A 72,089-nucleotide genomic window follows, 5' to 3' on the forward strand; every position below is an offset into this window, starting at 1 on the left:
CCTTGACATGAAAATGTTTGAAAACCACTGCTATAGATAATTGTGTACCTACCTACTTAATATACATTCCCAAGGCGAACCCATATGGCTTCTTAACGAGCGTTGTCCACAAAAAAGCTCTTACATACCGCTAAAATTGCATTTCTTCTCCGCAGGTCCCTGTCCTCCGACAACGATCACTACCCGACTGCAGTACATAGACCATCGGCAGTGGATTCGAATCTACTGGGAGCAAATCGACTGCGACGTCGAATACCAAGTGGAGCTGACCGGCCGCATCCAAAATGACCCACAGCAGCAGATCAAGTCATGTCCTACTGGGTGGACAGGGTGTACTTTGAGATCCCGTTGCCTTGCAGCACAGCCTACAGCCTGACGATTCGTTCCAGAAACTCGGCCGGGACTAGCGAGCCATCCGCACCCATTACTGGGATAACAGGTATGATGCCACAGCTCGATTCATTCTGTAGAGAAAACCCTGTGTATACACGGGGGGAGTGATCGATGTTGAACTGTACACAAAAACCATAAGCTCAAAGTTGTGGTTACTGTATGTGGCAGGCAGTGGTGGGAAAAAGTACTCAAATGTTTGACTTAAGTAAAAGTATCAATACTGCAATGTAGAAGCTGTTACTTAAGTGAAAGTCCGGAATTCAAAATTTACTTGAGTAAAAGTACAAAAGTATTGGTATCAAAATATACTTTTGGGGCTGCCATAGCTGAGTGGTTAGTGAGCCCGCCTAGGGAGCCAGAGGCCCTGGTTGCCCCAGGTACGATTCCAGGCCAGGCCAGCAAATGTGTCGATTAAATGAAATTTGTCCCTGAGCAAGACTCTTAACCCCTAATTGCTCACAGGCCCTCATTGGCAACAAGACCGCAAGGACTTTCACGAACGGACCTGTTAAAGGAATTATCCTTATCCTTACTAAAAGTACTAAAATGTTTGAAAATAGCAGATCTACAAGCTCACAACGCGTCGCCATGCGACGCGTTGTGAGCTTGTAGATCTGCTGTTTTCAAATAGCCTAGGTATAAAATAGGGCTAAAGTGGTTAATGTATCTTTCATAACGTAATCATTTATATCTGCAAAGTAACTAGTAACTAAAGTTTTCAAATAATTGTAGTGGAGTAAAAGTACAATATTTGCCTCCGAGATGTAGGAGTAGAAGTAAAAGTATAGACAATTGGAAATACTCCACTAAAGTAAAAGTACCTCAAAATTGTACTTAAGTACAGTACTTGAGTAAAAGTACTTAGTTACTTTACACCACTGCATGTTTCCTGGGTGAAAACATTCTAAAGCCGGTGTGCCAATCAAGCGGGAAAGCTTCCGGTCTTAAAAACCAAGCCAATGCGGAAGTGTCTTAGACCTGCATTCTATGTCATGGCCAGGGGGCCAGGGCCAGGTTTTTGCCACTGGTAGCAAAAACAAGTCTGATTGGATGTGAGAAAACGTGAAAATGAAAAGTCCCTTTTGCTGCAGCCCATCACTCTCTAGATCTGCCGTTAACAGAATTCATATAATTTCTTTCCCAGCTCCCTGCGCTCCACGGGGTGCGTCATACAGCGGCACCGTGCTGTCATGGGACGCTTCTGTGTTCGCCACCCACTACACCGTCTACGACATGGCGGGGGCAGGTCGCGTGGTGCTGTGCAGCACCACTGAACTTTCATGCAACCTGGCTGATGTAGTGATTGGCACGACAGCACTGACAGCCAGCAACGACATGGGAGAGAGTCATCCTACCACAGATATCGCAGGTCAGTTGACAGGACGTGTTCTTTAGGTAGAGCTGGAATACCAGCTCAGTGCCAGAGGCCATTTACACCTCTATTACACACATGACAAGCGCTAACTCCATTATAAAAAAATATGGAAGTGGACTGAAAGAGAATCTTGAGTCAGTATCACGTTCATTTTATAACACATATTTTTCTAACAACTTCAATGCTCAGAAACAATGGGTAGTGTATTTCATATTGTCCAACAATCATTTTATCAATCAATTTAAAGACGATTCAAATGAGTAACTGGTGTCCTAATCACCTCCCTCAGGTCCAGGAAATCGCAGAAGAAGAGAATTGCCTGACGGTATGGTTGAAATGGAAGCCTCTCTCCAGAATAAGAGTAAGTCCATTATTACACTCAAACCCTTGTTTTGTCTCTTAAACATAACCATGTTAATGCTGTGTGGTTTTTATCAGATGGAGGCAAAGATTGTGGAGTATTTTAAGGTATATTTAAGGTCAATTCAGTAACACATTTTCATTTACGCTCCTCGTCCTTCCAGATCTGGAGATCCCAACGGGGTTGACGTTATCCGTCACTTCCATCTATGTGAAGTGGACACCAGTGGTGGACGCAACGGACTACATCGTCATAGTTAAAAAGGGAGGCACCCCGGGATTGTTCAAACTGGTAACGGTCGTGGGCCAAGACTCTTGCACAGTTGACGACCTTGAATCATCAACCAAATACTGTGTGAGCATCAAGGCCAAGAACGCCATGCAGGACAGCACTATTTCGACATCAACGTGCATAACTACCGAGACTACGATGTGAAAGCCCCCCCCACTCACTTAAATGGACATTGGACTTAGCAGGGCAACCAGTGACAATAAGCAAAAATGATTTTGTCTTCTCACTGAAGTCTGTAACAGAGTATTGTTACTGGTTCAAGTTAATGTTATATAAAACTGTAGGAAATCTCATAATATATCTCATTGGCCACTGTTAACTACTAAAATGCTATATATATATATATTTCGATGAACTTGAAAGCTGAACTTTTAATGTTTGGGTTATGTCTACTGTATGTGACAAAATTGAGATAAAACCTGAGATGTACCTATAGATTGGAATTTTCACAAATCATTGTTACTTTTAGAAATGGGTTGTATTCACTCTCATAACTGTGGTTGGTAATATATAGCAGCATGTCATGTTATAGCTCTCAGAATAAGTATTGCTGAAATTGTTTGTATTTATCGTAAATTGTTTCATTTTTACGCGGGCAAAAATAAGACTTTCTGTACATCTTAGATTCTCCAGCTGATTGTTTGATCAAATCATATACGCAGAATAAATTAAAAGTAGTTGTAGTGGAAGCAAATAAAGTGGTAATTTATGTTATTATTTTTAAACCATTCAGTATATTTTCTGATGTACTATATGCCTTTTCTCATTGTGTGAAAACTAACAGAGATCTTTTTTATCATGCCCAGAAATGAAGGAATGAATGGTCTGTGAAACATTAAAATAGATTTTCCTCATGAGCACTAGTGTTGTGAAATTTCCCTTTTGCACAGTGTGTATGTGCGTGCGTGCATGTGCGTAAATGTGATGCATGGCTGGGCATACATGGCACATACCCCTGGGCCAACAAGCAAGCTGAAATGGGGTGTCAATATAATGTATGGGTGTCAATATATAAAAAAATAATGTACATTTTTAGAAATTTAGAAAGACATATTTAATAGACCAACCACCATGCATATTTATTATGATGAGTTTTGAAAGTTTCATGATCCCAAAATTCATAACATTTTCTCAATTCATATATGTAACCCTTCAATTAAAGCGACCAAAAACATCTAAACTGGAGTTAAGCGTTTTTCACCGGACAACAGTCCTTGTCCTTTTTATGCCCATGGAGATCTCTGTATGTCAGTCCTTATCCCTTTTATGCCCATATATGGAGATCTCTGATGTCATCAGTATATGCCCATATATGGAGCTGACTGATTTGTTTGCTGACGTCATGACGACACATTGAGATTGGACAACACTCTCCTCAGGGTTCCTTGAGGGGTTTCTAAATGGACCCTTACAGGTTTTAATTCTCAGAGTGTACAAATGGAACCAAATGCATTATGAACCATTTGCATTATGTTCATAGATAGATAGATAGATAGATCTATTTTTTATTAAATCATGTTGCAAAAAGAATCCGCTGTTGCATTATGGGGAATGGCAGTTTTAAATTGTTTGTGAATGGCACTCGCATGGCCCTCGGCCAATCAACAATTTTGAGCAATCTAACTATGAAACCCTTATTTTCAACAGTTTTATGGGTATCTTATATGTAGCATACTTTAACTATCTACAAAAAACAAACTAAATTGATTAGGCTGGTAAATATGTGTGTGTGCACAAAGCATTAGGATTAACAGGACACAAAGTGATGTTTCACAAACAAATGGACAACTCTGACAGATTCAGATACAGTGGTTACACCCATGCATGAGAACAGTTTCAGAATGGAACCAGGGAGGAAAGCTTTTAACATAAACAATTCCACCCACTGCCTCCTCAATACAAGGAAAGGTTTTAACAGACAATCAAAACCACCGGTGCATCTCAGCCACAGTCCCACACTTGTTCTGCACTTTCAGGGACCCACCTCGGGTTGTGTACAAACAACCACCACCCAGTCCTGAGGTCATGTCGGAAAATAAACCCGACTCAGGGAAGTTGTGTTCACCCACAACAGATCGCCCTGGTTCAAATATACTGCCAAATGATAAGCGCATAAAAATGATCAAAAGTCAAAGGCGTCGTCCAGCAAACTGTTGTTTCTTCATAATGTCCCTGTGTCAAAATCGCACATATTTAGCAAAACTACCAGAGGCCTAAAAAAACACAACTGTTGAAGAGTACTGTAACGACGTTATTAAATATTGTTGCTGTGACTTCTATGGTGGCCTTGCATCAGTGTACTTAAGATAACACATTAACCCATTTAGATCGGGAAGGCATCTGACTGTCATTTTTAGATTTATTTCGCTATTAAAAAATAGCAGATCTACAAGCTCATAGCACGGCACTCGCTGGGTGATTGGCTGCCCTTACAGAGAGTGAGACAGATAGATGTATCTATAAAGAAAGCATCACATGGATGCACCTGGGACGTATCATCAGTGTTGTAGCCTGGGGTCATCGGGTGTTTCGGGTCTCGCAACAACATACACCCTCGCCCAGGTGACCCAGCCAGGTGACCCAGATCAAGCCCCGACTTACGTCCCAGTAGCTACCCACGGTCAGTCCTATTATGGAAAGACAGGGCCACTCCGGAACTACTCTGCCGGGACTGGGGACGGCTCTGGCACGTGGAGGGACTAGGCTCTGTGGGTGGCCTCCTGGCTGGGCTCCTCCTTCGTCTCACCGGGTCCAGGACCTAAGCGTTGCACCAGACTCCCCCGATCCAAGTGGTCACCAAACTATTCCTGGTTGTCACGTAGTCTAATTCCTATGAGCCCTCAAACCTCACATAGAAATGACAAAACGTTTGTCCTGCTCAAATTATTTATTGCTGTAAATATTGTTACAAACATGGCTCTGGCGGTACAGAAATGTAATTGAACAGGCCAATAAATAACAGCAATTAACAATGCCATTACTTTTCAAAAAAAAAATCTATGCAGCTTTGGGACCTGGTCATTCAGTGTCAGGAAATATGTCAAAACTACTGAATATTCCCATAGCTGTCTTTTGCGAACGTTTTACATAACTGACAGAAAAAGAAATCTCAAGTAATCGTTCAGCATCATTATAAACTCAAGTGAAAACTTATACGCACATCATAAACTGAGGAAATAAATTGTAAGGGTTAAAGTACAAAAGTCAAACTTTATCACATATTATATTTTTAATGAACACTTTCCTATTGTGAAAGTCTGGAAAAAGACTGTAATTGTAGTGAAACATGACTGATATATGACTGGACGCACTGTCTTCATGTGGTTCTGAGAAAGAGAGAGAGAGAGAGAGAGAGAGAGAGAGAGAGAGAGAAAAAATGAACATATTACCCAGTAGTAGTTATCAATATTGTATCTATAAGTGTTGTATTTTCCTTGTTTTAATGACCTAACTAATTAAACTTTAAACACTTCTCCAATCTATAAAATTATAATAGCTGATCTACAAGCTCACAATGTGTAGCGACACGTTGAGATCTTGCAGATTTGCTATTTTCGCCAAATATTCACCTATTTTCCCATAATGTTCAACTATTATGACATGCCCAGAATAGGAAGGCTAGAGTTCATATGGCTAAACCATATTGTATACTTTAAATGTTAGTATTGTGTGTAAGTAGCACAAATGGCTGATCTACAAGCTCGCAACGGGACAATATTATCATCACTATATTAATATTGAGGTATTTGGTCGATTATTGTGAAATTTATTTTTGTCCATTAGGCCCTGCCCTAGTAAATAAGCAGGCTGATACACTGACAGCCACCAGAGAGCCATGTGTCACAATGCTCTGAGACAGTTAGTGCTAGATTAGATGGATCAGAGGGAGGGGAGCACTCGTTTTGTTTCACTCTCAACCTAATAAAGAATGGTTTTACATGCATGACTTCTTCATTAACTCATGGAATGCCTCTTGACCAATCAAATAACTCGACAGGAACCAACTGTTGCATAAACCTAAATATATCAAGATCATGGTCAAAAGGTGAACTGGGCTCAGTGCCAGCAGGTGGGGAGCAGCATGAGTCAGATTAGTGTAGCTCTAAATGTTTTATGGTGTAGTTTGTGGCGTCCTTACCTGTCACAAGACCCACCACTGCCTGACTCTACTGCTCCTGTCCCAGTGCTGTCCATGGTCTCTGCAGGGTAGGAGGACCTCTCATCCTGGTAAGGTTTGGACCTGAAGGTGAAATCTTTGTCTTTACTTTTGGACCCTTTGGGCCGGCCTGCCCCCTTCTTCTTGGACTTGTTGTCACCCTTCACTCCCAGCAATGAATGAACCTCTGTACAGAAAATGATACACAATCCAATGAAATTACTCAAACACTATATAACAATGATTGCTCTAGGAATGTTTAGAAATTTAACTTAAACCCTATTTAAAGTAAATTCTGTCAATCTCAACATCAACAATAATAATAATATAGAGATGGTCCGATCAATCGGCCATGGATCGGATAGGCCCGATATCAATGAAAATAATTTCATCTGTCATTCCGATAAATAGGCCAATTAACCGATCCGATCATGACTTATATATGTCAAGAGTTTGATATCACTCCGGATCCGAAGGTGGCGGTGAAACGCTGGCTGAATAACAGCCGCCTTAAAAGAAGGAAGAAGTGTTTGTTATGATCTCGCTGCACTGCTCTGCTGCACGCAGCCACGCACGCAGGTTTGAAAATGTCCGCGGTGTGGAACTTCTTTACAGTGTGTGAGACCGATGCGACACACGCTATGAAAAAAACGACAACGCTGAAATCTGTTGCGCACAGAAAAAAACATTCACTCAGTCTCTCTGTGTGTGTGTGTGTGTGTGTGTGTGTGTGTGTGTGTGCGCGCGCGCTCGTTGTGCCTCGTTAAAAAAAAGAATCCAGCAAACACAGCCCAAATAAAGTAGTCCATTGAAGTAGATAGGGACAACACTTATTGTCAAGTTAAGCACAACATTTTAGATCCCTTTAGAGAGTTTAAAACTATCAATTCCAGCGGAGTTTGGTGTTAGCAGCTAGCACATAGCAATGACATATGGTACGTTTTTGCCTTGAATATTCATGAAAGGCAGAGTGACATGTTTTTTTTATTTGCCTTGAAAACAATGAAAGGCATACAATGTTGCTATACTCAGTATGCCAAAATGGTATGGCTTTCATTCAGACAGTATGGCATACTCCTGGGTCCTGGCACCCACTAACTACATTGAAAACCTAACATCACTGTTACTGCTTAGATCAGGAGTTATTTTGTTGCATTGGAATTGCTGAGGTTTTAGACATATTTTAGTTTGTTCAAGACAGTATATTTAAATGTAATATTTTGTGGATTTAGTTTACTCGTTTTGAACCAATGCTGCACTCATTTGACTTGTGATTTAAAAAAGCCTTATAAAAAAATAGAAATGTACTTTTACTTTTACTTGTACTTAAGTATTTTTAAAAGCATGTACTCTAAAGCAAGTACTTTTTTACTCTTACTTGAGTAACATTTTGACTGAGCTACTTTTAGTTGTAGTGGAGTAAATGTAACCAGGAGTACTCTGTAGGACTACTCTTACTCAAGTACTGGGGTCGAGTACTCTGTCCACCTCTGGGCCTGGACGACCAGCCAATACATGCATGAGTGAATGAATTAATAAATAAAAAAGTTAAATAAAATACAAAAAGTTAAAAAATATAAAAAATTATATTGCGCCACATGATCGGATCGGTGATCGGTATCGGATGATCAGACTTGATCGGATCGGTGATCAGTTTTAAAAAAACTGATAATATTGCGCAACATGATCGGATCGGACCGGTATCGGATGATCAGATTTGAAAATGATCGCATCGGTGATCGGTTTAAAAAAACCTGATCGTACCATCTCTATAATAATATTAATAATACATATTTGTTCCCTCTCTCTTACCGTCACTGGGCCCCCCATGCAGTTCAATGGTGGAGGTTCTGCTCTTCTTTTTAACAGGGTCTCCATCAGAGGAGGACTGTTGCTGTTTCTTATCTGCTGGCAGAAACACAAATGAAAAGGAATTTTGTAAATATATTATTGTTATTATAATAGAAATGCACATCATTTAGAGATTTGGGTAAAGGTATGACATTTGGGAACAGGGAATAGCTTAAAAATAAAGTGCAATGACAACACAATAAAAACAAACAAATGAAATGATTTAAAAAAAAAGTGTGTGTGTGTGGGGGGGGGGGGGTTGGGGGGGTACAGTACAGTTTATGATGAGCGACATATTAATTGTGTTGATTTAATTTGGTCATGTTGACATCATCAGATTGTGTAATTCCATTGCTTTAGAATTCAGGACTTGTCACTGTCATGTTGGATTACAATGAATGATAATATTGTTGCTGACTGGCAGAAACCTTGTATCTCCATTCAGTATCACATCTGTTTGCTTTTTTGCTCTATTTTATACCATGTTGTAAGACACAGTTTCACAAAGTAAGATTTCATCTTAAGCATAAAACAAAAAGCTAGAGATAGAGCTGTATTTTTACCTGTATGAGTCTTCATGTGTGTCTTCAGATGACCCATTCTAGTAAATCCTTTGGCACAAACTGTACAAGTAAAGGACTTTTCCCCTGTATGAGATCTCATGTGTTTCTTTAGATTTCCCATTTCAGAAAAGCCTTTGGCACAAACTGTACAAGTGAAGGGCTTTTCCCCTGTATGAGATCTCATGTGTTTCTTTAGATCTCCCATTTGAGAAAAGCCCTTGGCACAAACTGTACAGGTGAAGGGCTTTTCTCCTGTATGACTCCTCATGTGTATCTTCAGATTATCCGTTTTAGTAAAGCCTTTGGAACAAACTTTACAAGTAAAGGGCTTTTCCCCTGTGTGAGTCCTCATGTGTCTCTTCTTATCTCCCATTTGAGCAAAGCCTTTGGAACAAACTGTACAAGTGAAGGGCTTTTCCCCTGTATGACTCCTCATGTGTATCTTCAGATTATCCGTTTTAGTAAAGCCTTTGGAACAAACTTTACAAGTAAAGGGCTTTTCCCCTGTGTGGGTCCTCATGTGAGTCTTCAGCTCATTCATTCGAGCAAAGTCTTTGGCACAAACTGTACAAGGAAATGGCTTTTCCCCTGGATGTGATCTCATGTGTGTCTTCAAATTATCCATTCGAGCAAAGCCCTTGGCACAAACTGAACAAGAAAAGGGCTTTTCCCCAGTGTGAATCCTCATGTGTCGTTTTAGTTGTCTCATTTGACCAAAGCATGTGCCACACTCTGTACAATTGAAGCTTGTCTTTGCTGTGTGAATCCTCATGGATGGAGTTTGTTTGGGTGATTTCAGGTCCTGGGACAGCTTGCTGCTGAAAGATAATCTTTTTCCTTCCAAATTTCTTGTCTTGTGTGATTTCAATGTGTTTAAAGCTGACTGATCTTCCCTGGTCTCCTTCCACTCATCAGTGTCATGTTCAGAACAGTGTGAAGAGAGGAGCTGGCCATCACTAGTTGGTTGTGATGTTCCACAGTCCTCTACATCAGCTTGTGTTTTCATGTGTTCAGTTGAGGTGCTGGCTAGAGGCTCTGTCTCTCTGTTTTCATCCTCTTCTTCATGTTTTACTGCTAGTAATATCAACATCGACTCAGCAGCCTCCTCTGGACTTTGAAGTAGCTCCTGCTGTTCCTCTTTAATCTGTGGAGGCTCTGGTTCCACCTGGACCAGACTGGAGTTCCACTCCCGCTGTTCTAAGGAAACCTCCTCTTTACACACAGGGAGGTGCAGGAAGTCTAGACAAAAGATAAAATGAGAGTAAACCACTGAATGTTTGAACTTAACATTTTAGTTGGTTCTAGAGCTGGCATTCCTTTGGTCAAAGGTTTGATTCTAGTGAGAGTTGTGATACCAATGTTATATTGAACAGACCATAAGCCAGGAGGCCAAACTCATTTAGGTCGCAATCTGATTGGGCAAAATTCTACTTCATGTGACCACTTGTGCGTGCGTCAATGCACACATGCTGCGGGGATACACGTGCAAAACAGCATCTGACACACTAAGATATGTGTCTGGGACAGTATATTTCACTGCAAAGACTGAGTGACTGAAAAATAAAGCCTCCTTGAACCGTAATTCACAAAAACATCTGTTTGTATATCGATACTTGTGCCTGATCCACCACTCATTAGCGTCATTGCATCAGCAGTGTTATCTGACATTACGTTAATATGGTATTTATAGCTCCTGTACCACTAATTAATCACGTGCACAACAAGCTCAATGCAGACTGAAACTATTTTGTCCATGTTGTAATTATTCCCATGAGCAACACACACAGACAGCTAATTTGATTTGAAAGGCACCAATGCTGTCGTAGTATTCTGTAACAACTCTGTTGCAGCCTTACATGTTAATGTTTAACACGTTTAAGTGATCTATTATATTCACCAAGCTGCCAGTGAGGGGGAGAGATAGTGGCCAGAGAGCAGCATCAGAGTGGTTTTCCGTACAGATATAAAGTAGATTATCAATGATCATGAGTCATTTCCCCCCAAAACACACTGCGTATTGAACTCCTTTGGTGGCTGTGCTTCAGATTGATCAACAAATAAGTTGAATGTGTTTTTCTTTCTTTCTTTTTTATATACATATATCAACAAATCAACACCAAAAAATTATATATATTTTTTTATATAGTTGACCAAATTGATTAGTCTGATTAACCACTAAAGCTCTACTTTAAACTTTGTCATAATGGTGTTGTTCAAAAATACAAAAAGAATAGCAGATCTACAAACTCTCTACAAGCTCACAACAGGTCATGACACGACACATTTTGACTGAGCTGGAGATCCAGTGGAGATTAATGATGTAACTAATTTTATTTTCACAATGAAGATTTTTAAAGAGAGGAAATGCATTACTCACTTGCTTGTGTTTTCATGTGTTCAGTTGAGGTGCTGGCTAGAGGCTCTGTCTCTCTGTTTACATCATCATCTTCATGTTTCACTGCTAGTAATGTCAGCGTTGACCCAGCAGCCTCCTCTGGTCTTTGAAGTAGCTCCTGCTGCTCCTCTTTAATCTGCAGAGCCTCTGGTTCCTCCTGGACCAGACTAGTATTCCTCTCCTGCAGCTCAACGTAAACCTCCTCTTCACACACAGGGAGGTGCAGGAAGTCTAGACAAAAGATCAAATCAGAGTAAACCATCGAATGGAAAAGGAACTTTCACATTTTTGTCTCCGCCAGGCCGAAAGGCATGGCGAGAGAGTATGTTTTACCCCCTGTCCGTCCGTCCGTCCGTCCGTGTGTCCTGTCCGTGTGTTACCAGCTAATCTCCGGCACCGTTGGCCCGGTTGCTGTGAAACTGTGCACACACACTCCCTGGATGCCAATTCAGAACCTCTGTCTCAAATTTTTCACATGGGCCTGTTATAGCGCCACCTGGAGGCCGATTTGTGCAAAACCCATTACTCCTGCAGATTTTATCCAAACGTCATGCAAATCGGTACACAGTATCTCTATAGTCATGTGATCAACACGGATCTGTCCGATTTTCCATATTCCATCCTCATTGGCTAAGGCTGCCTTCCAAAATTTGCAGGATTGGTCCGTTTTGAACAAAATGCCTCAAATCATGAACGCAGCTTGTGATTTCCTCATGGTGGCGCTATTAAAGGCTGATTTGTGTTTTTAACTATAACTGCACCGATCTGCGTGAAACTTTGCACGCACACTCCCTAGAGGCCAAGGAAAAACATCTGCCCTGCATTTTTTACATTTGCCTTTTATAGCGCCACCAAGAGGCCGACTTATGTAAAACACATTTTTGGATATTAAGCCTTCACATTTTATCCAAATTTCACACAAATCGGTACACATGATCTCTATAGTCATGTGATCAAGATGGAACTGTTTGATTTTTCATATTTCATCCTGATTGGCTAACAATGACATCTAAAGTTTGCAGAAGTGGCCCGTTTTGAACAAAATGCCACAAATCATGAACGCAGCGTCCGATTGAGGTGACACTTTACAAGCACATTCGCAGTAAGTTGAAGAACAAATGTCACCCTTTAACATTGCCCTATTATAGCGCCACCAGGAGGCCGATTTTTTCAAAACTTTTCTTTGTTGTATTACACCTACAAATGTTGTCCAATCATCATGCAAATCGGTACCCATTATCTCTATAGTCAAGTGATCAAGATGGTTCTGTCCGATTTTTCATATTCCATCCTGATTGGCAAATTCCGAACATTGTTGGCCCACAATAACCTACCTGACCTGGCGGAGACCTGTGCTCCAAGGAGCACTTTTTCTAGTTCATACTGTGTTTCCTTTTGTTGCATCGGCAGAGTTCTCCGATAGCTTTTCATTACACACTGTTGTTAATAGGCTATTTATAGCTCCTGTACCATTAATTAATCATATACACATGAATGCAGATTATGAAACTCATGTTTCAGCTGTGATATTTTGTCCATGTTGTAATTATTTCCATGAACAACACACACAGACTGTAAAGAGGGAAAATGATGTGGGTTGCCCCGGGAAACAGAGCTAATTTAATTTGAAAGGCACAAATGCTGTTGTAGTATTCTGTAACAACTCTGCCACTGGCTCCCCTTTCTCGCTTATGATCAGTCCAATTTCACACACATAATTGAAAAACATAAATGAATAAAATAAAATCTCCTCTGCTCAAGCAGTGGACTTCAGTGTGATAAGAGTATGGTTAATACAATTAACCATTTTGGTATAGGCGGGAGAACACATTGTTCCTTGTGTATAATGATGTAATTGCAGCCGTAGTGGTCTTCAGTACAGGGTGTTAGGTACTCATACACAGAAAATAAGCTCTTCTGCTCAAACAGCAGACTTCAGTGTGGTAGAGAGTAAATAAAATCAACTGTTTGGATTACTACAAGATTGAAGAAAACGTTGTTGCTTGTGTGTAATGATGTAATTGGAGCCCTAGTGCTCTTCAGTACCGGGTGTTAAGTACTCATACACAGTGGATGGTTATCTGCCATCTATTGTCTTCTGTACACACAACAAGCTGCCAGTGAGGGGGAGAAAGAGCGGCCAGAGAGCAGCATCAGAATGGTTGCTGTACACTATGTGGAGTCTCGCTGGGAGACCGTCTGACAGGTAGGCACCTCACCATGGAGAGACAGTGGGAGAGAGACAGAGAGAGGCACAGCAGGCAGCACAACAACCTAGGCCACGTCATCGAGGGACGGTACCTACCAATCTTGATCATGAATCAACCTCAACTCAGCGCACCTGCGAGGACCGGTGTGGCACCAAACTACAAGACGCTGCCACTCTGTCTCAGTCTCCACTGGCTCTCCTGGTGAATGGACGGGTGCTCAGGCGGTAAGTGAATACTCCACTATTTCCCTCGACAATTGCAATTGCTAGTGAAATTGAGAACAAAAAATACTGTCTCTTTTACTTTTTAGGCAACCTGCGGAACGATGTAAATCTTGTGATGATTGGAAACCCCGAACCTGGGAAGAACCTGTGTTACAATACTTACCTTATGATTTAAACCGTATGAACAATGCTCTGTGCAGCTGAATCTTGAATAAATGCCCTTAAATGGGTTTGTACCCTGCCTAACTGTGTCTTGGCCTTGATCAGTGTCCCACATATGGTGGAGAATACAGGTACACTGATCTACGTCAAGAACCCACAGCATGGAGCACGGGTCCGCTTTAACGGCACCACTGAAAAGCCAAACTGACTTGCAGACAGCGGTACAAAAATTAATAGACAGGATTGCCAGAGATGTAACTAGCACTGGCGCACCGCGAGAGGTGCTCACTAAATTGTCACCAGACGATGATATTGAGGCCTACCTGGAGGTGTTTGAGCGCACCGCAGTGAGAGAGAGATGGCCAACGGCAGACTGGGCCTCGATCCTGGCTCCTTTCCTCACTGGCGAAACTCAGCGGGTCTGTCGGGACCTGACGCTAGCAGACACCAGGGACTATCACAAACTAAAGGAAGCCATCTTGGCCAGCCAGGGCTACAGCCTCCCCGCCCGAGCGCAGCGCTTTCACCACTGGGCCTACCAGGCGGCCTAGTCACCTCGGCCTCAAGTAGCGGCCCTGTTACGCATCACGCATAGCTGGTTGACGAGCGGAGGAGAGCCTCCCATTATTGACCGCATCGTCATCGACAGATGTATTCGTTCCGTGCCGCCTGACGCCCGCAGATACGCCTCGCAGGTGAGCCCGAGCTCCCTGGAGGCCCTCGTAGCACTGTTAGAGAACCACCAAGTGAGTGTGGAGATGATGAAGTCCACTCGGGCCGACACACCCAAGGCGCCCGACGAGGAGAAGGCCAGCCGCGACCGGAGGACGTCCTCCGCCCGGACCGTCGCCGGTCGGGGCCCACAGCAGCGGCGCTGCTATGTGTGCGGCCAAGCAGACCATATTTCCTGGTCCTGCCTTGACCGGGACCGCGACGCCTCGATGGGGACCGCCGCCAGCTCCGACGCCGCCCGCCCGTGCCTGCATACTGGGACCGGACCTCGACGCCATGCCAGGCTGCCGGTGAAAATTGAGGGCGCCGACAGCCACACGCTCCTCGACTCGGGGGGCGCGGTCACGCTGGTCCGCGCCGACCTGGCGGGCCAGCTTAGTGCCACCACGGTGCCGGTGACCTGCGTGCACGGAGATGTCCGCCATTACCCCGTGACGCAGCTCCGGGTCCATTTACCCCGGGGCGATGCCATGGTGCCAGCCGGAGTGGTGCCGAACCTGCCCGTGCCGCTGCTCATTGGTGTGGATTGCGTCCTTTTTGGCCGGTATTGGAACACCGGCCTGCAGAGGAACCCACCCGGCCGGCGCCGCACCGGACGCACCGGACCCCCGGCCCCGCTACACGCCTGCCCGGCGTTTCGCCCCACCTCCCACGGCTCAGGGAGTGGCACGTCCCCCGAAGAGGACCAACGAAGAGCAGAGGCGGAGGAAGAAGAGGCAACTGGAGGCGGAGAGGAGGAGGTCCAGTCTCCGCCCGGCCGCGGCGCCTCGACGACGGGAAGTGACCCTGACCCGTTCGCCGAGTTCCCAAGGCCCGAGCCGGCCGAAACCCCGAGGGGTGGGGGGGGAGTTCGCCACCGCACAGTGGACCGACCCCAATTTGGACATGGCGCGCCAGAACGTGGCCGCCATCGATGGAAAGAAATGTGACGGGTGAGTACATTGAATCCCCCGTTCGTTAAAAATTGACTGTTATATAGAGGGGTGATAGACAAGGGGGGGGAGACGATTGAACAATTACTTGTGCCTAAACTGTATGTGTCCCGAGTGTTGTATTTAGCACATACGCACCAGTTGGGTGCCCATCTGGGGGTGCAAAAGATATATGAGCGCATTTTAGCCCGCTTCTACTGGCCCGGTGTTAAACGGGCCGTGGAGGACTTTTGCAAGGGCTGCCCTGAGTGTCAGAAAACCGCATGTTTCATGTCTAGAGTAATGAGACTGTTATACAAATGGCTAAAAGTAAAGCGCATACGCACCTCTGTCTATCACCCCCAAACCGATGGTCTCAAGAAAATGTTAAAAAAAACTGACCGATGTCGACGGGAAAGACTGGGACCAGTTGATCCAGAAGTGCCCCAAGCGTCCACGGGGTTCTCACCATTTGAATTGGTGTATGGCCGGAGACCCCGTGGACTGCTCGACATCGCCAAGAAGACCTGGGAGAGCCAGCCCTCCCCCCACCACAGCGTTGTGGACCACGTGGAGCGCCTCCAGGCCCGGGCCAAGGCGATTTGGCCACTGGTGCGCAAACACATGGAGAAGGCACAGCGGGACCAGGCGCGCACCTACAACCGTGGCGCGACACTCCACGAGTTCCAGGTGGGGGAGAAGGTGCTGGTGCTCGTCCCAAGCAGCGAGTGTAAATTCCTGGCAAAATGGCAAGGCCCCTACGAGGTGGTGGAAAAGATGGGGCCCGTGGACTACAAAATGCGCCAGCCCGGGCGGCGGAAGAGCCACCAAATATACCACGTGAACAATTTGAAGAAATGGAACGCAGCCCCACCGCTGCCCCTGCCCGCCCTGCTCGCCACCGTCGCCCCGCAGTGCTTTCCCCCGGTCCCCATCGGAGAGGACCTCTCCCCTGCCCAGACCCAGGACGTCAAGGACCTGCTGGGGCGGAGCCGTGACCATCTTCTCCGAGCTCCCTGGGCGGACGAACGCCATTCGCCACAACATACACACCACGGCCGGGAAGGTGGTGCGTCAGCGGCCGTATCGAATCCCTGAGGCCAGACGAATCGCGATTAAAGATGCTGGAGCTCGGCGTGATAGAAGAGTCATACAGCCCCTGGTCGAGCCCCATTGTAACCCAGGTAACTAACCCAGGTAACCAAGGTAACCAGGTAACCATGGTAACCAGACAATCAGCCTGTCAATCATTCAATCAGTCAGATCAGTAAAAATGTCTGGTTACCTGGTGTCATTTCCTGCCACTCCCTACACTCCCTCCTGAGTGTTTGTTTGCAGCATGGTGTGCCTGCTGCTGCTGTGCTGTTTACTCTTATGCTCCTATGCTTCATACTCAACGGTGAGTTAAAGTACATTGGTTCAGTGTCAATGGTTTGGTTGCTTGGTCATGGTACAATGTTGTGTGTTAAAATGTTGTCTGCCATTTGAACTGCATCTGTCTTGGAATTCTCATGATAAACAAGCTAGCCGTTACAAAAATGGCAGATCGACAAGGCTGAACTTGCCTTGTCTTGAGAATATTTTGAGTTTAATTTTGTGTGTTATGGCTTCATGTTTTGAAGTATATTTTGTATTTTATTTTCTATGAGAATTTATAATTTAATAAGAATCATGATAAAAATGACTATAATTATTATTTAATGAAAGTCATGAAATAATAATTTGTTGAAACTTGACCCTGTTGTACAACTATAGATTACTGATTACTTTATTTCACCTGGCCTTTTGGCGAGCCTCCCAAACTGACCCAACTGGACCTGGATTCTGGAGCCCAATTCCCCACCTCCACTCTGTGTGGTAGGAACAAAGGAAAGGTTCCATTCCCCTTGTATTCTCTCCCTAAAGGAGAACCCCCCCCTGAAAGATCCACTGACACTTCAGACTTTAAAGGGCCCCCATTTTTTATTTTCCTTATAAATGCAATGAATGTTCTGTATGTTCTGAACTATGATACTGTTCTAATACATCTTTAAGTTGAACCTTTTGTCTCTGTCTCATTCCTTGGGTTTTACACACATTGAGCTCTCCACCGAACCTAGTATCTACTATCTAAAGCAGTCAATTTATCCATTCTATACTAATAGCCGTTATCCTTGCGCAACTGGCTACAGCATGGCGAGCCAGCTAGGAGCTCAATAAGTTTGAACCCCATTGAATGTTTTTGTTGTATTTTCAAGTTAAGATGGATTTCATCAAACAATCAGGTGTGAAGTTAGCCAAATCTGTGATTGTCGGAGGTGACAAAAACAGAGCAGAAACAGAGGTGACAAAAACACAGCAGAAACAGATGAAACCCTCTTTAAATGTTTGAAACATTATGGGCCGATTGAACAAGTCACTCCAGTGGATGACCCTACCAGTACGGATCACAAAAACTTGATTGTTGAATTCAAAGACGAAGATACTTTAGAAGCGTTAGAGCCCCTGTTGCCAATGGTACATCGCATGGATGATGAAGGGGTTGTGTATCAAATAAGTTCCTTGGCAAATGAGTATGCAGCTACAGTAGGTGGCACACACACTGAGAACTACCTCAAACAGATTGCAGAAGTAGCCACCTCTAGTGGCAGAATCTTTGAGGTTGTGTTAAAAGATATGCTCACTCGAATGAGTAAAGAACTGAGAAAACCCAGTGGAGAGGAGGAGGAGGGAAGAGTTGAACAGAAAAGCTCTGTGCCTGACCGGCATGAGCCACAAACAGAAACTGTAGGCACCAGACGTGTCAGGAGAACAGTGTCTCTAGCAGGAGATGACTTAAACCCCCCTGACATACAAAAAGTTGTGGTGGAACATATATTGAAGAAGGAGGACTTCAGTTCTCATTCATTGTCCCCATTCAGACTCCGTGCCTTCTCTGGGAAATGTCCCAATCCCAGTAATGAAGCAGACTATGAAACATGGCGCTCACAGATTGACTTGTTGCTTGCTGATCCTAGCATGTCTGCCTTACATGTCACCAGACAAATTCTTGAGAGCTTGCTGTCTCCTGCAGCTGATGTGGTTAAAGGGCTAGGATCTGAAGCTCGTCCTGTTACCTACTTACTAATCTCTCAAGAACAGATTCTGCTCTGCGTTGGAATCTGTCGTGAAGGTTCGTCATAACGTGTACGCACTGTGTGGGCGTGGGCGTGCCTTCAGATCAGGAAGCAGGCCGCGCTTTATCCAATCAAATGTAGTGGGCGGGATTTACGTGTCCACCGATCCTTCCCTACTCGAAACAAGCCGAAACTAATTTAACAATAGCGTCCGCGGAGCAGACAAAACCACGGAAAGATATTCACATTTTAACTTGCTCTTTCATCATAGAAACAAGTGGGCTTATAACCAAAACGATCCATGTTCTCTGGGAGAAGTGGTGTTAGTGTTCCGTGTAGAAATATTGTTAGTGGGAATGAAAACATAGTCGCACCACCCGGAAGTGGAGCGGTGAAGGCAGACCAAAACCCCGGTTTCCTTGCGCATAGGTGCTGCGTCGTCATTGTCCCAGAGCCAGATAGAGATAGTACAAACAGCAGAGGGCGCTGTTTTTCCTTCTCATTTGGCTCGGGGTTCCCAGATTGCCTACTTACAAATCCTTGATGCAGCTTTTGCCACTGTTCAGGATGGAGAGGAGCTCTTTGCTCAGTTCTTGACTACCTACCAAGACCGAGATGAAAAATTCTCTGCCTATCTGCAGCGACTACAACTTGCCTTAAACTCTGTTGTGAAAAGGGATGGAATTCAATCCAGTGAATCAGAGAAACATCTTATCCGACAATTCTGTCGTTGATCCCTTGAGAACGCAGTAATCACTAATCTGCTTGATCAGAAGAAAGACAATCCTCCACCCTTTTCAGAGCTATTGCTCTTGCTGCGCACAGAGGAAGACAGACAGCTGGCGAAAGAAAATCGTATTAGAAAACCTATCGGTGCATCTAAGCAACATGTGAATGTGAGTTCACACAGTGCCTGTGGAGTGACCTCGGAACAAGCAATTGCCGATCTCCAGAAGCAAATGAACAAGCTACAAAGCCAGTTAACAACCTTGCTTTCTCAAAAGAAGACTCAAACCACATCAAAGTTTAGAGCTGCCACTGCTGTGTCACAATCTTCAAATAGACCAAAGCCTTGGTACTGTTTCAATTGTGGAGAGGATAGTCATATATCGTCATCTTGCAGTAGTGCAGCCAATCGAACACTGGTGATGGCGAAAAGGAAGCAACTACAACAGAAACAACAGACATGGGACATGAAGAACAAAACAAGTGACTCAAACTGGAGCAGTCTCTGTGGAGGGACAACCAGAGGTTGCAGTGACACTATGTCCCATGAATTGCAACCAATCACAACCCAAAAGGACGCAAGGATGCAAGTTACCGAAAGGACTCATTGGCACAAGAAGCACTGCACAAGTGGACAACAAAAAGGAAAAAAATACAACCGTCTATTGGATACAGGCTCTCAGGTGACCACAATCCCCTATTCCTTCTATATCAGTTGTCTGTCTGACCAAGACATCAAACCGCTGATGGATATATTGGAAGTAGAGGGGGCTAATGGCCAGAGTGTGCCTTACATGGGCTACATTGAACTTGCTCTTACTTTTCCACCCGAGTTCCTTGGCACATCTGTAGACATACACACTCTTGCTTTGGTGGTGCCTGATGTAAAATCAATGCATGGTCTTGTGCATGACCTTGTGCTCATTGGCACAAACACCCTTGATGTTCTTTATGAAAGATGTTTGGAAGATGACCTACCAATGAATCACTCACTCCCATATGGATACAGAGCAGTGCTGAAGATCCTTGAGTTGAGACATAACCAATCCAATCATGGTGTAATTCGCCTGCATGGAAAAAGTCCACAAACCATTCCACCAGGAAGAACGGTAGTTTTGGAGGGAACATCTACCAACTGCTTTTTACAAAATGCTGTCATTGTTGAACAACCATCTTTATTCTCTTTAACTGGCAGCTTGATAGTTCAATCATGTCTGGTTGACTGTTCCAACCTTCAGCCATGTCAGTTGCCTGTCATTGTGAGCAATGAATCCGATCATGATGTCATCATCCCTGCCAGATCTGCTATTGCACAAATGAGTACAGTTAACACCATTTCAAGGGAGCAAAGTGTATCTGATCCAGTTAATTCTTTATCACAGCCACTGAACTTCAACTTCAGTGACTCACCTCTCTCACCTGAATGGAAAGATCGCATTCCAGCTAAGCTTAATAGCATTCCAGAAGTTTTTGCAAAACATGACCTTGACTTTGGCAGAACTAAGTTACTCACCGGATCAAACTGTCAGATGACACGGTATTCAAGCAAAGACCAAGACCCATCCATCCCCAAGATGTCGATGCTGTCCGTACACACTTGCAGGAACTATTTGAAAGCGGAGTAATCCGTGAATCGGAATCTCCCTTTGCATCACCCATCGTGGTGGTAAGGAAAAAGAATGGCAGTGTACGACTCTGTATCGACTATCGGAAATTGAACTTGAAGAAATTGAAGCATTAAGGATGCTTATGCCCTGCCAAAGCTTGAGGATGCTTTCACAGCTCTCTCTGGATCTAAATGGTTCTCTAATAACCAGACCTGAAATCTGGTTATTACCAAATTGAAATGGAGGAAGCAGATAAAGCCAAAACTGCCTTTGTATGTCCTTTAGGATTCTGGGAATTTAATCGCATGCCTTCCTACGCATGCCTTCCTACGCATGCCAACTGGCTACACCATCGTAATTGTGCCCAAGCCGGACGGGTCCTTGAGGTTCTGCAACGACTTTAGAAAGCTCAACGAAGTCTCCACCTTCGATGCGTATCCCATGCCCCGGGTGGACGAGCTCATTGAACGCCTCGGGCCGGCCCAGTTCGTCAGCACCCTCGACCTGACCAAGGGGTATTGGCAGGTCCCGCTGACGGACCGGGCCAAGGCGAAGACGGCCTTCTCCACGCCCAAGGGCCTCTACCAGCCACCTTCCAGCGGCTAATGGCCGGGTGCTGCGGCCGCATCGCGCCTACGAAGCAGCCTACCTAAACGACATCGTCATCCACAGTACCGACTGGACGCTCCACTTGCAACACCTCCACGCGGTACTGGACGCCCTCAGACGGGCGGGTCTGACCGCCAACGCAAAGAAATGCTGAGTCGGCCTGACGGAGACCGACTATCTCAGTTTCACCATTGGGAGAGGGTGTGTGAGGCCACAGACGCGCAAAGTGGAGCGCGTCCGGGACTGGCCCCGTCCCGCTACAAAAAAGCAAGTAAAATAGTTCCTCGGCTTGATTTCGTATTATCAAAAATGTATAAAAAATTACTCTACTGTTGCAGCCCCATTGTATGAGTTAACGCGCCAGAAACTGCCCCACCACGTCTCCTGGACGGCCGAAACGGAGGCGGCGTTCCAGCGGCTGAAGGGCGCGCTCTGCGAAGAGCCGGTGTTAAAGGCCCCCGACTTCAGCCAGCTGTTCCTCCTCCACATGGACGTGTCGGGCACCAGGCTCGGAGCCGTCCTCGCCCAGGTCATTGATGGTGAGGAGCAACCGGTGACGTATGTGAGCAGAAAACTATTGGACCATGAGAAAAACTATGCAACTGTTGAGAAGGAGTGTCTGGCCGTGAAGTGGGCCATACACCACCTCCGATATTACCTGTGGGGCAGCACTTTCACCCTTATCAAATCCCTCACCAGCGACACCTGCAGGCAAAGATTTATTTTTTCTTTAGAAATGTGAGAGAAAAACACCTGCCATGGAGCAATGGAGTGGAATTTTTGGTTAAAACTTTCTATACACGCTAAGGACCATGACAAAGACTTTTAATGTGTGGTAAAACTGACGATTTAACACTGGATGCTTGTTTCTTGCAACCAGTGTTAAATCGTTCGCCATTAACGGTAGCCTCTCAGGAACTTTCAGCGCATGTTTGACTATCATGAGACTCTACAATGACTAGTAGTAGAGAAAAAAATAACTTTGCATCGGTTATAATAGACGAATTTCCCTAACCCACGCGCTCCCATTATGACAACGGAGGGGGTTTAAAAAATGACGACAGGGGAATCTCTGGAAAAAAAGAACGCCACTTTTTACGTAGGTAGGTGAGTAACGAGACATCAAAGATAACACTTAAAATGTCCGGAATTCTCCTTTAACTTAGCTATGAGTATTTGCAGTCCAACAGTGGTAAACATGTTAACTTAGCTATATTATAGCTAAGTTAACATGTTTACCACTGTTGGACTACATACTCGTGGCTAAGATACTTATAGCTGCTATAAGTATTTTAGCTATAAGTATGCAGTGGTAAAGATTTTAACTTAGGTAGCTATGAGTATGTACAGTCCAACAGGGCTAAACATGTGGTATAAATGCAGCATTAACAAACCTTCTCTGTGTAGTTTGATGTGTGGCTGTAGCATCACGTGCAGCAGTTTGTTTTGTGTCTCCAGCAGAGTTTCTAGTGTCTCTATCTCTCTCTGGAAGAGGTTGCACATGAGCTCTGCAGCCGCACTGAGGCGCTCCAACACAACCACTCTGACAAGCTTCACACAACAAACATCACCACGCTGTTTTTCCAAAACACACAATATCTCCTCTCCCACCGACGTCAGCTGTTCATTTATCGACAGCCGTACAGACTCTATTTCACACATTTTACCTCGTTTATCACACATTTTTCACCACGACGTTTCGCGCATTATATTGTTACGCAACTATTTTCTGCCCAGAACCTAGTTATCATTCAATGATACGCTTATAAAGGTTTATGACTCTATGAGTTCACATTCAGAGACATGCAGTTAGCGTCATGGTTAGCATGAAAACAACACGCTCTTACTTCCGCGTCAACGTGTTTCCCACATGCTCAGTAAATGGTCGATGCAATGTTGCTTTCGCCCCCTGGTGGAGGAAGGGTATAACTGTCAATGAAGAAAGAAAGAGCAGACAGACAGACAGACAGACAGACAGACAGACAGACAGACAGACAGACAGACAGACAAATCCCCTTGAGAAAATATAGGTTGTAGCAGCAAATAGAATAGAATAGAGCTGAATAGAAACATTAAATAAACATAATTAGAGTCTGACTCCAAACATCACACAGTCTGACTGATTTAACATGTATATATAATATCAAATATAGAATACGTATAAATGTACAATCTATCAACATTGACAGATCACCAGTAATTGTAAATGTATTGAATATAAAGGATATGTACATTGTACAGATGGTCAGTGAATATGAGATAGATTTTCATCTATAATGACATCATGGTCAATAGACTCATCAGGTTGAAAGTGGTTTAGTACATCAAGGAGATGAGTGTAGTTATTTAAACAGGCCTGATAAAACCACCACAAGGCCTCAGTCTTCATCAGGGTAAAGAAGGAATGTTCACATACATCATTGGAGGTGTTCTGACTGCCCTGGGAGGCAAACTGGAGACAATTCTATTCAAGTCCATTTTACACAGCACAGCTGTGGAATATAACATTTAATAAACAAATACATAAAAACAAAATAAATAAACAGCTATAAAATATGGATATGGAATGAATATAATAATGAAAATACATCTTGAAATATGGCCCCTGGATCCTGGCCAGGATCCAGGAGCCACTGGGGTCCATCAACAATTTACTTTACCCTGGCGTCCCTATTCTGGGTGATTAAATGGAATAGGAACGTCTGCTAAATGCCTAAATTGTAAATTGAAAAACATTGCCGAAAATAGCAGATCTACGAGCTCATAACACATCACAACGCGGGGTGTATTCAGTGAAGTGGTTAAATGTAAATATATATTTAAATATAGGTTAATGCACAAATGTGTGGGCCCTTCAGCCTACATTACTTAAGTGGCCCTCCTATACTAGTTGTGTGATTATTATTTTTTTGACAAGATAAAATGCCTACAGGTGCTTTCTTCACCCACACATGCCAAGTGGTCAGGGGTAGGGGGGGGGGCAGTGTTGTTTTGTAACGGCCAAGTCAAAGTCCTAACCGCAGTCCAACATACATTTTGTGGAAGCACCTAAAGTGAGCAGTGCATGTGAGGACCAACATCCCAGAGTTGAAGATGTTCTGTATGGAGGAATGAGCTTCAATTCCTCCAAGCCCATGTGCACCACTGATCACTAACAATACCACAAACCTTTAGTTGCACATATTAATGCACAAAGGCTCACACCACATACTGAAAGCAAGGCTTCACATACTTTTGACACTCAGTCACAGTCACAGATATGTAATATTGGAACATTTCCCTTTATAAATAAATCAATCAATCAATCACCAAGTATAATCTGTTTGTCTCAAGTGTTTAATTGAATTATCTTTATCTGCTTATCAGATGTGTGTGTGTGTGTGTGTGTGTGTGTGTGTGTGTGTGTGTGTGTGTGTGTGTGTGTGTGTGTGTGTGTGTGTGTGTGTGTGTGTGTGTGTGTGTGTGTGTGTGTTCACCTCAGTGATTATCCTCTCACTAGACATAAACAGTGTCTCTCCACAAACACATTCAAGCTGACTGTGTGAAGAATGTGCTTCTAGTGATCCTGAACCTCAACAACATCATGGTCTTCCTCACAGTGATGAAAGATCTTCTGGTGGAAAGTCTGCTTCAAGCCACATCTCTGTGCTCTACACTCCACACAAACTTACACTGTAATAGAAATGCTTTCACAAACACATCACCACACTATTGTATAATTATTAGTGAGATCGTTGCTTTCATTCAAATCATTTGGTGCTTTGTCTTCATTAAATGTTTGTCATGCATCCTGGTGTTTAATTCAGTCACAGATTGAAAAGCAAACCCAATAGTGAGTTTTTACATGAGCACCTCTGAACCAGTCACACCACTGGACAGCTGGTCAAGTCAACCAATCACACATCAACTAACCATTGACTCACAAAAAATATACCTTTCGTATTTAGAACTTGTCACTGTCATGCTAGATTACACTGAATGATAATATTGTCACGGCCGGTAGAAAACCATCTACTGTATGCCTATATTAAACCTTTTAATGATTTTGTTTTTTTTTAGATGAATTTATACTTGGTCGTATGTCAATGTCACACACACACAAAAGTGCTGAATATATCAGATCTACAAGCTCACAAGGAGTTGCAATGTCACATGTTGTTACAAAGATTCACCTATGTCATTCCCAAAAGAGGGACACCCAGTCGAAAGTGGTTATGGTAAGTCTGTCTGCAAGTAAGAGAGTAGTTCCCGAGCCATGTGGCCCATAGGTTAGGAGCCTATCTCCTGTTTCTGTAGTGTGAGGCAGCTTGATGTAAACAGTACATGTTCCCCAGCCAGGATGTACAAGTACATACTCTGAACATGACTCTAGTATGTCACAGGGACTTACCCCTAATCCAACCCCTTGATGAGTGCCAAGCATTGGATCCCATTTGGTCTGAGGGTTTTATACATAATGAACAATGAAAAGTTTTGTCAAGAGCTTGTGACCAAATAACATGTTATTTTTTTCCATTTCCTGAAAAGTGTTGGACATACACGTTTTCTGACTGACAGTGACGATATACAGCAATTCCTGTCTTTATATACAGGAAATATGCCCATATTCATTTAGAGAACTATTTTTATAGTAGTGTTTTGGATGTATAACTTCCTAGTGCCAAAGTATTCTGTGTGACAGTTAAAGGATCATCACCTCATCACGACATGCATACTTAACTTGTTTCTGTATGTTCACTGACTACATATACTTAGAAATGACAATACAAATGCTGAAAATGCTTTATTGACATAAACACTGTTGTTGGTACAGTGGTACCGTGGTGGTACAGGAATGTAAATTATCTATGCAGAACCTCACTGTAAACGATAGCAACTGAACAATGCCATTACTTTACAAAACAAATTTTCCCCCTTGTATTATAATCACATGCTGATAAACAGTATACGATTTAATTACAAATGAGTCCATTTATAGATACTCATTATAAACAATAGTTTCACTTTTATACAGCTCTTAGGGTTCTGGTCAGTCTATGAAAATGTGTCAAAATGACTGCATGTTCCCATATGTTCAATATCTTTCTTTTGAGAACTACATTTAGTGCATTAAAACAATTATTGTCCAAATCTACATTCAGTCAGCATCATTATAAACTCAACATGTGAACTGATGATATCATAACCTGAAGAAAGATTCTTTATTGACACTTCCCCAGTGTAAAGGTCTGGAAAGAGTCATTGTAGTGATAAATGACTGGAGTTACCGTCTTCATGTGAATCTGAATAAGAGAGAGAGAGAGAGAGACAGAGAGACAGAGAGACAGAGAGAGAGAGAGAGAGAGAGAGAGAGAGAGAGAGAGAGAGACACAGACAGACAGACAGACAGACAGACTAAATGAACATATGGGAATTATCAATATTATACTGATTTATATTAAAGCGGCACTATGTAACCTTTGCCCAATCTGTATGGTAGAGTATGTTAATAATACATTATAAATAATACAACTGTAATACAATGTAACTTATACAACCGGGGTGGTGTATTGTCTCCCTGCTCTTTTATTGAGACAGTTCGTGTCAAAGGTCATGTCTCATCTAGACACAGGATCTGACACAAATTTTGACCTGATGGTCAAATATTCTACGATTCGTTGTATATATAAAGAGGCCTTTAATGCAAATATAGAAGGCTACAGCAGCAAACATTTCAGTTCTGATTTAGAGCACAATCTGTGTGGATTGGGAGTTAATGTTTTTGAGTGGTGCCAACCACTCCTACATTTGACCGTGTCTGTGTGTGTGTCCGTCTGTGTGTCCGTCTGTGTGTCCGTATGAGCACGGCCTCTCTGTATGTTTGAGCACAGCCTCAACAGCTGCGGCTGATTGCAACAGAAAGATGCAACCATACAGGTACAGGTACAGTACAGTACAGTACAGTACCGTACAGTACAGGTACAGTACAGTACCGTACAGGTACAGTACAGACCGTACAGTACAGTACAGGTACAGCACAGTACAGGTACAGTACAGTACAGTACAGACCGTACAGTACAGTACAGTACAGTACAGTACAGTACAGACCGTACAGTACAGTACAGTACCGTACAGTACAGGTACAGGTAGAGGTTCAGTACAGTACAGTACAGTACAGACCGCACAGTACAGTACAGTACAGACCGTACAGTACAGTACAGTACAGTACAGTACAGTACAGTACAGTACAGTACAGTACAGACCAGTACAGTGCAGTACAGTACAGTACAGACCATACAGTACAGTACAGTACGTACAGTACGTACAGTACAGTACAGTACAGTACAGTACAGTACAGTACGTACAGTACAGTACAGTACAGTACAGTACAGTACAGTACGTACAGTACAGGTACAGGTACAGGTACAGGTACAGGTAGAGGTACAGTACAGTACAGGTACAGTACAGTACAGACAGTACAGTACAGACCGTACAGTACAGTACAGTACAGTACAGTACAGTACACACACACACACACTTTTGAGTAAAAATACTTAAAATGAGTAAAAATACTTAAATATTAGTAAAGATACTTTAAAGTTCCTACACTGAGTAAAATACTTTAAATGAGTAAAAATACTTAAAATGCGTAAAAATACTTAAAAGATGTTAAAATGAGTACAAACACGTACAAATCTGTACAAACATTTTAAAGTACTTAAAATGAGTAAAAATACATTGAAGTCATCAAAGTCTGTAAAAAGTAACTAATGAAATGAACTCACTCTCTTCACACTGGGTGTGATTTTTTTTATTTGTATGTACAACCACGAACAGCAGCTAAAGTTGTCGTTCTTCTTAGTGTCTGTCTATCAATCTGTTCCTTCATTGTTCTGCGGCCGTGCACGGCTACACACAACACCACACTGACTGCTTTCTTTTTCACATAGCCTGTGTATAGTAAAGTTGCTACAGTTCGGCGCGCAACGCTACTGTGAAGAGCTATGTTGTGCACATCCAGTAGTTACTAGAGAAAAAGACAAAATGTTAATGTGTAGCTGAGTAAACTTTTTTCTCCTACAGCAGTGCAAACGTCTTCTCTTCACCACGGCATAATTGACATTATTAATTACATAATTAATGACTCACGAACTGCTGAGAGGTTCGAAGAGAAAGCTCCAAAGTTTGTACATTGTATAAGTCTCAAAAGGGTGGTTTTCATAACATAAATCTCGCATTTACTCCATCAATAATGCATGTGCGTTTGTTTACATTGACCAGCAGTGTCAGAAATCAGACTTCCTCTAAAACGGGGCGGATTTCAAAATAAGAACAAATAATATGTTGATTAATGCTCTGAGGCAGTTAGTGCTAGATTAGATGGACCAAAGGGAAGGGAGCACTCGTTTTGTTTCAATATCAACTTATCATTTTTGTATTATATATTTTTTGTAATTCTTGCTGATGCAATGTCAAGGAGCGAAAACCAAAGAATTCCACTGTCTTACACATGTATAATGTGCATTAATGATATGTAATATGTATATCCATATGTTTACAGTACTGTACATATAACAATGAAGCAATCTTGAATCTTGGATGTTGAATCTCTTGAATCTAACTTTTTGTCTAAGTGACATAGAACTGTACAAAGACATTAGACTTCATAGCCATGGTATGTAGTAATTATACCACACCTATCAAGCAATTTTATAAGTGATTTTTAGATGTACAGTACCTGAAGTCTTTCTATTTACTTTTGGAGCCTTTGGGCTGGCCTGCCCTCTTCTTCTTGGACTTGTTGTCACCCTTCACTCCCAGCAATGAAGGATCCTCTTCAGTAGTGGTATGTTTATGATTGATTACTATAAACACCACCATAAAATTATTATCCATTAGTAATGGACAGATAGATTGATGCTAAAAAGAATGATACTGAAACAAATCAATGATTGACATCTTAACTCTTAAAGTAAGGCCTGATAATCTCTATTACCATTCTAATCTTTCTTCCATCTTTAGATAGTAAAGCAGATATACTTATATTCAGAAATACATAAAGAAGAAGAAGAAGACTTATTTTGTCTCCCTTACTATCACTGGGGACCTCCTGCAGTTCAGAGGTGGTAGTTCGGCTCTTCTTTTTAACAGGGTCTCCATCAGAGGAGGACTGTCGCTGCTTCTTGTCATCTGCAGGAACACACACAAATTATTCTATTTGTAATATTATAATATATAATAACACTTCTACAACATCTATAACAATAGTTATAATAATGTTATTAACATGGAAATACACATGATTTGGATATTATAGTATATGACATGGCTCTATTGGAATGCAGTTTAGTTTTTCCATTTCCTGAAAGTAACGGTTTTGGACATACAAGGTTTCTGCCCGACAGCGACAATAAGTTTGTTCAGTATTCATATATAATGTATCAGCTCAGATTCCGTATGTGAAAAAAGCTTTTTAGTTCAACTAACAGATTTCTCTCCTGTATGAATCAACATGTTTCTTAAAGGGTGCATTTTGACCAATGCAATATATTTGCTATAAACTACAAGTAGCGTTGTTGTTGTTTTACCTGTATGAGTCCCCATGTGCCTCTTCAGATGTTGATTTAGACTGAATCTTTGTTCACAAACTGTACAAGTGAAGGGCTTTTCCCCTGTATGAGTTCTCATGTGTTTCTTTAGATCTCCCATGTGAGCAAAGCCTTTGGCACAAACTTCACAAGGAAAGGGCTTTTCCCCTGTATGAGTCACCATGTGTCGTTTTAGAGAACTCATTCGACCAAAGCCTTTGCCACACTCTGTACAATTGAAGCTTTTCTTCCCTGTGTGAATCCTCATGGGTAGAGTTTGTTCTGATGATTGCAGGTCCTGGGACACCTTGTTGCTCAAAGACGACCTCTCTCCTTCCATATTTCTTGTCTTGTGTGATTTCAGTGTGTTTAAAGCTGACTGGTCTTCCCTGGTCTCCTTCCACCCAGCACTGTCTTCAGTGTCAGATTCAGAACAGTGTGAAGAGAGAAGCTGGCCATCACTAGTTGATTGTGATGTTCTACAGTCCTCTACATCAGCTTGTGTTTTCATGTGTTCAATTGAGGTGCTGGCTAGAGGCTCTGTCTCTATGTTTACATCATCATCTTCATGTTTCACTGCTTGTAATATCGTTGAACCAGCAGCCTCCTCTGGTCTTTGAAGTAGCTCTTGCGGTTCCTCTTTAATCTGCAGAGCCTTTGGTCTAGGATTCATCTCCTGCTGCTCAACGGAAACCTCCTCTTTACACACAGGGAGGTGCAGGATGTCTAGACAAAAGATAAAATCTGAGTAAACCATTGAATGGAAATACTGTGTTTCCTTTTGTTGCATTGGCAGAGTTCTCCGACAGCTTGTCATTACACACCGTTGTTAATATTATAGCACAATTGTACAATTAATTAATCATATACACATCAAGGTGAATGCAGATTCTGAAACTCATGTTTCAGCTGTGATATTTTGAGAGCTAATTTAATTTGAAAGCCTGAATGCTGTTGTAGTATTCTCTAACAACTCTGCCACTGGCTTCCCTTTCTCGCTCATGATCAGTCCAATTTCAGACATATAATTGAAAAACATAAATTAATACAATTAAATCTCCTCTGCTCAACCATTGGACTTTAGTGTCATAAGAGCATGGTTAATAAAATTAACCATTTTGATAGAGGCGTGAGAACACATTGTTCCCTGTGTCTAATGATGTAATTGGAGCCCTAGTGGTCTTCAGTACAGGGTGTTAGGTACTCATACACAGTGGATGGTTATCTGCCATCTATTGTCTTCTAAATACACACAACAAGCTGCCAGTGAGGGGGAGAGAGAGCGGCCAGAGAGCAGCATCAGAGTAGATAATAGATTATCATTAATTATTTTGCCCCCAAAACATACATTGAACCCCTTTGGTGGCTGTGCTGATTAACAATTGATTTAAAGTTAAATATTGCTATTTATTTATCATTATAAGTATATCAACGAATCAACACAAAAACATTCTAATTGATTTATTTTATAGTTGACTAAATGTATTAATCTGATTAAGCACTAAAGCCTTACTTCATACTTTGTCGTATAATGGTGTCGTGCAAAAATAACAAACTACTAATCTACAAGCTCACAACATGATGTGAGCTTGTAAATCTGCTCTTTTGGTTATTTTTTAGTAAGAAAATAGGGATGCCAGGTTCTCAGTTGTTAACTGTTGCAGCCCTGTTGGGCTTAATGATCCATTTATGCTCCTGTATTTTAAAAAATAAAGAAAAATAAGGACATTTCGAAATATCTTCCCAAAATCAATGATTCTTTACAATAATGAATTAAATTGATTAGTTTTATAACTGTTGCACCCCTACAGTTATGTTAATTTTATTGGGAGCACAGCTGATTGGTTTAGAAGATTGACACAGCAGTGACACTGGTACAGCTGGCCCTAAACAGCAGGTCTTTGCCCTGCAGCCTACAGCCTGCTGTGGTAAAATCCTCACATGTCCAATTAAAATGTCAATCAATTAGGATAAAAGCGTTGTAAAATGCATGATGAAGACATTTTGGCAGTTTCTGGTTTAATGTGGAGGTGGAAAGCTCTCTCAAGGAAACAGGTTGTTTGCTTTTTCCAGTGGAGATTATTGATAGAACTAAAATACCACTTTTATTTTCAAAATAAATCATTTTAAAGAGAGAAATGCACTTCACCTCCTCTATAAGTAACCAACCCCATTTCCTGCTAACTAGAATGGCTTCCCTATTTAAAGTAAACCAACCCTGTATAAAAAACACTTTAACCAAATGAACCTTAGCGTCCCTATTCTGGACATCTCGTAATAGAAAAACATTCGGTGGGAATACAGATCTACAAGCGATTTTGTGTAGAGGGAAAAACATATTCAAGAAATGAAAGACCCCTGGGGGACCCCGGTCAATGTATATAGGGTTTTAAGTGTTTAAAACAATGCTGTATTGAGTATGTTACAAACACCTAGAAACTTGAACTTGACCTTGTTTCTGAACACACACCCATCTGACTTAACAGCATCTAGGGGCTTTTAGGCTTAGTTTTGCTAGATTACAATCGATAAAGTGATATTAACTTTTTTACCTAAGAGAGTGCCACAGCTTGTCTTCCTGTGTAGTAATGTCAATGTTGACACATCAGCCCCCTCTTCCTGTTCCTCCTTAATCTGTGGAGGTTGTGGTTCATCCTGGACCAGACTGGGGCTCCTCTTCTCATGTTCAGGGGAAACCTCTTTACATACAGGCAGAAGGAGGAGAGAAGAGGTAGCATCAGATTCAGCAGAACAACTCAAAAGGTTTTTCTCATTTGGATGATATTTATTCGTCTATGAATTGATTTGATTGGTCACAATCATCAGTATTTTTTAATTGTGTACTTTTTCAGTTGAAAATATTGAAAGTACTGAAATGACCTACAGATTAAAACAGTGGTGACCAGGATTTCTAATACATAGAATCTAATCTGGCAAATTTGTTTTGGGAGAGTTGGCAATTTTAGCCTACATTATGGGAGGACATTTGTTGGATCCAGAGCGACTGCAAGATCAGAGAAAATGAACACTAACCCTCGTCAAAGTCCAAGGTCACGTTAGTAGAGTGCAAAGAAAACAATTTACTACAAAGAAACCAGGTAAACATCAACCTAGCATTTGTCTAAACAACATGCTATTTACATTACATTTTTACCATTTGTGGTCAAAACAAATATCAACACACACCAAACCGTCTTCCAAAGGGGATGCAAATTAACTATCTACTCAACAGATTACTTAATAAAAGTAGTAAAAGTATCTAGTTACTTTGCAACTACCTAACGTGGTTGGTCAAATGTGGCTGAAGACTCTTCCATTTGAAGCCTATTGCTAAAATCTTTTTCAGATTATTATTTGGCCCATGGGGGTGCCTTTCTGGAGCCTCTATAGACAAGTCAATGGCCTCATCTAAAGATAGATGCATTCTATAAAGTTTCGAAAATGGTTTGATGTTATGACATTGAGTGATTGAATAAGATGAATGCATGAAATATACAAATGGATGGAGGAATTATTCTCTATTTGATGTGATGGACAAACTGCAAATCAAAACTCATCTGTTAGCTTAGCTATAAGTATCTTAGCTATGAGTGTGTATAGTCCAACAGTGGTAAACATGTTTGCGATTAACGATTCAATTGTTTTTGGCATTGAACATTGGAATTTATGACAAAAATATATATTAGTGTTTGGCCTTTTTGGCTTTGTAATCAAAAAATGCACAGGTCAGACAAATAATTTAAGTTTACAAAGAAATTACTGACATGTTTCATGATTGTAAACTTTATTTTTGTTTTGTTTTATGGCAGAAATAGATGATCTACAAGCTTGAACACTCTACAAGGTTGTACACTCTACAAGCTTGTAGATCTGCTATTTCTGCTTTTTTATATTAGAAAATGTATGAAACATTTTCAACATGGAAACGATTATGGCGATTGTGCAAAGTAATTGCGATTATCCCACCCATTCCGAGGTCACCTTTACTTTTTGGATTCGATGTGCGGAAAAAGGTAATAATCAGTACTGTTCGCCGGTGTCACACTCTGCCGGCAATGGAAGATTTTATTGGACTTTATTATCAGATTTTTTTGAACCTCGCAAATATTCTGCATTCGTCACTTGTATTTGTAGTGTGGTCACAAACAAAAAACGAACTCTGTAATTACGAGTTATTTACACATTTGTCGCTCGCTTTTTACAAGTGTAGCACAAATTTCACATTTGCGCAATGTCCAATTCCTCCCTCTCCAACTTTGTAATCTACATCTTGCAAATGAATTTTATGGCTTGTAAATCGCAAATGAATTCACAAATGTTTTCCGTGGTTCACCTGTGTTTTGTAGATCCTGCAAATGAATTTGTGCATATCCACAAACATAAATAACTTCTCTGTAAGCACGGCATCTTATTTACACGGTTGCGATTCCTATTTCTACACTTGCGACTCTTCTTTGGAGCTTGTGGCCACGTGACATTATTTACACGGTTGCGGTTCCTATTTCTACACTTGTGACTCTTCTTTGGAGGTTGTAGCCACGTGACATGTGTGACGTGTTTTTGTCCAGTGTGAGGCTAGTGTCATGTGTAAAACCTCAATGTCGCTTGCAAAAACAGTATGTCGCGTGTGTGTAACCCCCCCCCTCCGGGTGCATTTATGAGATTATAATCTCTCAAGAACAGATTCTGCTCTGCGTTTGAATCTGTCGAGGGGGTTCGTCATATCGCGTACGCACTGTCCTACAAGTGGGCGTGCCTTCAGATCAGGAAGCAGGCCGCGCTTTACCCAATCAAATGTAGTGGGCGGGATTACGTGTCCACCGATCCTTCCCTACTAGAAACAAACCGAAACTCATTTAACAATAGCGTCCTCGGAGCAGACAAAACCACCGAAAGATATTCACATTTTAACTTGCTCTTTCATCATAGAAACAAGTGGGCATATAACCAAAACGATCCATGTTCTCTGGGAGAAGTGGTGTAAGTTAGCCTGGTTCCAGCCGAATCTGCCTTTGCAAAATCGCATCGCACTTTAGCCCTCGGCAGATTAGGTCTGGCCCCCCTCCATAGAGATTCCATTTCTCTCCCTCCGCAGTGGTGTGGAGCCAACCAGGGCCCAGTATCCAAATGTGGGCGGGCTTATCACCTTATTTGGAGCAATGACGTACAAGGAAGCACTGCTCTGATTAGTTCGTGAACAAGGAAGCACTGCTCTGATTGGTTTAGGTCTAACCAATAGAGTCCGTTTGGATCTTTTTGTAACCGCCCCTTGGAAAAAAATCTATCGTTGATAGGGACCAGACTAATATCCACGCAGTGTGTCGTGTGATATTGTCTGGCCACGCGAGGCTAGGTGTAAGTGTTCCGTGTAGAAATATTGTTAGTGGAAATGAAAACATAGTCGCACCACCGGAAGTGAAAGGCTGAAGGCAGACCAAAACCCCGGTTTCCTTGCGCACGTGTGCTACGTCGATTTCCTCCCAGAGCCAAGTGAGATAGTCAAAAACAGCAGAGGGCGCTGTTTTTCCTTTTCATTTGGCGATGGGTTCCCAGATTGATGAGATTATGACTCAATCCAGCAGGTGGGGCGATTTCCCCAGTTTTAAATACGTTTTTACAATCATTAGGCCTACCGCAGCAGAGATTCTTAAATCTGTTTAATCTGCTTAATTAAATTAATTAAATAAATTAGTTATCATTCTGACCACCACTTAGAGGTTTTTAATCGAAGCAGTGGATGAGCAGTTCAGTTCTTAAATCCCTGGCTTATAGGCCTAAATGCACTATAATTGCCGTCTATAATTATTAAGCTATTAACTTATTAATTCATAAGAATCCTAGTTCTTTAGTTATGTTTAGGTTAAATTCAAATTTTAAATATTTTAAATTTTAAATGGTCAAATGACACCAACTTGCAATGGGGGTTTCCCCCTCAAGTAAAAGATGAACTATTAATACAATTAAGAAAATAATGATTTCTTAATTTTAAATTGTATTAAGGCATTTCATTATACCTGTAAACCTATTTAGTAACTGTAAATCTCATTCTGATTCTAAAAAGTTGTTCTTAATATACTCCAACTCCATACGAATACTATACGGAGCCCCTAAAGTGGCACAGTGCAAATTTTTTTTAATGTCGTGCTAACACCATATATGGCGAGGCCACGTCTTAGCGCTCGAGATCCTTATGTCGTTCGAACGTCTTAATTAAAGTGTTCGCACAAGATCCCATATCTTATCTTAGGAGGACTGTAGCAATTATAAAAAATTATAAAAAATTATAAAAATATATAGATGAGGGGGAGGGGGGTTACACACACACACGACATACTGTTTTTGCAAGCGACGTTGAGGTTTTACACATGACGCTAGCCTATAAGTATCTTAGCGATGAGTATGTAGGCCTACAGCCCAACAGTGGTAAACATGTTAACTTAGCTATAAGTATCTTTGCTATGAGTATGTACAGTCCTAGCCGTAGAATACGACTCTCGTAGATGTATTTTTTATATGTCATTGTAGGCACCTCGAGCAGGTCAGCACTTGAAGACCTGAGGGGCCGGTTTGGAACATATCTCTCTAGGCAGTCATAGAGGTAGGAAGGAGCCAGACCATTTAGAGCTTTATAAACTATTAAAATAATTTTAAAATCAATCCTAAAAACAACCGGGAGCCAGTGTAGTGAAGCTAGAACTGGAGTGATATGTTCTCTCATCCTAGTTTTAGTTAAAATTCTGGCTGCCGCATTTTGAACAAGTTGTAATCTGTCAGTTGTTTTCTTTGGCAGGCCAGAGTAGAGTGCGTTGCAGTAATCAAGCCGAGAGAAAACAAAAGCCTGGATCAACGTTTTAGCATCGTCTAACTATTGCCCATGGCCAACGGGACTTTCAGCTCCTAGCCTGTCCGGGCTCCAAAAATGTACAAATGCAAAAATAAAGGTGCTTACCCCCAAGCCCCAAATGTTAACTAACTGTCAGGAGTTCTAGTGCAATGTAATAATCCATATTCTTCAATAAATAAGTGTTTTAATGCCGTCTGTCTTCCCCGCCCCTCGCTGACTGCCTGTTTACATTTTTTGTATTTCCGGATGCGCTTCGTCACTACCGCCCATTGTGAATTTTCGACAGAATCGACCACAGACGGCATTAAAACACTTCTTTATTGAAGAATATGGATATAGTGTAGTGACTCTCGTAGATTGAAAATGTCATAATCATAAAATACATCTACGAGAGTCGTATTCTACGGCTAGTACAGTCCAACAGTGGTAAACATGTGGTATAAATACAGCATTAACACACCTGCTCTGTGTAGTATGATGTGTGGCTGTAGCATCACGTGCAGCAGTTTGTTTTCTCTCTTCAGCAGAGTTTCTAGAGTCTCCATCTCTCTCTGGAAGAAGTTGCACATGAACTCTGCAGCCGCACTGAGGCGCTCCGACACAACCACTCTGACAAGCTTCACACAAACATCACCATGCTGTTTTTCCAAAACACACAATATCTCCTCTCCCACCGACGACAGCTGTTCATTTATCGACAGCCGTACAGACTCCATTTGACACATTTTACCTCGTCTATCACACATTTTTCACCACGACGTTACTGTATGAACCAGCTATGAACCAGCGTCAGTCTCTCTGCTGTGAACAAGAAGAACAAGTTCAACAAGTTACAACACTCACGTACATCCGGCCGGGTCAACCTGTTTTCCACTGCGGATTTATGCGGAAGTTGAGAGTTGTGCAAGTTCCGTGAAAGACGCGCTCTGATTGGCCAGTAGTCACTTTGAGTGTCAGTTGGGGTAAACACAGTCCCCATAACATCATGTACTATTCTGTGCCTACCTAGCACATAACTCAGACGGGGCTGAGTAGGCTCAAACTCAAAGCGAACTTCGCAACGTTCGGCACGCCAACTCGTGCGCTCGGTGGTGCCTCTCGTGGCTCAAGTTCGCTTGAGACTGCGCCCCTCCGTCGCGGTTTGGTCCAAAACTATACTTTATAGGCGAAAAAAAGTAGTCCGCGGTTGTTTGAAAAAGTATTGTCCCAAGCGGGAGTCGAACCAAAACTGTTAGTGGTAGTGGATTGAGAGTCTGATGATTAGCAAGGTGCGCCACTGTGGCTGTTACTGAATGTGAGTATTCAGGCTGGATTATACTGTGATGTCCTAACTTTTCTAATGTAGAAGAAAGAAGGAGGTGTTGTTGCTATGTTTAAACATGATTCCAACTCCAGAATGTTCCTGGTGTAATGATTGGCGGGGCCTATACCACCATCTGACTCACCTTATTTCTCTAATGTAAGCTTTTCTGAAATCCAGGCCAAAACCCAGGATAACACCTTTGGCTATGTGGTGATATGAACAGGTGTGGAGGGGAAAGAGCTGCTTGAAGGTAATGACATGTATTATAAACCTGTTGATGTAAATGTAAACACCAACGGAAAGAGTATTATTCAAGTTTGCAAAGATAATGACCTGTTGGTTGTGAACAACTTGCATTCCATGTCTTGTTGTTCACTTATTTTTACACATGTATTGAGTTGACTTGCATCATCCAAAACATTTATTTAGCATTATTCTTATCAATGGAAATACCATTTCCATTCCTTTGCCTAGGCCAGCTCTGATGGGTTATATTTGTTGCGCAAGTGTAATGTATTGGTTGAGCTAAAACAACATTGAGACAAAATAATTGGAGCTCATTCCAAAATGTCTTAATGTTAAATGTTAAATGTTAATATGAATTTTCATCAGGTACATATGTTTTACAGAGAGTGTTGGAAAATCTCATGTGTATACTGTCTATAAGAAAATATTTATGTTTATTAAAATAATTTTTAAATCAATCCTAAAAACAACCGGGAGCCAGTGTAGTGAAGCTAGAACTGGAGTGATATGTTCTCTCATCCTAGTTTTAGTTAAAATTCTGGCTGCCGCATTTTGAACAAGTTGTAATCTGTCAGTTGTTTTCTTTGGCAGGCCAGAGTAGAGTGCGTTGCAGTAATCAAGCCGAGAGAAAACAAAAGCGTGGATCAACGTATTAGCATCGTCTAACTCAGGGGTGGGCAACTTTGTAGATGGTGAGGGCCACAAAATTTCCTCAATCACTCTGGGGGGCCGCATTGTTTATCGGCAGGAACCCCCCCCCGTTGACAAAACGGTCCGGGGGCGGTGCGCCGGTTCGGACCAAAATGCCAGGGCTGAATTTTGGTCCCAGCCCGCCCCTGTTTATCAGCACTCTCGCCAGTAGTACCCCATTACTCAAAAAGCCCATAATAGTCACATATGTGATAAATAAAGGATATTAACTATTATTATTTGTTATAACTTTGTTTTTATTTAGCATTTAGTAATGCTTCTATCAACTTACTACAGCTGTACTGCTAAACAAAACTTCACATCTCTGAGTATGCCTTTCAGAGTATTGCTGTAACCTTGGCTTAAAATATACAAAAATGAACACTAGAATTATAGTTAATAAGGCTGAAGCCTTATTAATTTATAATTTATAAATTATAAATTATAAATTATAATTTATAATTTATAATTTATAATTTATAAGTGCTCTCGTTTATTTTAATAGAACTATTAAAATAAACGAGAGCGCGCTCTACTGGTGGACTGTTGTAATTAAAATGGTTCATGGAAAGTTGCATGTTTGGAACAGTTGAAGGCAATAGTTCACCATTTCCGATATGTTTAGATTACTTTGTTTTTCTTTGTGATAAAAAAAAAAAAAATTGATTTTTGATTTTGGCCTGGGGCCGCATTGAGTGACGGTGCGGGCCGCATGCGGCCCGCGGGCCGCCAGTTGCCCATCCCTGGTCTAACTATTGCCCATAGCCAACGGGACTTTCAGCTCCTAGCCTGTCCATTCCTTTGCCTAGGCCAGCTCTGATGGGTTATATTTGTTGCGCACGTGTAATGTATTGGTTGAGCTAAAACAACATTGAGACAAAATTATTGGAGCTCATTCCAAAATGTCTTAATGTTAAATGTTAAATGTTAATATGAATTTTCATCAGGTACATATGTTTTACAGAGAGTGTTGGAAAATCTCATGTGTATACTGTCTATAAGAAAAGATTTATGTTTATTAAAATAATTTTAAAATCAATCCTAAAAACAACCGGGAGCCAGTGTAGTGAAGCTAGAACTGGAGTGATATGTTCTCTCATCCTAGTTTTAGTTAAAATTCTGGCTGCCGCATTTTGAACAAGTTGTAATCTGTCAGTTGTTTTCTTTGGCAGGCCAGAGTAGAGTGCGTTGCAGTAATCAAGCCGAGAGAAAACAAAAGCGTGGATCAACGTTTTAGCATCGTCTAACTATTGCCCATGGCCAACGAGACTTTCAGCTCCTAGCCTGTCCGGGCTCCAAAAATGTACAAATGCAAAAATAAAGGTGCTTACCCCCAAGCCCCAAATGTTAACTAACTGTCAGGAGTTCTAGTGCAATGTAATAATCCATATTCTTCAATAAATAAGTGTTTTAATGCCGTCTGTCTTCCCCGCCCCTCGCTGAACAGAAAAGATTTATGTTTATTCATGTCAGACATGTAATGATCAAATCTACAATGGAGGTCCATACATAAAATATGGTGAGCTGGGTCAGTTACTGCAGACAGTGCTTTCTAAGGGCAAAATATGCTTAACCTAACTGGTTAGTGGTTACTGACAGGCTGCTTTTAATGAAATCAAAGAACTTGTTTACAGCAATTGACTAGTTGCAATTTCCCACAATATCCCTGGCCATAGCATTTGGGATAGCAGGGTGTTAATATCTTCTCTTTTGAGCTTATAAACTGACTCATAATACTTTATAACAATAATCATGCCATATTTATTATAATCACTAATTCGCTAGAGTGTTTTTTAATGGTGCTGTAATTACAGAAAAAGAAAAAGCATTAAAGTGTGCAAGAACACAAGGTTCTGCCTGAACCTTAATCACACTATAATGCATTAACTGTATGTAACCGGGTGGAGTTTTAGTGAATGTCTTTGACACCAATTGATTGTGGTTTATTTACTGCAGGTGTACATGTGTGGAGATTTGGTCCATCAGGATTGGTGAGACACTCTGATGCCATCCAATCATGATCTAGTTCTGCCTTTAAAAGCAGGAAGTTGGCAATCAGGAGACAGGTTTTTGTAATGGGTGAGTAGAGTGTGTTCCAGTGCCACCGATATGTTTTTAATGCTTATTGTAATTGTGAAGTGAAATAAGGAGTAATGATGATGCACATGTATGTGTATGTGAGGCAGGTTTCTGCATTTAGGTGCACTTCACTCTGCTCACCCTGGTGAGAATGTTTGTTTTTATCATTACATGCATGTAATGTCATATTGATTGATGTGTACTCATTGAATTTGTATTGCCTATTTATGTTTTAACCCACTTGTCAATAACTTAGTAATCCTGAGCTCTCCACTCTGATACAATGTCTGGGCCTTGATAGTAACTTTTTGTGTGCTTTTTGCAGTGCAGTTGATCTGACTTAGGGACCAGTCGAAATTTACATAAGGGGGGCATGGAGGAAATGTATGTGCCCTGATCTAAAATGCCATGACCCTCCCTTTGACAAAAAAAAAAATCAATGACCCTCCCCAAGTGATTACAAAAAAAAGAGTAACCCTCCCCGCCTAGAAGTGTCACGATATATTGTGTCACGATATAGCCTATCGTGGTATTAAAATGTGATGATAGGTATTGTCATGATGTCATACTGTATCGTAATATTTTTTTTATTGTTTTTTTAATAAAAAAAAAACACTTTCTTTTTTTTTGCCGGTGAAAGTTAGGAGTTTTTACTGTATGATATGAAATGTAAAGCTTATCATAATCATAGTAATTATTAATCATGTCCTCCATCATATTCAAGGTATTTTGGAGAGAAATGAAACAGACTCCAGTCAGTCACTTTCAGTTTAAAGCACTGCAGAGGGGAGGTGTTGTGTGTCAGCTGATGCTCGTTGACGCTCGTTAATGTGACATGCATCTGCACTCTCAAATAGGCCTACATCTAATCTAAGATTGTATTATACTGTATCTGGTATTATAGATTTTTTTTAGCTGTTGGAAATAACTAGGCTGCACTTGGTTGGTAAAGTCCAGATGACAAAAATATGAGGTTTGTGGAATTTATAGTTATGCAGTCTTATATTATATTATATTTGTTATATTAGTGTCTATCTGTCCTCTGAAACAATGGGTTTATAGTTAGTGAGAACTTCACTTCTCCATTAAGCTTGCACAAATGTATTTATTTGTGTGTACAAAGCACTTTGTAATTGTTTCTAACTTGTTTTATAACGTTATTTATAAGATGATGGCCAATGTTGATGATACATGAGAAAAGAACATTAATAATATATCATATCGATATCATGCCCAACATCATGTATCGTATTGTGAAATTCTTGACACCCCTAACCCTCCCCATCAAATACAACATGACATTTAAAACTGATATGTCCAATGTTTTGCTTTCCACATTGATTAGAACATTGCTGTAGTGTAGTCAGTCTTGCTAAATGCACAGTGTATCTGTAGTAGTGGTAGCAGAATGGATAGTGTTCTCATCTTACATGTGGGAAACCCATTGAATCCTGGTCAGATTGAAGAAAGTTGAATATTTGGTAACCAGTAGTTTAAAACTTTTGTCACTCTGCCCTTTTAATTATCAACTACAGTGACTACAACTACACTGTTGCCTACATAAAACAAATTAGGCTATCAATTATGGCCTGATGCTTCTGGTTTTACTTGTGGAGCTAGGCATCTATACACAACTGTCCATATAGATCCACATTAATCACATGCACAGAATTACTTCAAATGATTATGAATATCCAGTTATAGTAGGCCTATTTATAATGCATCTCTCCAATAACGCCTGTTGAAGTTTTGCTTAATTGTTCAACCACCATCGTTAAGACGCTGAATAGATTTGACTGGGTCGTTCACACTCGCTGTGCGTTGATGGCTTGTTAACGACCGTCATTGATTCTAAATAGACAAGGTGTTACTTGATTTGAATTCTTTGTATCCTTTGAAATGGAGAGGGGTCATTGACCACTGTTCTGCTGTACTAAAAAGGTATATAAAAAACGGACTATTTTATCAATTCAAAATTGCATGACCCTCCCTTGGATTCAAAGTAAAATTAGCTGACCCTCCCTTGGACCAAAATTAGAAAGGCATGACCCTCCCCTATTTTCCTCCATGCCCCCCCTTATGTAAATTTCGACTGGTCCCTTACTGAGTTGAATACTCCCTTTTGCTGTGATGTGGGATTGCTTGTCTGCTCTTGATGTTTGACGAAGGACAAATTGTGATCTATTGTGTTAAGGACCAGTTGCAGTTATTGTATGGCAGTGTCCTAATTTGTGTTTATATATTTAAATTTGAAATAAATGTTATATTTTGTCAATCTGGTGTCTTCACTAAGCCTCCCAAACCCAGTTTTAAAGCTCTGCAAAACGAACCTGTGTTTTTAAAGTTAAAGCCTTAAATGGTTGTTGGTGCAATTCCAACTGGCGTAGTCAGTAGAGTTTGTTTTTAGTAACCCATAAATAGTCCATTTGGTTACATGTAGATTAATTTCTTTATCCACGAGGGGAAATCGTTTTGCTCAGGTCAATGGATACATAACACACTACTTTTATTTATAGTAGGCTAGTACGCAAATACACAAAGGCTTGACGCAAATACACACACACACACAAACACTGAAATACATTTCTTTAGATCAAAAAGCCATGGTGGAACACAGCGCATAATGTCATCATTGACGTTAGGTATTTTTTTGGTAGCAAACTGTTACCATCCCATAGTCTAGCTGACATATCGATCTCCTTTGTCGCATGGACAGTCATCGATCCAGTTGCTGCCATCGACGTTAAATAATCCCCGCCGGAGAAGCAATATGTCTCGCCAACTGGGAAACGCAGTGGGCTACATCTCGACCCGGATCGCCTGACATCAGCCCTACTGCTGCTAGCCCGCCGCTAGCCTACTGCTCCTGACAGCCATCGGTGCTTGGAGCGGCTAACCTGGCACCCGCCACCCACTTTGTGAGGACAACCCAACTGGCTTTCCCTGGGTGTATCTACGCGATTTTTCCCCCGCTGCCTGACCAGGCTGCCCCCCGAGTAGATCCCGGTCTGTCTGATGGCTCGCTGGCACCCCCGCCCTCCTCGGTGAAATTGTCTGCCTCTGGTCTAAAAAACGATCGGAAACAGCTGCTGAAGGCGGCCGTGCGACGCCAATCTGGGGGGCCCATGGAGCATTTGTTACCGGCTCAGAGATGCGCTCCCCAGACTGATCACACCTCCACCCTCCACGTCACAGCAGAACCAGTTGCTGGCCCCTCCAGGGGTCCAATCTCCAGAATCTGGCCCCTCTGCAGCCAACAACGCTGGTCCAGAAATTCTGCCCACAGCTCCTCTCCCCTGTATATCTCCCACTGTCTTGATTATCGGTGATTCTATTATGAAACATATCCACTTTCCCAAGTCCAACTCCATTACGCACTGTTTTCCTGGCGCAACTGTTCTAGACGTGTTAAGCAAGCTCCCGGATATTTTCGCTTCACTTCCCACATCCATCTCACAGATCTTGGTCCATGTTGGGACAAACGACACGGCAGCCCGGTCCGGGTACTACGTTCTGAGCAATTAAAACTAGACTACCTGAGTCTCATTGATTTTTTTTTGAGCAGCGGTAAGTCGTTTTTCCTCTCCGGCCCTATCCCAACCTATGGCCGCGGAGATGAGCGGTTCAGTAGAATCGCCGGTCTGAACTCATGGCTCAGGCGATTATGTCGCACTCACAATTTTAACTTCATTGATAATTTGAATTTGTTCTGGGACCGCCTCTCCTTTTTTAACCGCGATGGCCTTCACCCAAACAAACGGGGAAGCCAAGCCCTAGCCGCTAATGTAGCTGTTAACGTGTGACAGCTGACCACAGTTGTGTCCCCCAACTATTGATATCCCCCTGGTCCTAGCCCCAGCAGACCATTTCCCCGCGTTTTTCCATCCACTGCTCGGACCACTAATTATTAAAACGAATAAAACGCAGGTTTTAGATGTTTTTAATTCTGGCCCACCTTTACACTCCTTGATTATGAAAATTACCGGGGCTTAAGTGTGATCAATAGTGCCGCAAAAGTATATGACATGTGCTTAATAACAGTACTGTAGGCCAACCTAAAAGAAGCTGCATAGAACACATTGTGGCACTTGCTTGTAATTGGACATTGTGTCAGAAAGAAGCTGCAACTGTATGTTGCCTTTATAGACTTTTCCAAAGCCTATGACAGGGTCCCAAGAGGAACCCCAGTCTTAAAGAGCCTGGGGTGTGGAGTCACTATGATCTTGGCTCTGATGTGAATGTACAGTGTGACAACAAGTATCCTGGGCTCCACCACAATAACAGCGTCCATCGGAGTGAGGCATGGATCCCCTACATCAGGGGTGGGCAATATTTATTTCCAAGGGGCCATACTGACTTAGATAAAGTGAGTGAAGGGCCACACAACTTGAAGCACAGTGCTGTATTATGTTAAAACTGCATGAATTTACTTTACAATAAGGTCGTTGCTTTCACAACAATACTTTTCAGTTACAAAATGTAACTGAAAATAGTTCAGTTACAACATTTTTTTTACAGCTGTACTGTACTCTATCACTGTGGTGTACTCTGGCCTTACAATAAAAATATGACTTGCATAACAAAAAAAAACTTTTGAATGAGCCTGATACATTTATACAGTATCTTATCTTAATTGGTATGCACCACTCCAAAGGTCACTCATAAAACACATTGCATTATGTTATAAATATGGACTCAAGGTTGATTGTTTCACTCTTACATTATAAACGTAAAACATTTGAGTGCATATGGATGGAGGAATGCAGGTAGGTATAGTACTCAAATGGTAAATATGAATTAGTATTAATTGGAGTCGAGTTAAATAAATTTTTCCCAAAACCATTAACATACGGCAGCCTTTTAGAATGTGCACTTTTGGGGGGGTCATTTTGTTTTTCTTTTGGACTTGGTGGGCCGGATTGAGATGGTCAAAGTATCTTGAGGATGTAACAACTTTTAATAAACAAATGACTATCAGAGCCTATTTGTCCTCCTTGTATTTCCTATTTCCATCCAGTTAATTGCGGCCTTGTGAATGTTTGGTGAAAATGTGCTTGTATTGTCCTTGGTATATAATGGGCTGGCAATTTACTTCCTCGACACCTTGTATGCAGCATTATACTGTAGTAATGTTAATGATCAGATTTAGTTAGTGTGCATTTGTAAAGTTCTGATCATTACTTGCTCTTTTGTTTGGAACATTAGCAATGTATGTGTGCCCATGAGACAACAGCGATTTATGGACCTATTTGACATAGACCTAGATAATAGCATAATGTGCAACTGAAGAGTGTGTAGAGTTCAGATTAATGGACTTGATAATGATAAATGCATTGCGATATAATGATATATTGAGGCCACCATTTGAACTGATGCTGCATGCTTAACATAGAGCAGGTGGTGTTCTATGCTCTGCAGTGCACATACTGTAGCACACAGCGTGTCACTTTGTGCCGCACTGTGAGCTTGTACATCTATTTTTGTAAAATGTTTGAACAATCTTGAAAGTGTTTGAAAAACTTTTCATAATTTTTTATTTGTTAACACAATTCTTTTCTTCTGGGGGTCCCTGGCACAAAACATTTTCAGATGGGGGTACAAATATATACATTTAGGGGTCCTTTGCATGGAAAAGTTTGAGAACTACTGATTTGGAAGGCATTTGTAGAATCGGCCTCAGGTTAAAAGGTAAAAGGCTAAAAGGGCCCTAGGACCTATCTGAGCATTAACCTACATACATTTTAGTAAATTGACGATGGGGCCTGTGAAGAGGACCGTCTTAGTGGCTAGAATTAGTACAGAGGCCTGACGTTGGTTCACCGTGGAACATACAAAAAGGACAAGAACATCACATCCGGCTTTTCGCCCTCCACACTAACTCCTATTAATTGGCAAGTGGCAGCATTTTATGCTCAGCTAGCTAACGCCAGCCTGGACTATACCACTCTAAAGGGGTGTATTCTAAATCAGAGCATACAATGAATAGAGCATAGAGCAGCAAATAGACACCCTGCACTTCTGACTTGGTCCAGCCCTATTACACTGGTCACAGAACACAGAACTTACAGGGCCATGTTAAACTTTCAATCATCACCAGCATTCCCTATATCGCACTTCTCAAACATGTTGCCATCGGTCTCTATCGCACTCAGTGGTGTAAAGTAACTAATTACTGTACTTAAGTACAATTTTGAGGTAGGCCTACTTTTACTTAACTAGAGTATTTCCAATTTTCAATACTTTTACTTATACTCCACTACACCTCAGAGGCAAATATTGTACTTTTACTCCATTACAATTATTTGAAAACTTTATTTACTAGTTACTTTGCAGATATAAATTATTATATTATAAAACATACATTAACCACTTTAGCCCTGTTTTATATATAGGCTATTTGAAAATAGCCGATCTACAAGCTCACAACACGTCGCATCGCGACGCGTTGTGAGCTTGTAGATTTGGTATTTTCAAAAATGTTAGTACTTTTACTTTTGGTACTTTAAGTATATTTTGATGCCAATACTTTACTACTTTTACTCAAGTAACATTTTGAACACAGGCCATTTACTTGTAACAGAGTATTTCTACATTGCAGAATTGATACTTTTATTTAAGTAAAACATTTGAGTACTTTTACCACCACTGATCGCACTCATGCATACATTCTTTACTGTGCAAAATACAATCTGCAAACTGCTATAAAGTGCAAATATCTTGTGCAAAATACTTGCAGGCCAAAGGACAAAGGTCTGCAAACTTAGCTTGGAAACAGACGAATCTGCCTTTGCAAAAAAAAGTCAGAAGTAGTGAGGGACCAATCAGGGCCCAAGTATGCAAATATGGGGCGGGTTAATCACCAGAGGCATTATTTTTTAATCCGCCCCTTGGAAATGCAGGTTCCACACAGAGATCCCAGACTAATAGCTACGCAGTGATATTAGTTTGGCTATGCCAGGCTACTGCAAACTGGCCCATGATCAGTGGTTCTCAAACTTTTTCATGTCAAGGCCCCTCAAATTGATATGTATTTTTGTACGGAACCCCGTCTCAAAATGTTTTGTGCCAGGAGTAATTTCATATGAATGTCAATTCAAATTCAATTTATATGATTATTGTACCAGTTTCAACCTTGGGCAGTTAATTATTGTCAAAAACTTTGAAGATAGCACATGGGTATTCAATCAAATCAAAGACATAAAAAACTGCATTTTAGAGAGTGCATTTTTTCATTTTGTTTTGTAAATGTAGATTGCAGTTATCTGTTTTCTCTTTTCTCTGTCTTTCTCTGCTGTTTTTAATAACATGCTTTGATATACTGTTTGTAGCCACTAGATGTCAGTGTTGCCGTCTCTAAATACACCAGATGTCTTGAGGTGTCTGTATCTGTGTGTACATTCTTGTGAGCCACTTGTGGAATCTTGAAGAATCTCTTATGGGGGTCCCTGGAACAAAAACGTAGTTCAATTTGGGAGTTCTGGACAAGAACATGTTTGATACAATTTACAATTACAATTTAGACAGACGCTCTCAATCCATAGTGATGTACAGTAAGCAAGGTAAACACGAGGCAATACATCAAAATCAAAATGCATAGAAATTGTAATCTAGGATCATAGGTAGGCTAAACCAAGAACCTATCATCAGTCTAAACAGTATATTAAAAAATGTATCCCCACACACATTTCTGTCTGTTGTCACTGCTACTAGCTCACCTGTCAGTATTTATTTACTTACTGACTTACTGACTTACTTACTTACTTACTTACTTACTTACTTTATTTATTTATTTAATTGCCAACATTTTTAAATCCTCTTTTCTCCTCAATTTAGTCGTTATGCCAATTAATTCATCCCCACACACATTTCTGTCTGTTGTCACCTGCCAGTGAGGAGCCCCTACCGGAAGGATGTAGAGCCTCTGGCCCTACTCCTCCCGCCCAACACTCCCAGCTGACAGGTGCGGCCCCCAGACCGTAGGAATACGTTGCAGTGACAAACACGGGCCAATAGAGTTCATAATGACGCTCAACCAAGCCTCATGCAGAGCGGTGGATTCGAACCCCTAGACTCCACGGTTGGTGGGCAGGTGCTTTACCCACTGCACCACCGAGTGCCCCGATGATGTATTATTACATCTTGTTGTGAGCGTTGTGAGCTTATTGGTGATTGGCTATTTTCATCGAAAGCTCTCCCCACAATAACAGAAAACAGAAAATACACTAGTATAGAGCCCTGAGGGACTCCGCTCAACCATATGGGGTTTAAGTGGTTAATGTCAATACGGTATTTAGTCACCAGTGTCTTTTGTTGGGTTTGTGAAGTGTTAAAGGGATAGTCCACCCCCAAAATGACTTTTTTTCTATCAATTAGTCACCCCATGGAGACTTCAATTAATTGATGTTTTTTTGTTTTCGTCGCATTTCTAAGCCAATAATTTGATGACTGGCAGCGGTTCCGGTAGGAGAAACAAAGAGTCTCCTTTGTGTCTCCTACTGGAACTGGTTAGTTCAGGGATGGCTGCACCTATACCCTATAGAGTCTGGTTCTGCTTGAGTTTTATTTAGAAATTAAACAATATTTCTACAAATATTGGTATGTTGAAAATACCAATAAATTATATGGGGAAATAAATAGCTTATTTATTTATTAATTCATTCATTTGTTCGTTCGTCCATCCATCCATTCATTTATTTCATTGATAGTTATACTACAGTACATACTACAGTATAGCATTTGAAATAAAAATCATCCGTAAGTCATCAATAAATTCAGCAAGAGGCGTTGCCAAATGACAAAATTCTCAGACCTGACTTTCCCACACTGTGTTGGTGGTACTGGTGTAGCAGTAGGACTGACTGTGCGTATGTGCGTGCCACCAGTGGTGTAAAGTAAGTAAGTACATTTACTCAAGTACAGTACTTAAGTACAATTTTGAGGTATTTTTACTTTACTGGAGTATTTCCAATTTTCAGTACTTTTACTTCTACTCCACTACATCTCAGAGGCAAATATTGTACTTTCACTCCACTACAATTATTATTATTATTATTTTATTTTTTTAAAGATATCTTTTGGGGCTTTTATGCCTGTATTTGACAGGACAGTAGGCTGACAGGAAACTGGGAGAGAGATAGGGGAGTGACACAGCAAAGGTCGCCGGGATCGGAAGTCGAACCTTCGACACGCTGTCAAGCTGGATTACCAGCCTAAGTGGTATGCGCCTGGACCGCTAGGCCAGCAGGCGCCCCTTCACTACAATTATTTGAAAACTTTAGTTACTAGTTACTTTGTAGATTTTGATTATTATTACAAAACATACATTACCCACTTCAGCCCTATATACATTTCGGCCATTTGAAAATAGCTGATCTACAAGCTCGCAATGTGTCGCATCTTTTTTACATCTTTTTCAAAAGATCTTCATACATTTTATACATTTGAAAACTTGTGAAATGGGACATTCTACATAACGAGTACTTTCTACTTTTGGTACTTTAAGCACATTTTGATACCAATATTTTTGTAATTTTACTCAAGTAAATTTAGAATTCCGGATTTTTACTTGTAAGGGTGCGTTCACACCAAAATATGGTTAAACGCTGTTAAAGTTTTTTGCAGCCAGCGCATTCTAAAAAATCTCTGAGTAGCTTGCAGCGCATTCTGTCCCAATAACCAGTGACGCACCTGTCACTCACTTTCAGGACCCTCCCGTAGCCACCTTCAACTCACACGATTGGATAGAGGGGGGAAATCAGCATCTGTCTCGAGCATTTATCTGCTTCAAATAAACGCAAGGTGTGCGCGACACACGGAAAGATGCGCAATACCATCAATCCACGTGATTCTCATTGAAAAAGCATTGGCAGATTCCGCCCCATAGGTAAAACAAAATTGTGGTGTGACCGCGCCCTAACAGAGTACAGTATTTCTAGTATTGCAGTATTTGATACTTTTACTTAAGTAAAAAAAAATGTAGTACTTTTTCCACCACTGCGTGTCACATTTCAGGGCAGGGTCACTGGTTTGTTCAGGGCAGAGTCAATGAATGAGCGCCCAGGGCGCACCGGCATCAAACTGCGTGCAGCACTGACACAGTTTGAGAGAAAAATCTGTCTGTGGAATAATAAAAATAGATGCACCTTTTCTGCTTTGCCAGAGAAAAGTGTAAAACAGGAATCGCTTGTGCAACGGACAAACCCTTTTCCGAGAACCTTCGACAAATGTGGAAAATAGCAGATCTACAAGCTCACAATGAATCGCGTTGTGGGCTTGTAGATCGGCTATTCATACCACGCTACACCGTCCTTTGTACTCAATTAATCGAAAAAAATAGGTATTTCTGTCCTGTGTGTAATGGCTCTTTCTGTCCTGCGAGCCACTTTCATTCCCTTACAATGTCAGGGACTGTGTGTGTGTGTGTGTGTGTGTGTGTGTGTGTGTGTGTGTGTGTGTGTGTGTGTGTGTGTGTGTGTGTGCAATCAGCAAATCAATCAACCACTTAGGCGTTATTTTATGCCACACAATGGTGTCATGCAAAAATGTGATATGTTGTGAACTTGTAGATCTGCTATTTTAAAAATTTTTGAAGTGTTTGATTTTTTTTACTTTTCACCTATAATGACATGCCCAAAATAGGGACTTATTATTAATCGATTATTTTAGTAAATTATCGAGTTCTGATAACTGTGAAAATGTGTGCAAATCGTTGAATATATAATATATTTTTTAAAGCGAACATTTTTAACTCAAATCTTTGCTTCTGGTGGGGGGGGGGGGGGGGGGTCCCTGGAACCAAACATTTTGAGATGGGGGTCCACGGGCAAATACATATTATTTTAGAGGTCCTTGACGTGAAAAAGTTTGAGAATCACTGATTATAGCAACATATTCAAAGATTTGCAAACAATGTCATGATTTTTCAAAAAATAGAAGATATACATCTTATACTTATACATATATACATATATCATAGTGGGGCCGTGCTATGAGCTTTAGGCTATCTACTATTTTTGTATAGCTTAAGTATAAAATGATGGTTAAAGTGGTTAAAATCTAAAATGACAGATGCTGTCCCGGTCTTAATGGGTTAATAAAGAGCTGGAGAGACCCCTGTTACTGAACAAACACTCTATAGCGATGATTACTATCAGAATAGAGCGCGGGGGGGGGGGGGTAGTTATCAGTGAGCAGTGGTGGAAAAAGTACACTCACATTTTTTACTTAAGCAAAAGTATCAATACTGCAGTGTAGAAATACTCTGTTACAAGTAAAAGTCCGGTAATCAAAATTTACTTGAGTTAAAGTACAAAAGTATTGCCAACATGTATAAAAAATGAAAATCGCAGATCTACAAGCTCACAATGCGTCGCATCGCGACGCATTGTGAGCTTGTAGATCTGTTATTTTCAAATGGCCGAAATGTATATAGGGCTGAAGTGGTTCATGCATGTTTTGTAATAATAATCTAAATCTGCAAACTAACTAGTAACTAAAGCTATCAAATAATAACTGTAGTGGAGTAAAAAGTACAATATTCGCCTCTGAGATGTAGTGGGGTAGAAGTAAAAGTATTGAAAATGGGAAATACTCCAGTAAAGTAAAAATTCCTCAAAAGTGTACTTAGTAACTTAGTTACTTTACACCACTGAAAACAGGTTTGCAAGCTGTGAGCTATTAGTACACATGGAGCACATTGAGAATGCATTGAAATGGCTGGGAAGGGTTCGTTGCCCCCATTGCACATGGATGAGCCGGCCCGTCACTGCCGTCCAGATCATACTGTCTCTCTCTCTCTCAGACACGTTTATCCATCATCCACGTTGTGGGGGCCTTTCCATTCTATTAAGTATACACTTACACAACCACCTACACACACACCCCTACACGTGTGTCATACACACACACCTAGACATGTCTCACACACTAGTGCAGAGGGCTCATGGGATTTGGTGTCCATAAATAGTATGCAAAGCTTGTTTTAGCCACTTTATCCCCTGTAGTGTGTGTGGGAGGACCTTGACGGATTAATGCAGGGGGGGTTTTCCCAACCTGGTGATGGGGCCTTCCATCTGTGAGGCCTTGTCTGCTTGCTTTGGAGTTAGTCCAACTTTTTAAACGTAATCATATAGCTAAACTCCCAGCATGTAACATCATTGTGGAACACACTGTAACTGTAAAACAAAAGTGTCAAAATGTTTTTTTTAAATAGCTGATCTAGAAGTCAAAACTGCAACTCGTTTAGCATACGAGTGTATTAGGGCTTACAGTAAGTGGTTAAAATGTTTGAAAAACACAAGTGCGTAGTGTGTGTGTGTGTGTGTGTGTGTGTGTGTGTGTGTGTGTGTGTGTGTGTGTGTGTGTGTGTGTGTGTGTGTGTGTGTGTGTGTGTGTGTGTGTGTGTGTGTGTGTGTGTGTGTGTGTGTCACTTTAGAGCATAACACAAGGGAAACAGGTTGTTACGACTGTAGACAAGAGTGCTTCTTTCTGCTGCCACTTATGTTGCCAATTAATCTTTACACACCCACCCACACACACACACACACACACACACACACACACACACACACACACACACACACACACACACACACACACACACACACACACACACACACACACACACACACACACACACACACACACACACACACACATCCTGCATGCCTCTATTGCCTCGGGCTGGCAGCACAGCGGGTGAGCAAAAAAGACCGTGGCGCTCCATACTTATTGACAGGCTTGGTGCAGTGCTCCACTCAGCCAGCGGAAAGTATGGGAGAAATGTGACTTTTCACTGGTGTGTAGTGTAGCCTCCAGGGCCCTGAAGCTGGCTGATGGAAAGATTAAAAGCAATGGTCTCACACACACACACACACACACACACACACACACACACACACACACACACACACACACTATTCTGCTAGTCCCTCTTCGCTTTTCACTTTCTAACACAGCGACGTTAACCGGATTATAAGAGGATTCCACTTATTTAAAGACTTAGACAAACGCGGCAGGCAGGGTTTATTTTTGGCTTCGTTCCAGGAATAATAGATCTACACTGACTGTGTCTAATTAAAGTAACTTTACTCCTATAGCCCTGCCCTGTGGGAGGAGAGCTCTGTGTTGTGTGAACCAGCTTAGGATCCATCAGTGACTGCATTGGTCCACCAACCTCAATGCTGTCCAGACTTCATCGCTGACGGTGTTTGGTTGATGTTGTCCCTCTTTTGACTCCTTGTCTTTTTGGATCGCTTTACCCTCTTGCTGTATCTTACTTCTCTTACTCTGTACCTGTACCTTAACTGCTGTGCGGCCTCTGGAGACTGAATTTCAGTTAAAGGTCTATCTACTGTTATCTATCGAATCTTTTGGTCTCCCCGTCCAAGCATCATCCATCATCATCATCATGTCGCTGAGACTTCTGCCCGCCATCGTCAACGAGGATGAGGACGACGACGGGAACTTCACCAACTGGATGAGCAGCTACTGGGGTCACGGCTCAGAGGTGGGACCCTCCAGAGAGAGGAAGCGCAGCTTCAGGAGACCCAACAACAGAGCGCACGCCGACCGGAGGTCCTCACTGCCCTGTGTGGTAAGGAGCTCACCTGTCTGCATTTTAGTGCATTGGTTTTCAACCCTTTTCATGTCAAGGACCCCCAAAATTATATGTATTTGGCTGCGGACCCCCATCTCAAAAATATTTTCTGCAAGGGATTTTTTCAAAAATAGCAGATATACAAGTTCATAGCGTGGCACTCTGAACTTGTATATCTGCTATTTTTGAATAGCCAAAGTATAAAATGGTGGGTTTTCAACCCTTTTCATATCAAGGTTCCATTATTTATTCGGCATTTGAGCCACGGAACCACCATTTGATGAGATTTAGACTCTCAGACGCAAAACGTATTTGTTATCGTTGTTATATTTTCTTATCATTAGATAAGATTTTGTCCACAATTCCATCCATGCTGTGTTGATGTTGATACCAAGGAGAGATAACAGGCAAACGTTGATCAAAATGAAAATTCTTTAATCAACTAATGCAGATGTTTAACAATAACTTAACTCTTGAGAGCGTAAAATGTAACCAGATGAACCTGTAAGGGTCCATCTGGTTTCATTTTACGCTCTCAAGAGTTAAAGACCTATAAGGGTCCATTTGGTTTCATTTGCCTGTCTCAAGAGTTAAAGATCTATAAGGGTCCGTTTGGTTACCAACTCTCCATCATTTAGCTGGGGACCACCTGGAACCCCCTCAAGGACCACTGGTGGTCCCCGGACCAGCGGTTGAGAACCACTGATTCTGCGTATTCTTAAATAATACAGTAATTCATAATGCAGTGGTTCTCAAGCTTTTTAATTTAAAAGACCCCCCCCCCCCCTCCATTTGGCCCCGCATTTGATATTGCTATCAGGCAGAAACCTTTTCATGTTTTTTTTTTGGTAAATTAACGCTCTACGTAAATTAACAATCATACTACAGCATCACACAAAAGCATCAAAAGTAGCAGATCCGCAAGCTCGAGTTTTAAGCTTGTAGATTTTGCTATTATTGCATTTGAATCCTGAAAAGTAACAGTTTTGGACAGGTTTCCACCCGACATGTGAGGCAATATATAATATTATTGTTTATCTCTGGGACCCTAACTTTAAAATCCTCAGTGTTACAAATGGACCCTTATAAGGATCCATTTTTGTTCCATTTGTACACTCTCGGGGTTACAGACCCGCAAGGCTCCATTTGGACCCCTGGTGGTTCACATTGAGAACCAGTGAAACAAGATTATCTTAGAATTGGGTTAATTATATATTCAGTGAAATACAGTATACACTGCACCGTTTACGGCTCCATTTTGGTTCCATGTGTACACTCTCGGGGGTTAAAGTAACACTCAGGAGTTTACAGTGTAGATTGGGGTCGCAGACATAATACATAATATCAAATGGGGGTCCGTGGCCTAATGTAGGCTATGTATCAAACTAGGGGTCCTTGAAATGAAAAAAGGTTGAGAATCACTGAACTAATAAAGGAGCATTTGTCTCTCACACAAGGTCCATATCTACACCCCTTAAAGGACGACTTCACCCATTTCCAACCTATCTTCCTACTGTATGACTGGTCCTCACATGCTCATGATAAAATGGTAAAATAAATTATTATTATATTATTAAAAATCTGCTCTGTCTGTGTACCATAGGGGGACATTTCAGAAACCCACCTACCTTTATAAAAAAGGCCTATATTGACAATAGTATGTAGAGCAGAGGGCTGCCATCCCATATTATTGATGTTTGGAAAATCCTTACACAGGTCACCGTTTAAGGTCAGCATGAATCCCAACCATAATGTTATGTGTTTTGACATTAGTATTAACCATAATAATGCCCTTCTTACGTGTGTTTTAACATTAATTCTAAACATAAAATTTACGTTCTTATACTATGTTCTTTCATTTGGCAGAGATGCTTAAAACATAGTGCAGCTACAATCTGTACGTTTTATATCTGCTGTGTCTCTCTCTCTCTCTCTCTCTCGGTGAGAGGCAGTGGTGGAAAAAGTAATCCATTATTTTACGTAAAAGAAGTAAAGTAAAAGTATCAATACTGCAATATATAGAGCAGGGAGGAAGACCACCTCGAACCACTGCAGATCAACTTGTATTGTATTTATTACGGGTGCAACAGTTAATCAAACTTATCAACTTAGTTCATTATAAAATAATCGACAATTGTATGACAATTTTATAAAAATACTGTAGATTGGCTATTTTCACTATTATTGCACAATACTGTCTTGATGAAGTAAAAAACATCATTTAAGTGGTCAATCGATTAGTTCATAAGCATAACAGAAACACGCTTCTTGATAATTTGATTAATCAAAAAAGTGATCGATAGAATAATGGCTAAAGCAGGGACCCAATGCCTCCCTGCTTGGCACTGCGACATACCAGCGTCATGTCCAGGGCGGTGTACTTGTACATCATGGCTAGGGGATGTATTTTTACATCAAGCCGCCTCATGCTACACAAATAGGAGATATGGTCCTGCATTATGGGCCACATGTCTCAGCAAGGATTACATGCATGTGTGTGTGTGTGTGTGTGTGTGTGTGTGTGTGTGTGTGTGTGTGAGTGGGCGTGTGTGGGCGTGTGGTGTGGTAAGGTAAAGGGCAAGGCGGGGTAAAGCTTTATTATCTCCAAGGGGGCAATTTGGTTTAGCCTGGCATTGGCCAGCCTGATAACGTGGATTCACTCTCACGTTCTTCAATCAGTGACTGCGTTTCAAGGGCTGTCCGTACAACAGTGAAAAGCATCAAAATCATTTTCTGATTTCTCATACTCGCATTCTCATGGGCCGAAGTCCAGACTGATATCGGGGAGGAGCGTGAATGCCAGGCTAGATTTAGTTTACAGCAGCTGTAAAAACTCTTTAAAAAAAACAATGGAACATATATATAGACATACATATACTGTACAGATTATAGATTTACAGTTAACACCTCGTCATTGTTTTCATTGTCACCTGTCACCAGAACCATCAGACTGCATCAGGGAAGCAAGAAATGAAATGGTGGCACATCAACAGATGATCGCATCCTCAATTTGTTCTGTCAAACTCTGTTACTTGGTACAAAAGACCTCAAGTATCTGTTATTGACTACTCTAGGGTGGCAAAACCTCTATTTCTGTGACACACCTTCTACAGTATGTCACAGAAAAGTAGCAAAAATAGCGGATCTACAAGCTCAAAACGTGTAGCAGTGCGACGCGTTTTGAGCTTATAGATCTGCTATTTTTTTATTGGAATCCTGAAAAGTAACATTTTCATTTCATTACAAATACATTGAACATAAAAAAGACAATAGAATTGTAATACTAGTCATTAAGCTGCTAATATAGACTGAAGTAATTAAAGCGGGTCATGTTTGCATGTTTGGAATTGTAACAGATGAAATCAATAATACATCAGTATTCTGATATTTAACCTGCGGGCCGCATTAAGTGAAGATGGGGGCCGCATGTGGACCCCGGGCCGCCAGTTGCCCATGTATGCCCTATATGCCTCCTAAGGGGAGCAGATTAAACTCACTGTGTAAGGTGTGATGATGGGAGGCCAATACATGAGCTTTCAATGTTCTGTGTGCCACTCTGGCTTGGTACAGGTGACAAAGATCATTCAGATTATCACCACGCACTGACCTTTTGTTTCCTCTTTGTGTGTGTGTGTGTGTGTGTGTGTGTGTGTGTGTGTGTGTGTGTGTGTGTGTGTGTGTGTGTGTGTGTGTGTGTGTGTGTGTGTGTGTGTGTGTGTGTGTGTGTGTGTGTGCCATGTTTATGCACACACACATACATTGCTGTTCTCTGCTAAGCCTTGTCATGCTCTCAGACATACCTCATGCCTTCTTTTAATCCGTAGTCACCCAGGCCGACTTCACACAGCGGAATCCTATTTGTTACGTTAACCTACGTAAGTGTAAAAATAGACCCTCATGCAGTACAGTACGTCCCTTTGTAGAGTTAGACACCTTTGCTGTGCACTTTCATATGGGAAGAAATGCTCTTTGAAAACTATTCACAGACCTGTGTATGTTTGCTTTGGTCAGCATCATTCGCATTTTTGATTAACAGGAATTTGCATTTCTAGATGGAACAGACAGACAGACAGACAGACAGACAGACAGACAGACAGACAGACAGGCGAGACAGAGAAAGAGGAGGAATGTATGAGTTATTGTGAACTTAAACATGTCACAAACTTGTCACATTCCTAAGCTAAATCAGCGGACCGGTATAAGACACAAAGCAGACTCTTTGTGTCTCCTATCAAATTATTGGCTTAGGAATGCGACAAAAACAAAAAATATATACATGAATTCAAGTCTCCATGGGGTGACTAATCGATAAGAAAAAAGTCATTTTGGGGGTGAACTATCCCTTTAAGTCATGACCCCTCTTGCTCTGAATCAGAGTACATGTTGATCTAGATAGAAGACGCAGTGACATGTGCACTTTTCTACAATGGAGTACTCGTTCTCTGAGTCAGAAGTTGATCTTCTTTCCTCTGTTTTGAACCATGTGTTCTGTATGTAATAATGAGATTATTGTTGTTATGTAAACATTCAGTAGCCTTGACAGCTTGCAAAACCGTCGTAATGAGCTTGGCGCCTCAATATCGACCACGGTGACACCACTCAGTCCTTTGAAATTCAATGCCACTATAATCTTTATTATTTTCACAATAAATAAATGAATAAATATAAATATAATGTCAGAGAAGAGAAATCAGAAAAATTATACCCAAGGACCAGCAATTGCAAGATTAAAGGCAGAGAGAGAAACACACAAACCCACAGACATACAAACCTATGCTCTTGTAGACTGCTCGCCTCCTACAGTGTTGATTTTGACAGCAAATTTAGATTTAGTTCTAGTCATAGTCTTTGCAATCTGGGAACCCATCGCCAACTGAAAATGAAAAACAGCGCCCTCTGCTGTTTGTTAGTTTTAGTCTAGTTTTAGTCGATTAAATCTACAGTTGATTTAGTCGACTAAAATGTATTTTGGCGGTGCCTTGATGGTGTCGTAATGGCTGATTTTACACTTGATTGTATGCTGAAAATAGCCGATCTACAAGCTCACAACGTGTCACAGCGCAACGCCTTGTGAGCTTATAGATCTGCTATTTTCAGAGCGCAACACCCGAGCGCAACCAAACATAAAATGACTTGTCTTTTAGTTCTACTGGGTCTCTTAATTCTCCATTAGTCCCTCCCTATAATTTTAGTCTTGTTTTTATTTGTTGATGAAATTGTCAATATATTTAGTCATAGTTTTAGTCATCGTAGATTAGTTTTTATTTTGTTTTTGTCAGTGAAAAAAGGTAGTCGACTAACATTTTTCGTCATAGTTTTAGTCGACGAAATCAACACTGCTACAGAGCCACTCTGTAAACATATACTCTATAGGCTACATTTCTGTACAGGTGTGTTTTGAGATGTGCTGTCAGACTCTTTTTGTCTCCCTCCAGAACCACTGCCGGTCATCAATTTATTGACTTAGGAATGCGACAAAAACAAATAAATATCCATGAATTCAAGTCTCCATGGGGTGACTAATCCATAGAGAAAATCGGTTTTTTTGGGGGGGGGGGTGAACTACGCTTTCCAGGAACAGAAATTAGCTTGGAATCCAGGCAGGTTTCTGAACTGCCCACCAAATGAGACACAGAGTGAGTAGACAGACAATTATATGAAGATATGGTTGGAAAAGGGTGAAATTCTCCCGTAAGTTCCTACATAGAAGAACTGTAACATTATTTGTTCCCATTGGACACAAATGTGTAAACTTTCCAACAAGTGGAGAAGTTGGAATGCCTGATATTGTATAATGATGATATACCTGTTCTCCTCTCTATTTCTGTGTGATGCTCAGTCACAACTAGATGCCTTGAAGTTGAACCGGCTCCATGCGGCTACGATGGCGGCTTCCCCCATCTACACCAAGCCATACAGGGACGAGAAACCGTACAGAGACGAGAAACCATACAGGGACGAGAAACCATACAGGGACGAGAAACCATACAGGGACGAGAAAGCCGAGTTTAGGCCACACCCCAGAGCGCGGCGCGCCTCCTCAGGCGACATCACCCGCCCGAGGACAGCCACCACAGACTACCACAACATCAGCACCATCAATGAACTCGCAGAATCCTTTGACAAGAGGTTTTGTTTCAGTGTCCAGAAGACGTCTTTGGTGAGGAGAAATACAAGTGGCTATTGAGTTGTGCACTGTCAAAAAGCAGATCATTTCAAATCATATTCACCATGAAAACAAAGATTCTTAAACCGAAACAGACTACTGCAGTAGACCTAATCTGTCAGACTATGGCGATTCAGATTATAGACTTTTGACGGGGATGAACAAACTGGATTACATTTACGTATTTGCCTCTGTAATTACATAATCTGATATAATAATTTCAGTGGTGGAAAGTAACTAAGTACATGTACTGAAGTAGGGTAATTAAGTACAATTTTGAGGTATTTGTACTTTACTTGTGTTTTTCCAATTTCCAATACTTTTACTTCTACCCCATTACATCTCAGAGGTAAATATTGTACTTTTACTCCACTACAATTATTTGAAAACTTTAATTTTAGTTACTTTGTAGATTTTGATTATTATTACAAAACACATTAACCACTTCAGCCCTATATACATTTTGGCCATTTGAAAATAGCAGATCTACAAGCTCACAATGCGTCGCATCACAACGCATTGTGAGCTTGTAGATCGGCTATTTTCAAAAGATTTGTATACATTTGAAAACTTGAAATGGGACATTCTGCAACAAGTAAAACTTGTTTGGTGTCATCATATGTTCCCTGTTACATGCTGTAACGCACCCCCTCCCCTTACCCACTCCATGAAGAGGCCTTGCCTTTTGCCAGGCTGCAGAATATGAATTTGCTCTTAATCTTGCAATGCCTGGCAAAATAAAGGTTAAAAAAAAGGGTTTGTGAGGTATCTCTTTATCTGCCTCTAGCTCTGTGCATAGGCAAGATTAGCACACAAAGCTTGTGTTAAGTACGATAGCACATCATTGATGATGTGTGGGCTTTGTTCAAGATAGGCCTATGTGCATACTGTATCACAATTTTAGCCATAGTTTTCCTTTTAATTGACTTGCACTTGCCACCCACTAGAGGGTGCTGTACACCATCAGTTGTTCAGTGCATGTTGGAGGACTGCCATTCCTATCTGGAAGCTTCAGTGACTATGAGTGATAATTTACAAAACGGTATTCTCCCTGTAGCAATATCATTATTAGCTCTGCTGCATTGTTTCAAGTAGGCCTATCAGCAAGTGTTAAATAAAAATAAAAGATCTGTAATTCAGCTGCTTCAGTCACAAAGCCTGCTCAGGCTAGTATTTCAGTGTCGGAACAGTGACTAAAGTGACATTGGCATTTCAATCTATGGGAAAGACATCAGTACTCATGGGAAAGACATCAGTCACATTTCCAGAGTCTGGAAATGTGACTGGAAAGGTGCACATTTGATGACCGTGATATATGACATATCTAAAAATGTTTTCTAAATCCTAACAGCATGTTGCTATATCAGTGGTGCTCCAACTTTTTCATGTGAAGGACCACCAAAATGATATGTATTTGGTCGCGGACCCCCATCTCAAAATATTTTGTTCCAGGGAACCCCCAGAGGCAAATATTGGAGTTAAAATATTAGCTTTAAAAATACAAATATTCAAAGATTTGCACACATTTTCACAATATTTTTTTTTTTAAATAGCAGATCTACAAGGTCATAGCGCAGCACTCGGTGGATCTACAAGCTTGTAAATCTGCTATATTTGAATAGCCCAAATAAATCTTAAAATGACACAGATGTGTTCCCGGTCTTAATGGGTTGATGAAGGACGTGATCAGACTGTCAGCAAGAACAGACTGTCGACAGCTACATAGAGAGAGAGAGGTTATAGAATGGCTGCGGTGCATAAACCCCTCATTACAACAATGACTACTACACATTGAGACTTCAGTGCTATACAGAGATGTGGGGGGAAATAGGGAAGAATTCACTGCAAAATCAACACAAACTTATAGTGAGTTGAGTTGGGGGTTGGATGAGTATGAAAACCATGTGAATCATTATGCTATGGCCTTCACAGCCACCAGATCTCAACCCAATTTAACACCTATGGGAGATTTTGGAACAACGTGTTAGACAGAGCTCTCCACCACCACCACCACCACCATCATTATCACCGGTGGTGGAAAGGCACTCAAATGTAAAGTAGTCAAAGTATCAATACTGCAATCGCAACGCATTGTGAGCTTATAGATTGGCTATTTTCAAATGACCGAAATGTATAGGGCTGAAGTGGGTAATGTATAATAATAATCAAAATCTACAAAGTAACTAGTAACTAAAGTGTTCAAATATTTTTTGTGGAGTAAAAGTATAATATTTGCCCCTCTGAGATGTAGCGGAGTAGAAGTAAAAGTACTGCAAATTGGAAATACTCCAGTAAAGTAAAAAATACCTCAAAATTGTACTTAAATACAGTACTTGAGTAAATGTACTTAGTTACTTTACACCACTGATTATAACCAAACACCAAATGAGTGAATATGTTTAGTTAGAATGGTGTTCCGTCCCTCCAGAAGAGTTGCACAGACTTGTACAATCTATGCCAACGTGTATTGCAGCTGTTCTTGTGGCTCGTGGTAGCCCAACAACACCTTACTAGGTCACACTCTATTATGCTGGTTTTTCCTTTAGTTTGTCATCTGTCTCTACATAGCATGTGGTGAGACATGATTGAGTGTTGCATTTACTTCTGTGCCAACCGTGTCTGAATCACATACCACTCATTATGAGCTGATGGTCCCTCTGCCAACCACCTGCCATCTCTAGCTGAATGTCACTGGCCATAAGCCACTGGCATTCTCTCATATGTACCTGTGTAGACAGCTGGTGTCACCATGACACTGCGTTTCCAAGGTGCGAACATTTGTCACCTGGCAGGAATTCTAGAGTCTAGACAAAGTGCCATGTTTTTATTTACTTGATAGTCAATGCCATATCAGCATTAAGTATAGATATGACACCACATCAAAATAAAAAATATTTCCAACATATTTTTGACTGTCCAGATACATTAACAATGACTTGTTTTAAACATTATCTTTCACATCAGGGCATTGTAATGAGCATTAGACTCAGAGCACTTATATCCCAGACTCCCACCTTATCTTATTCATCAGTCAGAGTTCAGAGGTCGCATACCTGGACATTTGATTGTCTCTGCCTTATCTGCTTGATCTTTGAAAGACCCCTCATGTGTATGTCTCAGTAAGAGTAAATGGCATGAACCCTAGTCAACAAACGACATGAACCCTCAACAAACGACATGAACCCTATAACGACAATGTGGGTAGAAGAATAGAGTGGGTTAAAAAAAAAATAAGTGAATAGGATTTTAGGTAGGCTATCATCAAACCTATAGCAAACAACAGCTATCTAATAACAGGATTTCTTAGCATTTGTGGTCAAGCAAAAACAAAACAACAAACGTGTAAATAATATAACATAATATGTGAGCAAGTAGAATGCATATCAAACTGGGGGCCCTTGAAATTAAAAAGGTTGAGAATTTGTGCTTGCTTGCGTGCGAGTGTACATGCATGCATGCGTGCGTGCGTGTATGTGCGGCCTCTTTAGCATGAGCGCTGCCTTAAATGCCTAAATGTCACATTCACACCTTGTCTTGTGTGTTTGTTTGTTTGAAGTGTGATGAAGTGTGTCTCATCTGCCGCGAGGACATACGGAACGGCGGAGCCATTCATGAACTGCACTGCGCACATCGCTTCCACAAACCGGTAAAAACACAATTCACTTCTTTATTAATGTTTTCAACTGTTGCATGTCTGTTCATCTATGTTTGCCTTGCTGCTGCTTTTTCTTCTTCTTCTTTCGGCTAATTCCCATCGGGGGGCCCCGCAGCGGATCATCTGTTTCCACCTGGTTCTGTTTTCTGTGTCTTCCTCTGTGACTCCTCCTGCCACCTGCATGTCCTCTTTCCCCGCATCCATCTGTGTTACTTTGCACTCACGTTGTGATATGCATTAGACCAGGGGTTCTCAAACGTCTTTAGCTCAGGGCACCCCTGTAAATAACATTTTCATCCACGGCACCCCTGAATGACGCTTTATAGCACCTTACATTCATGTCATATTGCGGTATACGGAAATATGTCAATCTTTCCCCCTGAAGATGCAGTATGTCACGAATAATTTCCATTATAGGACAGATTAAAAATAACTTTAAAAATAGCAGATCTACAAGCTCCAAAGGATCCATTTGGTTCCATCTGTACACTCTCTGAGTTACAGATCCAGAAAAGGTCCATTTGGTATACCTAACTATCAATCATTTAGCTGTGGGACCTCCTGGAACCCCTTCCAGGACCGCTGGGGGTCCCGAGACCCCATGTTTAGAACCAGTGCTCTGTTGTACCCCGTTGTCTGTCATATGTTGGTGTGAAATCAATGCCGAACATGCATGACATGCTGCCCACCTGAATGCCCACCTGAATGCCCACCTGAATGCCCACCTGAATGCCTGCCTGAATGCCCCGCCCACATTCTAAACCAAAGCCAAGCATGGAGCCCCTCCACCAGATGTGCTGTAGTCTGGTGAAGTGACACTCGAAGGTGCTGTAAGTGATGTTTATTTGGTTGAAATAACTGATAGTTCTATATTCTGATAGCGATCATTGCTATAGTGCTTGTTCATTAACATGGGTCTCCCCCCCAGTCTCTCCAGAGCTCTTCTAGTGAACAGAAAATGCCTTTTCAGGTCGGGGATACCACTTTTGTCCAATCAGGAGAGAGAACTCATACAGGATACAGTGAAATTGGAAGTGCAGACACAGTGGAACACAATTGGAACCCCAACACTGTAGAACTGAAGCTGATAAATGAGTTTTCTCTCCTGTGGCTGAAATTGAAAAACCATTTCAGAGCTGGGGAGAGACAGGGAGACCCCCTGTTACTGAACAAACACTCTAGCAGTCTATAGCAATGATTACTATCACAATATAGAGCTTTAACCTTTAACCAAAAACATATCACTTTATTACACTACGTTTAACGTGATGTTTCTGGCCTGGTGGCTCCATAAGGGGACGAAGAGGACAGATCAGGATGGACAACGTCCCCCTGCTGCCAGTACCTCTGGTACCGCAGGCAGCGATGCAGAGACAGGCTCCTGTGACACCGGAGGACGACTGGAGGAACGGAGGGGATTGTCCGACGAACACCTCTGCAAGCCGTCGGAGGAGAGGAAGGACCACACCCCCCGTCGCCAGCTGTCCCTGAGAGGAAAACGCTGTGTCAGACACACGTGTGAAATGGTGTGATGGTGACCTTTGGAAGTGAAGAGGCACGATTTAGGGCATCTTCTAGCCTGGGATCAATACCATTTCCGGGTTTCTGATCCGGTCGGAGCGGAAATAACTTTACGGCATCATTACGTCATCAGGTGGCCGGAAGCAGTGACCGGAACCACCGGCGCCGTGCATCTCCAAAATGCTTCCCCTAGTTCAAAACTTATTTAGTTTGGTATAATCGTTTAGTTTCTTTTGGTATAATAATCGTTTGGTACGTCCGTCTTTTATTCTAACTCGTAGCACGACTAGCGAGACTAGAAACAAATTGATTTGCAGTATTTGAGGAACAAAAACAATGCCAACCGGAATAAACCACTGGAACCACGATTCTTTTTTTCCTTTTTTTTTCTAAACCGGATCACACGGCCAGTTTTAGAACGAATACCAGGCTTTCCTCCGAGGTGGAGAATCTGGTGACACGAGGTTAGGCATCTTCTAACCCAGTGTTTTCAACCAACCAGTGGTCCTTTGAGGGGTTCCAGGTGGTCCCCAGCTAAATGATGGATAGTGGGGAACCAAATGGACCCCTTTACTTCTGTAACGCTTGAGAGTGTAAAATGAAACCAATATGGTTGGTTTCATTTTACACTCTCGAGAGTTTTATTGTTAAACATCTGCATTACTTGATTTGAAAGCAGTTTACACAATTAGAGAATGTAGAATTGTTATTTTGATCAACCTTTGCCTGTCATCTCTCTGCCACGTCAATACAGCATAGAATTGTGGGCAAAAAATCATCTTCTCCAACAATAACGGAATATTCAAAGTTTTAGGTCTGAGAACCTAAATCTCATCAAATGGTAGTCTGTGGCTGAGTGGCTCTAATGCAAACTAAATAATGGTCCTTGATATGAAAAAGGTTGAAAACCACCGTTCTAACCTAATGCCAGGATCTTATAGCCTCAGTTTATTAGGCTATTATTATGTTTCAGTGTTTCACTGAAACTGGGCCTATATTTGGTGTGCATGGCCTCTATACAAATCTGTTAGCTGCGATCTGTACGTTTCATGTCCTAACAACGATGATTTGTATACTATATAATATACAGTATACATATTATGCCCATATATGGGCATATCGGTTGGATCGGCGAGGTGACCATAGGTGAATGTATAGAACCTCTAGTTCAATACATTTCCAGTGCTGCTTTAATTGTTGTATAGTTAATCTCTAGATTGTATTCAAGTTATGCTGTAGACCCATATTTGCAGGTGGTTTGGATTTATTTATTGTATTCTTTGCTACTGAGTGTCATTTGATCTTTGCCCCCAAAACTATTTTCATGGGTTCAATGTTTAACTTTATTCCTTTTCAGTCTTGTTCTCTGTGCTCTATAAATAGCTACACAACTGAATTAATCACCTTTACCACACTTGGAGAGCTACAGTGAATTTTTTACAGTGAATGGACTCTGTCACTCACTGCTTTCCATCAACTCAGCAGTATCATGGTTTATTTCTTTACTCCGTTGTACGACGGTGTCATGTGATGGAAATAGCAAATCTACCAGCTCACAACGCGTCAATGCGACACGTTGTGATCTTGTAGATCTGCTGCAACAACCAGAGTAGCATGTGATGGAATTTCCTCTGAAGTAAGGTCAAGGGTGAATGTCGGGTGCAGGTCAGATGCATTGGAAAATAGCATCATTACAGAAAATCAATACCGGCAGAAACCATCAGGGGGCATCTGTTAGCTACACACCAACACTAACAGTAACATAACATTTTCATGTAAAATGCATATTTTTTCCTAAAAAAAAATTATGATTGCGACATAAACATTTTAATGATTTTGTCGGGTACAAAATTATTGTTTTGCTTTCCTCTGTAAGCTGCCATTATACAATTGTGTGCATTTTCATTAGGGAAGGTCGTTTTTCCCTAACTCCTATGCTGCAAACTGCAAAAGTGCTGCCTTGTCCACTTTTACACCCTCTAGACTTACTAAACTGGCTCTGTACTTGGACCACTTTCTTTCCTTCGACACCAAGGGCCCTATCTTGCCGCCTTAGCCCTTATACAGTACCTAAACCTTTTAGACATTTTTTACTATTTTGAAAAACATTTCAAAATAGTGAAAATCTACCTCGACTATACGTTTTTTATGATAATGCAACATTATCATCATTGTGATAAAAGATACATAGCAACTTCAATTATACTACGTTGGTTCCATTGATCCAAAGCGGAAAACAATCGATTGATTGATTGATTCAAATAAACATGCTCTGACAACGCCCGCTCACCCATCTGACTACTTGGACACGGCAGCAGATGGCTGGGCCCGGGCCACGAACACTTTGGAGATGTTCAAGTGCAGGGCCAGCTGCTCCAGAAAAGGTTGAGAACTGGTCTATTGCAGGTTATTCATCCATTTGAAGAGTCAAATACACTACAGCTGAAGGACACATCAGATTATCAGGCTTGGGACAATGAATGCCCCCCATATACACGACTGCAGCATCCATAAGGATGGCCTTCTGTCTAGGATGATTTTAAGTGTGTCCCCCACTCCTCCCCATAATAACAACCTCCCTGTCAATGTGTTACTTACAGTGCATGGAGCAGTGGCTGTGGACCAAACACACCTGTCCCGCCTGTCATGTGATCGTGGCCACCCCCAAGCCCCTCTACTGGAACTCGGTGGAGGGGCTCCAAATCAAACTGCCGTGATGACGTGGCTGTCCCCCCCCCCTAACCCGTCCTTCAGCATGAAGCCCCCCCTGTTCCTTTGGCTAAAGGTATATAACATCATGGATAATGTGCTACTCTTGTTGCCGAGATTCACACTCTGGAAGAAGAGACTTTTGATTCATCTGCAAGGGATTGCTTGGTTTATATGTAATTTATTCTGTATACTCTGATGATCGACTGTGATGACTAGGGATGCACCAATTGGGAAATTCTGATGGTGGTTAAAGGGATAGTTCACCCAAAAAAGTACTTTTAGTCACCCCATGGAGACTTGAATTCATGTATATATTTTTTGGTTTTTGTCGCATTCCTAAGCCAATAATTTGATGACCAGCGGAACGGAGACTCTTCGTGTCTTCTACCGGAACCGCTGCCGGTCATCATATTATTGGCTTAGGAGTGCGACAATCAGCCACTTCGGCAAGGCGAATATCAGCCAATACCAATATATAGGGGCCATTAATCGGTGCTCCCCAGTGATGACACAACTGCATACTTATAGGAAAGACTTGGCATCTACTGTACCGTGGATTCAAATGGATGCCACATGCATAGATGAAAGTCTTAACTGAGCTTTTTATGCATTGTAGGGTGTATATCAATTCAGAGTGAGATAGTGTATCTTTTAGCAGAGTGTATATAGACCTGATTTTCACTCCGAATAAGAGTAACTATGCAACATAGTAAATCCTCAATCTTCATTTAACCATTTGTAGCTCTGAAAGGGAACACATTTGGTTACATTTGTACACTCTCAGAGTTAAATTTACACTGAGGATTTTACTGTGTAGACCTAGTTTTCCATGTTCCTCATTACCCTGCCTTACCCTTGTAATTTGTGTGCAATAATTAGTGCATGTGACCTCAAACCTATCTATCTATCGCCATCCCTTTAACATCTGTCAACCAACATGGGTGTGTCTACCAAAGGGATACAGTAGGCCTACGGAGCATTGCAATCAGGCAGAAACCTTGTATCTCCATATTTTAATTGTTTATGTTTTTCCCCAGAAATGTAATACTATTACTTCATCATACATGGTGTCCTGGAAATTAAGCTAAATACACTAGCTTTAAAAAAAACTGTTAAAATAGCAGATCTACAAGCTCACAACCCGTAGACGGGTTGTGAGCTTGTGGATATGCTATTTTCACTATTTTTTAAACATTTTGTGACGTGAAAGTGGTTTTTGATTGATTGGTTGATTGATTGATTGGTTGATTGATTGAATAGTGTACAGTGCTACGATTATACAATGATGCTAAAAAGGACAACACAAAAAGTCCTAAGGGCTTAAGTCTGTTAAGTCTGGGTTTTATATTGAACCAATGGTATTGACAAGAGCTTGTGACTAAATAATAACTCGGATCCATTGGAACACAGGTTTCTTTTTTCCATTTCCTGCACATCTTGTGCTAAACGTGTCACGCATAATCTGGTTGTTATGTACAGTAGATAATCTGTTCGGATTTTGTGTAAATATTTTTTTTGATTGAACACTATTTCATTGGATGTCTGTGTGACAAAGAAATGACTTTTCATGTGTACGGTAGCCCAGAGACAACAGGGTGTGAATAGTGAATTTGAACTATTATGAACTGCGTTTGGGATAATGTTTTTATTCATTTCTGATGCTGAACAGTCGGTGCCTGCTGCTGTCATGCTGTCTGGGTTTATTATGACCAACCAACCTGTAAATGAATGATTCTGAAGTCTGCCCTTTGGATGTAATTAAAATATTCTAGAGTCCAGTTGGATATAGCCACGTTCTTTATTTTCTTTTACTACTTCTGTAAGAGGAATCTATGTTGTAACTAATAAAAATGCACATGAAAGCACATATTTCATAGTCTTGTGCATGCATTTGTATACAATGAACACATCATGGCATTCATACTCTAGCAGTTAACCGGAACGCTCGCCCCAAAACACACTCGCCCCCATTTATTTCCGTGGATCACTCGCTCCCCCCCCCCCCCCCCCCCCCCAGCGGTTCTTGTATTCTTGTGTGTTTCACTGAGGATAAGTTTAGGAATAAGGTTAGGTTTAGTCATAGTTTTACTGAGGTTACGTTTAGGAATAAGGTTAGGTTTAGGTATAGTTTTACTGAGGTTACATTTAGGAATAAGGGTGCGGTCCCACCTCACCCTTATTATATGTTTTACCTTTGGGGCGGAATCTGCCAATGTTTTTTCAATGAGAACGCGTGGATTCATGGTCTTGTGCATCTTTCCGCGCACACCTTGCGTTTATGCGCTCTATGCTGCTTTTCCCCCTCTGTCCAATTGGGTGAGTCAAAGTCCCAGGGTCCTGAAAGTGAGAGACAGCTGGGTCACTCCATTTTTTAGAATGCGCTGACTGCAAAAAACTGCGCACAACCTGAGTTTAACAGCGGCCAACCATGTTTTGGTGGGACCGCGCCCTAAGGTTAGGTTTAGGCATAGTTTTACTGAGGTTAAGGTTAGGAATAAGGTTAGGTTTAGGCATAGTTTTACTGAGATTACGTTTAGGAATAACTAAGGTTAGGTTTAGTCATAGTTTTACTGAGATTACGTTTAGGATTCCTGGTGGCGAACGTTCCGAGGGCGCCGGATTAGACCCGGGGCGAGCGTCTTTTGGGGCGAGCGTTCTTGTATTCCTGTAGCTTTGCAAAGAATTCTTTACAGTATAATTAAACGAGAATAATAACAGTTTCTGCATTTTCAAAAGAATCTCCCTCACAACCTGAACAAGTTCTGACTACTACTGTGTGCACAGTGCAACACAGTGTAGCCTTTTTCTTTTAATTACCACCCTATAGCATAGCCGGTTATAGGTTATAGGTTATAGGTTACAGCAACGATATATAGGGAGATTAGGGACATTACAACAGCCCAGATCCACATTGCTGTGCAGTCCTGAGGTACAGTACAACAAAACATGATTTTATATTTTTTCATCCCGGTATGTCCCTGACTCCCTGTCATTAAATTGATGGTCTAAATAAAATAAAAAATATTTACTGCAATAGTGCAAGGGTCC

The 72,089-nt window shown here is 41.5% G+C and overlaps 1 protein-coding gene across 3 annotated transcripts; it reads right to left on the reverse strand.

Moving 5' to 3' along the window:
* Positions 1 to 5,678: 5,678 nt before the first annotated feature.
* On the reverse strand, positions 5,679 to 37,796 carry LOC308087376 (uncharacterized protein). 3 transcript variants are annotated; one of them, XM_080431168.1, is made up of 6 exons: positions 37,533 to 37,796; positions 32,781 to 32,927; positions 30,229 to 30,954; positions 29,735 to 29,830; positions 6,559 to 6,763; positions 5,679 to 5,746 (listed from the first exon to the last, which is right to left on the reverse strand). In XM_080431168.1, exons 1-6 carry the CDS (start codon positions 37,786 to 37,788, stop codon positions 5,737 to 5,739), a joined length of 1,440 nt encoding a protein of 479 aa, XP_080287294.1. In that variant the 5' UTR covers positions 37,789 to 37,796; the 3' UTR covers positions 5,679 to 5,736. The 3 variants fall into 3 exon arrangements, with proteins under 3 accessions (XP_080287294.1, XP_080287296.1, XP_080287295.1); XM_080431170.1 differs by lacking the exons at positions 5,679 to 5,746; positions 6,559 to 6,763 and adding exons at positions 26,497 to 26,943; positions 29,379 to 29,475; XM_080431169.1 differs by lacking the exons at positions 5,679 to 5,746; positions 6,559 to 6,763 and adding exons at positions 26,497 to 26,943; positions 29,379 to 29,505.
* Between the last annotated feature and the right edge of the window lie 34,293 nt (positions 37,797 to 72,089).

Source organism: Gymnoscopelus braueri, assembly GCF_963280865.1.
Source record: "Gymnoscopelus braueri genome assembly, chromosome: 6".
Taxonomy (NCBI): domain Eukaryota; kingdom Metazoa; phylum Chordata; class Actinopteri; order Myctophiformes; family Myctophidae; genus Gymnoscopelus; species Gymnoscopelus braueri.

Coding starts and splice junctions, on each gene's coding strand:
- LOC308087376 (XM_080431168.1), bottom strand. CDS start 37,788: ATGGAGTCTGTACGGCTGTCGATAAATGAACAGCTGTCGTCGGTGGGA. Junction 29,831..30,228: donor GCACATGGGGACTCATACAG/GTAAAACAACAA, acceptor GTGTTCCTGCAG/ATGACAAGAAGCAGCGACAG. Junction 6,764..29,734: donor GCAGGAGGTCCCCAGTGATA/GTAAGGGAGACA, acceptor TTTTCTGTACAG/AGGTTCATTCATTGCTGGGA.